General features: G+C 35.6%; 7 protein-coding genes and 2 pseudogenes across 9 annotated transcripts; 7 read left to right on the top strand and 2 right to left on the bottom strand.

Moving 5' to 3' along the window:
* LOC109833021 lies at nucleotides 13,576–16,470 on the top strand. The gene is made up of 2 exons (XM_020400549.1): nucleotides 13,576–13,763; nucleotides 16,028–16,470. The coding sequence occupies exons 1-2, from the start codon at nucleotides 13,635–13,637 to the stop codon at nucleotides 16,127–16,129; spliced, it is 231 nt and encodes a 76-aa protein (XP_020256138.1). The 5' UTR covers nucleotides 13,576–13,634; the 3' UTR covers nucleotides 16,130–16,470.
* LOC109833020 (alkane hydroxylase MAH1-like) lies at nucleotides 35,643–37,663 on the top strand. The gene has a single exon (XM_020400547.1). The coding sequence runs from the start codon at nucleotides 35,743–35,745 to the stop codon at nucleotides 37,291–37,293; it is 1,551 nt and encodes a 516-aa protein (XP_020256136.1). The 5' UTR covers nucleotides 35,643–35,742; the 3' UTR covers nucleotides 37,294–37,663.
* On the top strand, nucleotides 38,064–39,211 carry LOC109832086 (chitinase 2-like). The gene has a single exon (XM_020399530.1). It carries the CDS (start codon nucleotides 38,173–38,175, stop codon nucleotides 39,076–39,078), a length of 906 nt encoding a protein of 301 aa, XP_020255119.1. The 5' UTR covers nucleotides 38,064–38,172; the 3' UTR covers nucleotides 39,079–39,211.
* Nucleotides 40,220–41,232, top strand: LOC109832085 (chitinase 2-like). The gene has a single exon (XM_020399529.1). The coding sequence runs from the start codon at nucleotides 40,234–40,236 to the stop codon at nucleotides 41,128–41,130; it is 897 nt and encodes a 298-aa protein (XP_020255118.1). The 5' UTR covers nucleotides 40,220–40,233; the 3' UTR covers nucleotides 41,131–41,232.
* LOC109834630 lies at nucleotides 42,276–43,179 on the top strand (annotated as a pseudogene).
* Nucleotides 43,964–45,103, top strand: LOC109834629 (annotated as a pseudogene).
* LOC109833017 (guanylate-binding protein 4) lies at nucleotides 46,393–56,818 on the bottom strand. Of its 3 annotated transcripts, none has more exons than XM_020400544.1 (17): nucleotides 56,476–56,818; nucleotides 55,473–55,575; nucleotides 53,262–53,331; nucleotides 53,145–53,183; nucleotides 52,934–53,051; nucleotides 50,834–50,891; nucleotides 50,632–50,696; nucleotides 50,526–50,532; nucleotides 50,379–50,439; nucleotides 50,132–50,191; nucleotides 49,953–49,972; nucleotides 49,811–49,876; nucleotides 49,119–49,286; nucleotides 48,709–48,966; nucleotides 48,139–48,351; nucleotides 46,916–47,187; nucleotides 46,393–46,829 (listed from the first exon to the last, which is right to left on the bottom strand). In XM_020400544.1, the coding sequence occupies exons 1-17, from the start codon at nucleotides 56,565–56,567 to the stop codon at nucleotides 46,685–46,687; spliced, it is 1,815 nt and encodes a 604-aa protein (XP_020256133.1). In that variant the 5' UTR covers nucleotides 56,568–56,818; the 3' UTR covers nucleotides 46,393–46,684. The 3 variants fall into 3 exon arrangements, with proteins under 3 accessions (XP_020256133.1, XP_020256132.1, XP_020256134.1); XM_020400543.1 differs by lacking the exon at nucleotides 49,953–49,972 and adding an exon at nucleotides 50,022–50,041 and having other exon boundaries at nucleotides 56,476–56,817; XM_020400545.1 differs by lacking the exons at nucleotides 49,953–49,972; nucleotides 55,473–55,575; nucleotides 56,476–56,818 and adding an exon at nucleotides 50,022–50,041 and having other exon boundaries at nucleotides 53,137–53,183; nucleotides 53,262–53,337.
* Nucleotides 58,214–60,064, bottom strand: LOC109833019 (pentatricopeptide repeat-containing protein At2g42920, chloroplastic-like). The gene has a single exon (XM_020400546.1). The coding sequence runs from the start codon at nucleotides 60,022–60,024 to the stop codon at nucleotides 58,399–58,401; it is 1,626 nt and encodes a 541-aa protein (XP_020256135.1). The 5' UTR covers nucleotides 60,025–60,064; the 3' UTR covers nucleotides 58,214–58,398.
* On the top strand, nucleotides 62,170–68,774 carry LOC109833016 (GDP-mannose 3,5-epimerase 1-like). The gene is made up of 7 exons (XM_020400542.1): nucleotides 62,170–62,394; nucleotides 64,507–64,911; nucleotides 66,992–67,085; nucleotides 67,187–67,316; nucleotides 67,466–67,598; nucleotides 67,698–67,905; nucleotides 68,302–68,774. The coding sequence occupies exons 2-7, from the start codon at nucleotides 64,508–64,510 to the stop codon at nucleotides 68,455–68,457; spliced, it is 1,125 nt and encodes a 374-aa protein (XP_020256131.1). The 5' UTR covers nucleotides 62,170–62,394; nucleotide 64,507; the 3' UTR covers nucleotides 68,458–68,774.

Here is a 72,089-nt window from a genome sequence, read left to right as displayed (position 1 = left end):
CACTCTCATTCTCTTATCCTCATCTAAAGAGATCCATAAGAGAGAAACCCTAAGGTTAGAAGATCATCAAAACCCTAATCAAGTTTTCTTCAATGGATTCAGGTATATGCTTCCACACCTTTTGATTCTTGTTAATCTCTTTGAATTAAATCATGGCTTTATGGTTTAGATCTCAAGTTTTTTTTAGATCTAACAAGTGGTATCAGAGCCACCATTGATTTGTTCTAAGAGATTAAGATTAAAATTAGGGTTCTTTGATCTTAATTTGTGTTTGATTCGGATCCGTTTTTGGATGAACAGTAACCGTTTTATTTTCGGTGAACAGTAATTTTTTACTTTTTGGATGAACAGTAAATATTTTTATTTTTGGATGAGTAGTAAAATTCTCATGTTGTTTGGTTTTTCTTTCGATTTTTGGATCTGTAGCATTTATGAACTCTAAAGTTCATTTCTTTTGTGTTTGATTCAATTTTTGAGGTTTGGATCTAAGTGATTTGTCATCAATCTTCAAAACTCCTCGTCGGAGTTGATTCAGCGGCGGCGGTTTCAGATTAAGCCCTCAAGGGGTTCGTGCACGTGAAAATGTGCTAAAATTAAGGAGGTGGTTACCTTAATTTTTGGCGAGAAAACTTGCTAAAATTAAGGAGGTGGTTACCTTAATTTTTGGCGAGAAAACTTGCTAAAATTAAGGAGGTGGTTACCTCAATTTTTAGCGAGAAAACGTGCTAAAATTAAGGAGGTGGTTACCTCAATTTTTGGCGAGACTTGAAAGCTTCAAACGAACCTTGCGTTCGTTCTCAAACGAACCCACGTTCGTTCTCTAATGAAACATGCGTTCGTCAAACGCTGCGTTCGTTGACGCTGCGTTCGTTCTCAAACGAACATTGCGTTCATTCGTTCATTGCGTTCAAACGAACATTGCGTTCGTTCGTTCATTGCGTTCATTCATTCACAATGAGTATATTGTAGAACTCGTTAAAGTTAGAGCACAGACCAAATAATCTGGGCTTTATTAAGTTATGGGCCCTAATTAAGCTGTGAGACCCCAATTAAGTTTTTGGAAATTCAGTTGATTTAAATTTTTTAATTTAAATCTAATTTGGTTTTTTAATCAATTATTTAATTCAAATATTATGACACTAAGGTATTAAGGTTGTCTCTCACTCCAATTGATTAATTGAAACAAGAAGTTGCCAAAGTAACCTCTCTTGTGTAGATTGTTCATGAGGAATGTGAGATGTTTGTGTGTATGCTTTCGTGTAAATATTTAATCGGCCCAAAGGAAGGTTAATATTTATTTAGACTGTATACACATCTGCGATGATAAGCGTGTGACAATTATAAGGTTTACATGTGAATAATGAATCGATCCAAAGATAGTTTCATTATTTGACATGAGTTATTGTCAATGTTTGATCATTGCAACAAGGTATCACTTACAAGTTAATATTACTGTCCAAAGACTTGATATTAATGTTGTGCCGGTATCTTGGATGGGGATTGTCATTATTTGAATTTTATTGATTATGGTTATTGATGTGAGCATTTTTGTTTTATTTCAGCTAATGCATCTGCTGCAATAATTTCTGCTAACATCAACTCAATTCCCATGCTCAATGGGACTAATTTTAAGGTTTGGAAAAAGAACATTTTAATTGTTCTTGGCTGCATGGATTTAGACTTTGCATTAAGAACTGAACAACCCCAACCGCTCAATGCGGATAGCACTCCTGATGCAAAGAAGGAGTATGAGAAATGGGAGCGTTCAAATCGCATGAGTCTAATGATCATTAAGCGCGGCATTCCGGAAGCCTTCAGGGGCATAGAATCTGAAGGGATTACTAAGGCTAAAGATTTTCTTGCCTAAATTAAGAAACGTTTTGCGAAAAACGATAAGGTAGAAACACGCACACTTTTAGCTCGCTTGATTTTAATGAAGTATAAGGGCAAAGGAAATATCAGGGAGCACATTATGGAAATGTCTCATATTGCTTCAAAGCTTAAGGTACTTAAACTCGATCTTTGTGATGAGTTATTGGTACATCTGGTTTTGTTGTCTCTTCCTGCACAATTCAATCAGTTTAAGGTCAGTTATAACTGTCAAAAGGAGAAATGGACTCTAAATGAGCTCATTTCATACTGTGTGCAAGAAGAAGACAGGTTGAAGCAAGATAAGACAGAAAGTGCTCATTTGGCCTATGCCTCTAAGGATAAGGGCAAGAAAAGGAAGAATGATAAGGAAGCTGCTAAGGGTCCAGTTGAGAAGAAACAACATAAGGATAATCAGGGTTGTTTCTTCTGTAAGAAGCCTGGACATGTAAAGAAGGACTGTACAAAATATCACGCCTGGCGTGATAATAAGGGTACGTTCCTTGCTTTGGTCTGTTCTGAGGTTAATTTAGCTTCAGTACCTAGAAACACTTGGTGGTTAGACTCTGGTGCTACTACTCACATAAGTGTTTCTATGCAGGGTTGCCTGAGCTACCGAAAGCCAAGTGATGTTGAAAGACACATCTTTGTGGGCGACGGACAATCGGTAGATGTGGAAGCAATTGGGCACTTTAGGTTGTTGTTAGGAACTGGTTATTATTTGGATTTAAAAGATACTTTTGTAGTACCGTCTTTTAGACGGAATTTGGTTTCTGTTTCTGTATTGGACAAATCAGGTTATTCTTGTTCATTTGGAAACAGTCAATTCAGTTTATCTTTTAATTCAAATGTTGTGGGAACCGGTTACTTGAGTATTTATGACAACCTATATTTGCTTGATACAATTGCTTCTTACAATGAATCCTTGCATGTGGAATCACGTGGTACTAAGCGTAAATTAAATAAGGAAAATTCGGCGACATTATGGCATAAGCGCTTAGGTCATATCTCAAAAGGTAGAGTTGAGCGTCTTGTGTCTGATGGCATTTTGGATTCCCTTGATTTTTCGGACTTCGACGTATGTGTTGAATGTATCAAGGGAAAACAGACCAAAGTGAAAAGATTAGGTGCCAACAGATCTTCGGATGTCTTAGAATTGATACATACGGATATTTGTGGGCCATTCCCTACGGAATCCTGGAATGGTCAACAATATTTTATATCATTCATAGACGATTACTCACGTTATGGGCACCTATATCTTATTCATGAAAAATCTGAGTCTCTGGACATGTTCAAAGCCTATAAAGCTGAAGTTGAGAATCAACTCAACAGAAGAATTAAAACCGTCAGATCTGATCGTGGTGGTGAGTACTACGGTAGATATGATGGTTCAGGTGAACAACGTCCAGGACCATTTGCTAGATACCTAGAGGAATGCGGTATCGTCCCACAGTACACTATGCCGGGTTCACCTAGCATGAATGGTGTAGCTGAAAGACGAAACATGACTCTTAAGGATATGGTAAGAAGTATGATTGCTCATTCTTCTTTACCAAAGTCTCTCTGGGAAGAAGCACTAAAGACAGCAGCTTACATTCTGAATAGAGTACCAAGTAAAGCAGTTGCTAAAACACCTTATGAGCTTTGGACTGGTCGAACACCCAGTTTAAAGCATTTACATATTTGGGGATGTCCAGTTGAGGCAAGGCCTTATAGGCCAAATGAAAAGAAATTGGACTCCAAAATAATTAGCAGCTACTTTATTGGGTATTCTGAACGCTCTAGGGGCTATAAGTTTTATGATCCCACACTAAGGAATATTTTTGAGACGATGTCCAGCTGAGGCAAGGCCTTATAGGCCAAATGAAAAGAAATTGGACTCCAAAACAGTTAGCAGCTACTTTATTGGATACTCTGAACGCTCTAGGGGCTTTAAGTTTTATGATCCCACTATAAGGAACATTTTTGAGACGGGAACAGCAACATTCTTTGAGGATGTTGAGTTTGGGGGGAGAAATAAGGTTAGAAACATTAGTTTTGAGGAGGAATTAGCTTCAGATCCAATCTATACAGTTACTTTTGACAATATTCAGGTTCCTATACCTGTTGTTGCTCAAGAAGTAAATCTAGAACCTCAAAATGATAATGTTGAACAACTCCCTGTTCCAGAAGAACAAACTCAACAACCTCAAGAACCAGTGCCATTAAGGAGATCCACGAGAGAAAGGAGAAATGCTATTCCGGATGATTATATTGTATTTCTCCAAGAACATGAGGAAAGTAGTGGAATGTTAGAAGATGATCCAATCAACTTCTCTCAGGCCATGAAAAGTTCTAACTCTCAACAGTGGATTGATGCCATGAATGAAGAGTATAAGTCTATGCAAGACAATAAGGTTTGGGAACTTGTCCCATTGCCAGAAGGTGCAAAACCAATTGGTTGTAAATGGATTTTTAAAACCAAGCGGGATGCAAATGGTAATGTGGAGAGGTATAAGGCACGTCTTGTGGCTAAAGGCTATACTCAAAAGGAAGGCATTGATTATACAGAGACTTTCTCTCCGGTTTCATCGAAAGACTCTTTCAGAATAATCATGGCACTTGTTGCTCATTATGATCTTGAGTTACATCAGATGGATGTTAAGACTGCATTTCTCAATGGAGACATTGATGAGATGATCTATATGGTGCAACCAGAAAACTTTGTGTCGGGAGACCCAAAGAATATGGTCTGCAAATTAAGGAAATCCATCTATGGACTCAAGCAAGCTCCTCGTCAATGGTATCATAAGTTTCAACAAATAGTTATCTCGTTCGGTTTTGAGATGAACATTGTTGATGACTGTGTATATCACAAGTTCAGTGGGAGTAAGTATATTTTTCTGGTTCTGTATGTCGATGACATCTTGCTTGCCACTAATGATATAGGCATGTTGCACGAAACCAAGAGATTTCTATCAAAGAATTTTGAGATGAAAGATCTTGGGGACGCCTCTTTTATATTAGGGATCCAGATACATCGAGATCGCTCTCGGGGTATTCTTGGATTATCACAAAAGAGCTATATCGATAAGGTACTTAAAAGGTTTGGCATGCAAGATTGCAGACCAGGTGACACCCCTGTTGCTAAAGGAGACAAGTTTAGTCTCAATCAGTGCCCTAAAGGTAACCTTGAAATTCAGGAAATGCAGAAGATTCCTTATGCTTCGGCTGTAGGAAGTCTAATGTATGCTCAGGTATGTACGCGTCCGGATATTGCGTACATTGTTGGGATGTTAGGCAGATACTTAAGCAACCCTGGTATGGATCATTGGATAGCAGTCAAAAGGGTTATGAGGTATCTTCAGAAAACAAAAGATTATATGCTCACATATAGAAAATCAGAACAGTTGGAGGTCATTGGGTATTCAGACTCTGATTTTGCTGGATGCCAAGATAGCAGAAAGTCTACATCAGACTACATTTATATGTTAGCAGGAGGAGCTATATCATGGAAAAGTATAAAACAGACACTCGTAGCTTCCTCCACTATGGCAGCAGAGTTTATAGCTTGCTATGAGGCATCAAATCATGGAATATGGTTGCGAAATTTTGTCACTGGACTGCGCATTTTGGAAAATATTGAAAGACCACTGAGGTTATTTTGTGACAATAAATCTACAGTTATGTATTCCAATAACAACAGGAGCTCAACTAAATCAGAACATATTGATATTAAGTTTCTGGTTGTAAAAGAAAGGGTACAGAGTGGACAGATATCTATAGAGCACATTGGGACAAACTCCATGATAGCAGATCCTCTTACTAAAGGATTGCCATCTAAGGTCTTTCATGAGCATACTACTCATATGGGTATGGTGTTATTCAAGGATATCCTGATTTAGTGGGAGTTTATAATTTTCTGGTGCTTTGTATTTGGTTGTATTGTCTGATCAGAATAAAGTATTCAGTTAAGACACTCTGTTACATTATGTTTGATTTTGACCTCACTAAAGGAGGACCAGTTGAAAATAGACATGTACTGATCACATTGCATGTAATTTTTATGCTGCACATCCATGATTGATCTATGTCGTTTGATTGTATTAGTATATGTGACCATTGATGGGTCGAGTCACGATAAATGTGACAAAGGCCGCTTTGATCCTATATTGATATAGTCAATGGACGAGATTGTTCGAAAATACATTTTTAATGATAGTAATTTTGAGCTCATAAGGTTATACACAATTTAAGGAATCATATGGTGCCCAAGTGGGAGATTGTTGGATTTAAATCTAATTAAATCTATTTGTGAGCACATATGATTAATCAATGTGTATTACTATCTTTAAGGATAACCCACTTAAAGTGATCAATCAATTTGGGTTAATAGGTATTTAAATATATCATGGGGTTATATGTACAGATACCATGTTGTAATTGTAATTTGATGAGGGGCCAAATTACAAATATACAACACCTATATATAAGGGGTTATGGTCCCTAATATAGGGTTAACCACTCTCATTCTCTTATCTCCATCTAAAAAGATCCATAAGAGAGAAACCCTAAGGTTAGAAGATCATCAAAACCCTAATCAAGTTTTCTTCAATGGATTCAGGTATATGCTTCCGCACCTTTTGATTCTTGTTAATCTCTTTGAATTAAATCATGGCTTTATGGTTTAGATCTCAAGTTTTTTTTAGATCTAACAGGATAAATCATTTAGTTACCAATTCAAAGAAGATAGGATAATTAGAATAGATTAGGATAATAATATAATATTTAAAAAAGTTTAAGGGTAATATTGATAATGAAATCTTTTTAAGAAGTCAGCTCAATAAACCACATCACTAATGTAAAGTTTTCACTAACTAAATAGCAAACTGGCACATTTTTACAGAATGCGCCATTATAAATATATATATAGTCAAATAAAAAAACCTAGACATTTGACTTGTGAACTGTGAAGCAGAGTTTATAATGCTTCCAACAGTAGCATGAATACTTTATTTGAAAAATAACGTCGAGCAAATCGTTCGATATGCCTTTAATATATGTAAGCTCTTGCTGGATGCACCCTCTTTTTTTGGTCAAGACCAAAGGTACAGATCTTGTCCTTATTGATCTAGGTCCATTCTCCACCAAGCTAGACTTTTTTTAAGAGTAGTGTTAGGGGCACACCATTAAACCACACTATCAACCACACCCCTCTCTATCTATAGTGTCTTTATGATTTTTTTAGTAAAACATGTGGGGCCCAACAAACACTATAGATAGAGAGGGGTGTGGTTGATAGTGTGCCAACAAACACTATAGATAGAGAGGGGTGTGGTTGATAGTGTGGTTTAAGGGTGTGTCTCTAGTGTTTCTTTTTTTTAATATGGCTCTAGCCTTCACCAAAGGCCACCTGTAACGAATTAAGGGGAATTATTAGCTTTATTTTTAGACTTATATATAGTTATTGTTGTGCGTGGCGGAAGTCAAAACTAAATCGATGTGCTTCGAGGAACCAAAACAAACGCCAAGATAAAGGCCAACCAATCAAAATAACAACACAAAATACAAACAACCAATTTTAACGTGGTTCGGCAAATTGCCAACGTCCACGGGGCAAGAAGGGGATGTGGTTTTTACTAATAGAGAAGAAGAGTACAAACTGAGATTACAAATCACTCAAGAGAAGAAGAGTACAAACTGAGATTACAAATCACTCAAACCAACCAACTAATCTCACCAACAAATCTCTAATTCTCTCCTACAAATCACTCAAACCAACCAACTAATCTCACCAACAAATCTCTAATTCTCTCCAAACAAAACCATAACTAATAGCTCAAAAAATACCTCTTTTCTGTGCTCCAAATATCCCTACAACAAGCCTACCAAACCCTCAAAATCGTGTTCCTATTTATATCAAAACAGAAACCCAAACAGAACAGAAAAACCCAAACTGGGCCTGACCCGACTCGGGGTCGACCACCGAACCCATCGCGGTCGACCGCGAAAAACGACAGAACCCAAAATAATCCTATAGGGTCTTGCGGTCGACTGCGGTCGACCGTCGCGCTAGTCGACGCGGTCGACCGCGAAAAGTCCAGAGACTTTTCCCTGTTTCGTGCATGTTTGTGGTCGACCGTCGCGTCACTCGCGGCCGACCGTTAGGCATCCAAAACCTGTTCTTCGTCTTTTCCTACGGTCTTTGTCGCTGTGTTCACCATTTCTACAATTATAACTAAATAACTTATGTTTTTTACAAAAGCGTCCAAGAAATATAATAACAGCTGTTTTGGCATAACTATGTAAAGAAATATAATAATAACAGCTGTTTTGGCATAACTATGTAAAATAAAATATTGAACTATGTATATAGAAGAGTGATAAGTGATAACTTATGTTTTGCGTGTAGATTAAAGGTTGCTACACAAAAATAATTTAACGTTCCGAAAAATTGGAGATGGAAGGAAAATATCTAACAACCAAATTATTCCTAGTTTTTATCTCAACCAGACAAAGGAGATATGGTCCCTGACTACAAGTTTTTTTATTAAAAAATAACTTATAATAAATTAACGCGACATCAAAAAGATCTTAATATCTTATGTCACTAACTTCTTACATGTTTGTCTTTTAGAAGCTCATTAATTCCATTTAAGTTTTCTCACTTTTAACAATAGAGATAACTGATGATTTAACCCAGTATTAATTGATCTTGAAGTTGGATTGAACTAAGAAAATTCTTAATATTAAGAATTATAAGATCAAACAACTGGAAAAAATTTTCTATCATAGTAGTAGAGATAACTTCTAATAGCTATAGAAAATTTAAATATTAAGGCCACTTGATTTCCTACGACAATTAACCGGTATATATTCTTACCTCTTTCTAATTATGCGTTTCACTTCGCTTACTTCCTGTTCATTTATATTTATAATAGGTTTTATACGCGTGCAATGCACATGGTTAAATATTATGAATAAATATTTTTAATTTATTTCTTTACTAAAATTTATTTCTCTGTTTTCACTTTGATTGTTTTGCTCACTTATGTTTTTAAACTTTAGTATTGTGATTATTATTTTTTAATGTTTGTTTGAATGAGCTACACCAAGTTTAAAATTTTTATGTTAATAATTGAATTGACAAGGAATATAAATGTAATCTAAAGATAATTTAAATTTTCACGTTATTTGGATTGACATGAAACCAAGCTTGATTTGAGAAGGTATAATATTGTAAAAGTGAAAAACACTTGAAAAAGTAGCGTTATAAAAGAAGGATGAATAATTAAAGCCAATAAGCCAAGATGATTAAATAAAAGTGGGCTAGAATGAAACTAAAGAGAATATAAATTTTGTTATTAATCATTGATAGACTTCAAAAAATATCATAAAATAAAGATTAATGCTAACTCTAGTACACTTTTATGTAATAAAAGCATCCACATAACCATATAGAAATATTAAAAGTGTTCATGAAAACCCCTTCTAAAAGTTTCTGATTTTACTCAAAAAATTAAGCTATTATATAAAATATTTAATAATTTAAATTTGTGTTGTATTTATAAAGAGCTTTAATGAAGATGATTTTGTTTTAGTAGCTTGTTCTGAATGAGCCCTGCATATTAGCTTTAAAGTGTAATATTTTTTTTTATCGTGTTATATGGATGTTTGCTTGGTTTACTTATCATTCTCTTATTTCTTCAATAACTTGTATCTTTGGATTGATATATATTATTAACACAATTTACGATGATATGCATATCTTTCCTACAAGTTTGAGACACATATAAGGTAAATTTTATGTTTAGTGACCTTTAATAAAAATTTTAGTTGTAAAATATGTAACATTCATATTTAAAGATCTTGAAATCGGATAGTACTATTACATGCTTATTTTTTATCATGTTCTTAAAAAGTAATCATTCATTGGTAGTCATATCCCCAAATATGGTTACATACAGAGTCGTGCCACTATATAGAAAAAATAAAAATGTCAATTTTAATTTTTTTTACTTACGCTATGGTAACTAAGTATCACGCCCATACTTTTTGTTCATTATAGTGATTTTTCTTATCTTATCTAGCTTATTATATCTCTAATGTAGTTTATCAACGGATTCACTTTAGTTTCTAATGCAAGATTATTTATATGTAATTTTATATTAAGTTTATGATTCTTTTAGTATTTTAAGAATAAAGTACGAAAATTTATAAGTGCTTACTAATTTTTTTTGTATCTTTCATGAAGAATACTTTTTTAATTAGGACAAAATTATTCAATATGTTCTTCAAGGGTAACTCGGACAGTGCTTTTTTGCTAGATATACTTTTTATCAATGTCAATTCAGGTGATTCATGAATGTTTTTGAATTTTGAGTTTATTTTCTTCACTTCTCCATTTGAAATGAAAACAACTTAGTTCTTTTAAAGGATATCTCTGAACTTTCTGATAGTTTCTCCATACATAACTCCTTGTATTTTTTTATTTTATAAATATTATCAACATTAGAGATAAATGTTTATACATTATAATCAATTAATGCTAACCTATTATATCTTAATGTAATAATATCAAATATTTCCTGTTTTCTTTGCCAAATTTCAGCCTTATTTGTGATTTTGAACTTTTGAGTGTATATTTTGTAATTTTTAAACTTTAATAGCATTTTATGAAAATTTTAAATTTTAATTTGGATGCTTATAATTTTCATGTTTCATATGTTGGTGGTAAGTTTTTAAATGTTAGAATGTTTCTTGTAACTCTGAAATTTTGAAGGTATTTTTACAATTACTAAAAATTTGGGTTATTTTTTAAAAAATTTAAAATTATAGTGATATGCTGTTAATTTCTAAATTTAATATGTACCGATTATAAGTTTTGAAATTTCAAGATTTTTTATAATTTTTTACTTTTGAGGTAGATTTTATAATTTTTGTAACTTTAAGGTTATTTTTTACAAATTTTAAAATTTGAAGTGCCTAATGGTAATCCCTAGAATCCATCTATGTTGTTTCTAAGTTTTAAAATCTCTGGATTTTAGGTGCTTTTTTGTAATTTATTCAATAATTTAAAAAATGTTGAGGGTGTTAATTATAAATTTTAAAATTTTAGATTTCATGTTTATTTTTAAGTTTAAAAAAGTCAAGGTGTTTTGTGTAATTTTAAACTTTTAAGGCTATTATATGTAATTTTTAAAACTTTTGGGTTTTTTTAACACTTCATGTATTATAATATGTTATCTACATATAATTTCTTAATCTTATTTTTTCTAAATTGTTAAACTTTAGATAGTTCATATAGAGTTAATATAGTATATAATTAGTATTTAGATAAATTATAATTTAAATAAAAGATTTAAAATAATTTTTTTAAATTATTGAGCTATAGACAGTTCACGTGGAAAGATAAGATATGATTAAAATTAGAATAGATTAAGATTCAAATGAAATATTTAAAATAGTGAAGGATAATATTGACCATGAAAAGCTTTTACTGAACTCGTGCTTTTTAAAAGGAGTATGATACAATATGATTATGTATTAATTTTTCCTTAATAAATTTCTCGGAATTCTTGTACCGATTGTTAAAAAAGCAAGTTTACTTCAATTAAAATTCTAAAAAATAAACAAATAACTTTTAATCCAGGGAATAAACAATTAATACTTGAATTAAAGGAATCCCAGCATTATTTTAACAGATCACCCCACCCAAACAAATTTTCTAATATAGGAAGGACAAAAGTAGGCCTCAGCTTCATCTGGATTGTCTCTTTCCTGCGGTGTGCAGCACGCATGCAGAGAGAAATGGCCCTTCTTCAATTCTTCGCCCCCATTTTATTTAAATTTGGAAGATGTTTTTTTTAATAGTAGAGACAAGAAGAAGATACCCCCACCAACTCGCGTCTGCGTTCTTTTGTAGTTTAGTGTCTCTGAACGGTTGTTAATTTTTTGGCTTAGTTTGGGTCCAACACAACTGTAATGATAATCTTAATTATAGTGTTCTAGTAGCTATAGGAACAAGTGTTTATTGTACTTTTAACGGTTAATATGCATCCTCATTAAATTTAAATTATTATTTTTTTCATTTGGTAGTCAGGCATCTTCAATATAAATGTGCACTAGCAATGGACCACATGGAGAAAAGCTCAATCTGCTCAAATCCATAAAAGAAAATGTAGGCTCGGTTACCATTTGGGGATAAAACAATGAAAATACTCGTACACTTGGTTGACTAATGGAAATTCTCACTGTTATGGAGTTCTCATTCCTCAAAGTGCAACTTATTGCTCAGCAACGGACGTGTGTACTTATGCATGCAATGCCCCAATCAAGTTGGCGGCTAGAGACCAACGAGGATTCTGACCTAGCCGACTCGTTGAGTTGACATTCCTCAATGTCGACTCGAAAGGCGGTACTAGTCGACCCTTTTGTCAAAGACGACTCACCACAAGCCCACTCGACAAGATATTGGACGCATTACGATGACGACTTGAAAGGCGTTATTTCTCAGTGAAGTTAAATGACAAATTCTGCCTCGAGCCTTTCCCGCAGGCGACGTTTCAACATCTCATTTAATGCGTGACAGGCGCATCATGCCTCTGGCCCCGACAGCCTTCATGACTCATCAGACCACGTGGGCACCGTCATGCCGCCAATCACTTCTTATTTAATGCTGAAGTGATCATTCCCCTACTCGTCAGTCGACACCTGTAAAGTTGATGTTGACTCAGCTGCCAGCCCACACTTCGCCACCGCCATCTTGTGCTCGGTTGAAGTGATCAATCTATCATTATACCCTCGGTATAACTACAGGTACTATTCGAACATAACAAAGGCTGAAATCTTGGATCTTTGGATCTTTTTTCTGATCTAATCTTTAAGCAGAGACACTGTACACCCATAAGAACTCTCATAATTCTTCATTTTTCTCCATTTAAGTTCATTAGCTAACTTGACCGTTGGATGAACCATTGGGGATCTTAGCCCCGTCCTCTCACGAATTCATACATGTGCAGACTTTTCAGCAACCCAACTCAAGAACATGACATAAAGTCGAGGAAGAAAGCGACCCCTCATCAATTCTGAACAACCCCATCCAACAACGGATACAATTGACCGTGTGATCACTTAACATTAACATTCACACTTAGAAAAATCAACTGATATATTCTCAAAGTTATAAAAAAATCCAATAAAATTCTAACACATCACCTTTTTCTATTGGTGCCATGCACGCATTATGTGTGTATAGAAATACTATCTTTTAAATGAAAAGTTAGATTTTACTCAAATCTTAAGTAATAAAGAGAAAAAATTACTGAAATTTGGTCTAAGGAAAACTGGTTGGTGTTTTCATAAAAATAATTATAGGATTTACTCGATAAATTTATCTTAATTGCTTTGTCAATATCTTAGATCTAGATCATAGGATTTACTGATTCCACTGTGATTACTAATTACTAATAGAATAATTTTTTCCATAGCCCTGTGGAGAATTATAGAATTTCCATGATTTTTGTAGTGGTATAAGTTGACAGTTTTGTATGCACATTTTTCCAACAAAGTTCAAGATTGTCTCATTAGCAAATCGGCAGCCCAAGAGGTGGTCAACACAACCCAGCCTAATTTTATCCCAGATAGGGCCCTTGTGTTCGGCCCTTGTGTCCGGCCCAGTTGAGAGTTTCCTTGGATGGATAAGAACCAAATGATCTTCGTACTAAACACCATTAAGCAACCGCCTCTCTCTCGCTCGGGGGAGGAAGAAATTAGCAGTGAAAATGTCATCTTTGGGAACATCGAAAGGGATGCTCGAGATCGCCAAGTTCGCGGTGTACGTTAGCGTCCCGATCGCCCTAACCTACGCCGTCGCCACCGAGTCCAAAACCCTACAGAAGCTTATGGGACTCGTAAGCCCCTCTCTCTCGCTCAGCCCGATGCTAATTTTGTTAAATTTCGCAAGTTGAACTTTGTTTCAGTCTAAGCTGTAAACAATTTATCAAATTTCGTCCAATTAAAACCATTTTAACCTAATTTTGTTTGGGGGACATTTGAAATTGGTACTGAAACGTAGTTGTTTATCTACATCTAGTATACATCCTGAAGAGCTATAGCTTTGTTCTATTTAGAATTTTTAGAATCTGAATCCATCTAGATTAGATTAGGTTAGCTGTGATTAATAATTTGAAGGATCTGGATTTAGTTAAGATTCTAACTAGGGTTGCCAAAATGAGTGTCGATTAGTAAGCTACCTATAAGTAGAACTCCAAGGTCTCAGGTTCCACTTTTTTGGGAGCATTTTTTCAGGACTTTAATTTTCTAGAATACCCACGGCCGTGTGTTGGTGGTACCTCTTAGTCACACCCGGGAAATGGAGTAGAAGAAGAGATGTAGGAGGAAGAGATGGTGCAAGGAGAGAACGAAGAAGATAATGGAGGGTGTAGAAGATGGAATGCTTCTTTGTAGCTTACTAGTTCCTATTCATTCTCTAGGTAGAATCAAGTAGAGGCTCATATTCGACTGATCAGTTACTAAAAGTTTAATTGCACTCTTAAAGCTGTCAATGATAAATAAAAATAGTGTAGTTCCTTATAAACACGGACATTTTTTTTTGTAGTTAAGTCCAAGGAGCATTTATTTGTTAGTGTGCTTCCTTATGTATACTTAGGTTCCTCTTCCATTGGTAATTAGGTGATGGTCATATATGCAGGTTGTTGTATGATCTATTTTGATCTAGGGGATGCTTAGGAAACACTTAGGTTGCTTTCTCTAATGATAGGTTAACTTTTGTTCCTCTTCCAAGATTTTGACTTTGTTCTTCCCTTGCCAAATATCCCTTTATCATCTTATGTGTTGCTGTGTTGATTGCCTCCAAATCTAGTCAGTGGTTGGGAAGTTTTGGATTAAAAGATAAATTATTCACCACTATGGTTACTGGCTCAAACTTATTATTTTATTGGACAATGCTATTTGGAGATGTATTATGATGTTAAACCTTACAAAAGAATCTGACTTGGGAACTTTCTCATGAAAGTTTGGATGCATTTTTAATAATTAGCTATTGTTATTTGCTTCTTACTAGTTACTTCAGCTTTCATGTTTTGTGAAATTATTGATGCGATGCTAGGCTTGACACGAGGGTGTCATTCTAGGTACCGTCATCGTAGTATGTCTCTGGTGGATAATAATGACAAGTATGGTACTAAATGGAGATCTCATATCTCGCTCACTGGATATGAAGCTAGACTCATATGGGGTTATGTTCACGTAGTTCTAGGCTTCTAGCTAAATGATTCCTTTTCTTTGTGACAATAATTTGCAGAAGAGTATGTGGTCATATGCTTAGACATGATAATGTTGAATAGGTACACATGTATAAATGAAAATCTTGTTACCTGATACCTACTGAAATTTTCCACAATGTGCTAAATATTTGGGTATTCCAATAATCGAATCAATTTTGTTTCCCATGTGCTGCCAAGTTTTTTAGTGGGGTTTGAATCTTGAAGTAGAGCTTGTATGGTTGTCAGTTGTCATTCATATTGCTGGATAAATAGCTCCTTACATCATGACTCGGTCTTGTCTTATATAATCATGATATGAGGTTCTTATGTTAAGCTTCAGAATTCACTCATCCTACAGAAGTGATATCAGATTGTTTTATATTGATCCAATTAAATGAGACTTGGTTTCACATGACATCATATATCTGTGATCTTTTGGATTATATGTGCTGCATTTTACTGCATGTTCTGACACAGTTATTTTTAATGCAAATGCCTTTTAATTTGTGTCGGATGGAAGTGGCTGTTTTTAAGTAGAAGACAAATTGAAGTGTTACTAGAAAGTTGTCTACACCAGAGTTAGATGATTTAAGTTCGAGACTAATATTGATATGGCTATCCACATTTGTTGAAATTTTGATCATTCCTAGTGAGTTTTTCGTATGTTTATCTCCATTTCTAAAGCTACTCCTTTAAGAGCAGATCTTATATTTCAATATACGAGGTACAATGCTTCAATCGTCAAATTTCAGTGTAAAAAAGATAGATCAGGTATTTATACAATTACTTAGAACATCATTCAAGCGCACGAAGCTTGTAACTTTGGAATAGAATAGCTACATTTTTTTTCTCTGCTCTCGGAGCACTTATTATTTCCCCCCCTTCTGCAGCGGCCTTATGTAGTGTATCCTCCTGAGGGTCCTAAACCCCCATCGCCAGAGGAACTCCGGGAAATGGCCAGAGAGTTGGCTCGCAAGAACAATGCTCGTTGATCCGATTATGTCGCTATTATGTGGTAACATGCAACTCCTTGTGCTGCGAGGCTTGAAAATGATACCAGTATCCTATGCCTTCCGAGAAATGGCTTCTGCTGCTTATATTTAATATAAATACTTAAGCTCCGTCACTTTTTTTCCTTGCGTTGTTGTTTGTATGGGAGATCGTATCTTCCTGTGGGAACATCTACTTCCAAAATAAGTTGCACCTTAATGCAAAGGGCAAGGGGCAAAAATCTTTGAAGCCTTGTGTGTGAGTACAGCTGAAGCTCATTGAGATTGTAATAGGAGATGTTTTGTGTACAATAATGACTATTTAATAGAGGGCTTATTTGATATCTTGTTTTGAACTTGTTAAACTCGAGATTAAACCGTAAGCAGAACCAGTGTCGTAATAGAGGGCGAAGCGCATTATGCATATAATCCACAAGGTCGACCGTGTCAAAAATCCGAGGCAGAACGAGATGAAATTTAAGAATTTATCTAACTTCCTATATAAGAAATATCTATAATAATAAAAATTCATGTTTTCGCCTCACGGAGAGCTATTTGCGTTTGAATCCTAGCTTTTGCTCCTGCCAGTCCTGGGCAATGAACTATAGACACGGTTATGGAGCACAAATGCAAGGGAGGCGCTACAATCATACCCCAACCACACTCCTTTCTCGTTACAGTGCACTGGGGCCTATATGAGAATTTTTTTAAAATTCTCATGTGGGTCCCAGAGTACTGCAGCGAGAGAGGAGTATGGTTGGAGGTGTGCCTCAGCACTTTCCCAAATGCAAATAGAGGACATCGTATCTTGTCACAGGTACAATATGTTCGGTTTACAGCCCAAAAGACTCATCTTTGGACTACAGCCGTCAGTCAACATGGGCTTCTCACTTGTTTTGGATTACAGCCGTCAGTCATGTGGGCGTCTCACTTCTTTCTAACGGGCTGGATCTGATGGTTTGACCTTACCATTGTGATCATGGAGCGCGCGTTCGATTTCGCTTCATTAACACTAAGGCCTCCTTTAGCCCGCTTGATTGGAATCATGTAAAAATAGAATGAATATAGGAATGAAATTGTTGTAAATATAAATACAATGAATGTGGACATTACTAGAAGAAGTCTCTTCATCTACTTGTGACTTTTAGTATTTTCTTCCACATCTATATAATGTAATCCATGGAAGATAAAATGTATTGAGGAGAAATGAAGATGAATAAAATGAGATGATCACTTTCTCCCTATCTCTTTTCTTGTTTATTTACTTTTATATTTCATGTTCGATTCTTACTTTTGATATGTGATGTATGTAGATACAACAACGAGATTACAACACGTTATCAGCACGAAAGCTCTAGCTAGTCGGTTCGTAATCGTCCGTTGGTGGTAAGAAATATTTCGGTGTACATCTCTTACGAGGTAACAATTTCCACACTTACATTTCGTTTTTAAAGTAAAAGCACACGTACAGAATGTGAAAACAAAACTGTCCTTATTGCCCAAGAGCTTTGATGATTTTTTTATTTTCACTTCTTTCTCATCACTAGCACTGAAATTGGCATATTCTAGTGAAATATAGCAATACATGGAGTTTGTAAAGTTTCTCAAAAGAATAGTTTATTAAAAACAGAAGCCAGTTCTATTTGGCACGCTAATTAATGAAGCACCTAATTTGCATGATTAAGCTAAAATATTTATGGTTGGACTTAGACCCATGTTATTGCTGGTATAGGTGGCCGCCACTCAAGGATGCTTGGCACTACCTTCATCACACGGGAAGGAGGTCTAAAGGCTATTATTGGATGCAAGAATTTAGCCCTAAGATTAGTACTACCCTACAATATTAATCATTTTTGTGTGTGACAATAAATTTTGGTAGTAATTTTCAAAAGGACAAATTTTCAAAACCAACCTATTTACAAATTTAATCACAGAAAACAACCCACTTCAGATTTAATTGCAAAAACCGACCTGGTTTCAGCCTTGGCGCTGAAACCAGGTCGGTTTTTGAAAATTTTTATCCGAAACTTCACGGGAGTTGAACTCCCGTGAAGTTTCGTAGTTCAAATTTTTTTTTTTTGTACTGGGAAACTTCACGGGAGTTCAACTCCCGTGAAGTTTCGAAAGTTTTTTCACAAAAACCGACCTGGTTTCAGCGCCAAGGCTGAAACCAGGTCGGTTTTTGCAATTAAATCTGAAGTGGGTTGTTTTCTGTGATTAAATTTGTAAATAGGTTGGTTTTGAAAATTTGTCCTTTTCAAAATGGTATTAAAAGATTTGTGTACCTACACCGCTTAAAGTACAATTCTTGTCTCTACTGGACATCCAACAAATTTAATGCCTTCAGAGAGGAAATTCAGTTTATATGAATATAAAAACCCAAACCAATTTTTGCAATTCTCTCTCAGTGTATTCTTAATTGGATAATTGTTTTAATCAATAAAAACTGAGTAGTTTATTCTACTATCTATTATCTGATCTTTAGTTGGCTTTGTTAGAGCTTTTTCTAATGTATTATCTCATCTAATAAACAAAAGTTCATGTAAATTAATTTTGTAATGCAATTTGCTCATACATACGAACACCTGGTTGGAACTTTATTTCTGTTAATGGATGAACCTCTGTCAAAACTAATATTTAGAGCCCATGTCCTTTTAGGATTTGTCAAAACTAATATTTAGAGCCCATGTCCTTTTAGTTATTCATCTCATTTTATTTTAGATGGACATTGAAATTGTAATATACACGTTATCATATTCTCGTAGAATTGTACTCTGATTTGTCGTATACCCGACAGTCATTCTTAATGACATTTTTCTTATTAAAATGTGAATGGATTATAACATTCAAAGATTAGTTGTCAAGCAGTAGATCAGAAGTCAGAACATTTTGGTTGTGGAAACAAATATGTTTGACCTAAAATTAAGTTTCAATGGCAATCCCTTTATTATAAATCTAAAAGAGATAATTGTATTAATTTTTTATTATGTACTGTCATTGTTTACTTATTTCAAGAGAAGAGGAACCAGCTTTTCAAAAGAAAAGACGTAATGTGTGTGGAAGTTTGTAGAGAAAATAAAAATAAAAATAATGGTTTTCTGTATGCTGTGCTGTTTACCTTTTAAGGTGTAGATATACCCATATAGCAGACATATGCATTGGAAAAATCAAGAAGTTTTACATAAATTTGGTAAATTTGAATTTTTATTCTTGCATTTTTTGCTTCTACTTGATGCTAAACATAAACACTTTAAATTTTCTAAAAACGTGAAAAATTAAATTCTTCAGTGAAAAAGTATTCATTTTTCTAGGCAATCCCTGAAGGATCGCTTTGATCTCTGGAAGCCAATAATTTGATCAAAAAGTTCTTTTCCCCATTCCACGCAAATAATATTGTACTCCAGCAGCAGTACATGACCAAGAATTGCACTGAGCATTCTGAATTGATTAGTAGTCGCAGATAAGCACAATCAATTGATGATTAGAAATCACAATGTCAAACTAGTTGGCTTACGAGTTGTGTTTGTAGCACATGCTACAATTCAGAAAATTACTTATACGCGTGGACAAGAGGGAGGCTATGAACATAGTAGGAGATCTTATCTTGTAGCCATTTTTGGATTTTAAACCCTCGACTGAATACAATTCAACAAGTAACCTTGTACTCTTACAATAGTACAACTAAAAGCATTATGAACTAATCCTTACATTAGTAGTTGTTAAAAACACAACCAGCTGTTGTGAGAAACCATAATGCAAGTTTAATTGGTTCAGTCGTAGTGCCTGAAGCACATGTCATAATTCAAATTAATATTCATAAGCTCGGACGAGGGGGAGGTAGTAGATCTTATTGAGGTGGTCAAGGTAAACTATTTGGTTTTTTCTATATTTGGATTATATGCATTTGTCAGACAATTTTAATTTATCTCGATTTTGCTTTAAACTCTTGTGAACCTATATATGTGGTTTTTATTCATATGTGTATATTTTAGAATTTGTTTGACCTAAAATACAACATGTTGTGATGAGTTTGAGATTTAGGGACCCAAATTCTTTTAAATTCTGGCATGAGCGATTGGGTCATCTTGGGCAAAATATGATTTGTCGGATTTCCTTAAATTAAATGGGGCATTCAAACCAAATCCGACCAACTGCATATCACAATTTCCCCCCTTTATCTAATACGTGGTAAAGAAGCAAAACATTTCCCATCTGCGTATTATTTATTTGTAGTCCATGTTTCTATATCACCACCATAACGTACCTCTATGGGACCTCGGTGAAGGTACATACATTATTTATAAAACTCCGTCAATAATTTAGTACCTATGGCCCATGTTAGGGGATCAATTTACAATTTAGTACGCTGACTGCATTTTTATTGAAGATCAATTCTCGACATTAGGGGGAGATTAATGCCCAAAATATAAAATAATGTCAAGAAATTCCATTGGTGAAAAAGATCTTCAATATTTATATCCACGTACTAGTCAAACTGAACCAGAAGTTCACATGATAATCTGCCAAGAAAAGAGTGACTAAGCCCCATATTCATGTTGAGTATATCATTGATGATTTGTCATATTCATGTTGAGTATATCATTGATGATTTGGTATGCCAGAAGCATACTGTGCTAGAAGCATATAAAACATGTTAGTGTAAAAGATAAAAGTCCGCGGCAAACTAAATTATATATAGAAAGACAGTCACTCCCATAACCTCCAGAAGAGGTTCATCCTGAAGATGGAGTCTCCAGTAAAGTTGCACGTGCACTTGATAATCATAATATTGGAGATGTGGAACGGCCAAATCCAATTGTTAAGGGAAATGACAAGGATTTGGTTAACATAAAATAAGAATTAAAGTGGCCACGAATTTGTGAAAAAGGAGAAATATATAATATAAATATAAAAGTTGTCGACAACATAGTTGCCTCTATAGTTGCTCTTACTATCTCTGTAAATAATCTGGATCCAGAACCTAAGTCAGTAATAGAGTGCTTGAAGCATTCGGACTAGGTGAGATGGAAAGTGGCAATTGAGGCTGAGCTGAACTCGCTAAAGTATTTTGAACCTGTAGTTCATATATCCCTGTAGGATATATATATGGGTCTTCGTAAGAAAAATAAATGAGAATTGTAAGGTGGTGAGATATAAAGCGAGATTCATAGCTAAATGGGTTCACGCAGAGACCCGACATCGATTTAGATGTAAAATATTCTCCTATTAGTGATTATATTACATTCCGCAAGTTAATATGACAGAAACTATGAATTTATATATGCAGTATATGTACGTCATGACCATATTTTTATATGAGTCTTTTATATGAAAGTCCCTGATGGACTTAAAATTCCTGAATTAAGAGAAAACAAGAATCGCAACATGTATAGCATTAAATTATAAAGGTCGTTATACGACTTGAAACAGTCAAGTAGAATGTGGTATAACCGACTGAGCGAGTTCCTTCTGAAGAGGAGATATGCAAATAATGATGTCTGCCCTTTGTGTGTTTATAAATGGCTTTTGTATTATATCAGTCTATATTGATGATATAAATGTTATTAGAATGTACAAGGAGCTTATAGAAGCTAGCTCATGCCTAAAGACGGAGTTTAAAATGAAAGACTTGGGAAAAACCAAGTTTTGTCTCGGCCTGCAGATCGAGTATTTTCCTAGAAGGAATTTTTCTACACCAGTCAACCTACGTGAAAAAGGTTTTGGAAAGATTTTATATGGATAAATCTTATCTACTTAGCACACCAATGGTCATCCGATCCCTCGAAGTGGATAAAGACCCATTTAAACCCAAAGAAGATAATGAAGAAATGTTAGGGCCAGAAGTTTCCTATCTGAGCACCATTGGAGCACTTCTTTATTTTGTAAATTGCACTGCTAGCAAAGTATAGTGCTTATCCTATAAGGAGGCATTGAAATGGCGTTAAACATTTCCTTCGCTATCTTCAAGGTACAAAAGATCTTGGACTATTCTATAAAAGAAACCAAGATATGACATTGGTGGGCTATTAGAACGCTGGCTATATATATGATCCCCATAACGCCAGATCCCAGACTGGTTATGTTTTTTCTCTGTAGTGGTACTGTCGTTTCTTAGAGGTCTGTTAAACAGACTATGGTGACTACTTCTTATAACCACTCAGAGATTATCGCTTTATATGAGGCCTCACGAGAATGTGTATGATTAAGATCGTTGATACGATATGTTTTGGCTCGTGTGGTCTAGCGAAAGATGATATTCCCCCCAATGTCCTTTATGAGGACAATGCAGCTTGTGTTGCACAAATGAGCAGTGGATATGTAAATGGAACCATGACAAAACATATTGCGTCAAAATTCTTTTATCCACATGAGCTCCAAAAGAATGGCGAAATCACCATCGAAAAAGTTCGTTCAAGTGACAATCTTGCAGATTTGTTCACTAAATCTCTGCCTACATCATTTTATGAGAAATATGTTCACACTATGCATAGACTTGAAAGACTATCTTCTTCAGGGGGAGCAAATTCTTAAAGAACAATCCTGAAGATTGGGCCCTGAAGGTCTATTATCATAATTTGCCCCTTTTGCTAAGTTTTGTCCCACTGGGTTTTTTAGCATAGACTCAGAAGATTGTCATCATCAGGGGGAGCGAATTTTCAACGTAATCCCGAAGATTATGCCTTGAAGGACTATAGTTGTACTCTTTTTTTCTTTTGCTAAGTTTTTTCCCATAGGATTTTCTTAGCTAAAGGTTTTTAATGAGGCAACTAATGCAACACAAGTTTTGGATCCCGAAGATCTATAGTTGTACTCTTTTTCCCTTCGCTAAGTTTTGTCCCACAGGGTTTTCTTAGTTAAAGGTTTTTAATGAGACAACTAATGCAACAAGGATCTACTAATGTCGTGTACTCTTTTCCTCGACTAGTTTTTATCCCACTGGGTTTTTCTAGCGAGGTTTATAACGAGGCATTGACATCAGGTAGTAATGTCCAAGGGGGAGTGTTGTAAATATAAATACAATGAATGTGGACATTACTAGAAGAAGTCTCTTCACCTACTTGTGACTTTTAGTATTCTCTTCCACATCTATATAATGTAATTCATGGAAGATAAAATGTATTGAGGAGAAATGAAGATGAATAAAATGAGATGATCACTTTCTCCCTATCTCTTTTCTTGTTTATTTACTTTTATATTTCATGTTCGATTCTTACTTTTGATATGTGATGTATGTAGATACAACAACGAGATTACAACAGAAATAAAGTTGATATGGGAATTAAATGTTCATTTTTATTTTCATGTTTGAATACAATTAGAGAATTAAGTGTAGAATGTTTTTAAGAAAGGTATGTACAAAATTTATTTTATTATTTTTATTCGCACTTAAGTGAAAATATCAATTCATTAATAACTCATTGGGAATAGAAATTCCCACATTAAGTAAAAATTGATGAGAAGTGAGAATGACATAGAAAATAAAATTGTATTGTATTCTCATTTATTTCCGCGTACCATACGGGACGTAATAAACAAGGAGAAACACTAAAACATTTAGGACAGTATTATCATTACTGTTGTTGTTGGGCATTGCCGAAGCCAAACTCACTTTGAATTTTCTTTCCGACTTCAATTATAATTGATTGTGGCGTTAGTTGAAAGATCTCATACTAGCTTCCAATCATTTCACATGCAACTTTTTTGGTAATATTCTTTATCCAGTCTAAATGCTGTGTCTCTGTTCCTACCCGTTGAATCACAAACTCATGCATGAACCTCAACACACTATAAATACAAGCTCGTACACCCGTTGAATGCATCGGCAAACTAATCACGACCCTAAAGAAGAATGGCGTTATATCCTTCGCTTCGATAGCGCCATACAACGACGATCATGATCAGACCCATTTCCTGGAACTGTGGAGGAGATATCGACATGTTATTGACTATGTTAACTATCGGTTCTATTCGTTTAGTAGCAGAACACCCGTGACTGAGTTTATGGGACAATTTGATAGTTTGAGCTCAAAGTATGGAGGTAAGCTTTTGGTGAGTTTTGCGACTGATGATAGTGGAGGATTGAAGCCTAAAAATGGGTTTTTTAGAGCTTGTAATAAGCTGAAATCAGAGGGGAAACTTCATGGGATTGCTGTTTGGTCTGCGGATACTTCCAAGAAAATAGGGTTCAAATATGAGAAGCAAGCGCAGGCTCTGTTGGCGTAATTAAATTAGTTTGGGGTTTTAGTTTTGCATTAGCTAAGTGTTGAATAAGTGGGGATAAGCCACATATGTCACAGTGATGGTGTTTTTCAGCCTTCCTAGTCTATATCTTGTTTCATTATTATCTTTTTAATGAAGTTACCTAGGGTTTAGGCCTATTTCTTTTATTTTTTTGCCCCTTTCTTCCTCTTTCTTTTTTAAAGGGAAAAATACAGGGCACCTCGCCCTGCTCATATCATTAAAATAAAATATTGGTATAAACAGTCAAACTAGTGGTAGTACGTAAACATCAAACGCTTCGTATTTAAAACTAGGGAGTGGACCTCGTCGTTACCTGTTAGTCAAATCATATAAAGCCTATACTAATCATAAGCTGCCTAGTTGAACATAACAAAGTATGGAGCTGAACACCCAACGCATACGAAAGTTTAACAACCATCACAAAGTTTTTGTCGATGGTATTTTTCTGAAATATGAATTATTTATAGTTCAGAAATCTATATCCGTTGCTAGGTTGTTTGGGTCATGGAACTCTAATCGCGGTTTTATTTTGAATCACAATCATTAGCTAATAAAACATTTGATATTTTCTTCACTATTTTTTGACAAAAAGAATCCAAATCCATATATTTTTCCATAAACACCTGCAAAAGCATTTCTTAAAGAATAGGAAAATGACCTCTTCCAAAATAAGCTGTCTTTGTTTGGGCCCAGTTCGTACTTCATGTGTGCGGGCTCTATCATTTGGAGAGCGAATCTGAGAGCAGTAAACAAATTAATGGCCTCAAACGTTTTCCGACAGAAATTGTACTCCCGCTCTCGGATATATAACACCAAATCCGCGTGCAAGTTGGACCAGAATATTTTTGCCTCCAGATGGAGTTCACGTTCTACACTACTCATCGCTGCTTTTGTTGAAGTCATTCTCCCTCTTAATTAACTGTTTCTGATCTTAGCTTATAATCACAGTGTAATGTATGGAGGCGCATTCTAGATCGCCACTTTTTTCCTAGTTCTTTCTGTTATGACATTTTTCATTTTTGTCTTGACTGGCAGCTTTAGACTTTAGTAATTTAACTCCATACACGAACTTTTTTTTTTTCATTTAAATTAGATCTTAGTCACTCTTCCCCTAATTTAAGAGTTAGCCAGACTTACATCGTTCTGTCCGAGAGTTAGATATTGTGCTTTAGATAGAACTGAGAACCAAACAGTTTAAAGGATTTCACTGTTAGTCTCTCATCTATGTGCGTAAATTTCAGTTCTATTCTCTATTTGGGTTAAGGCATTTTAATTCTTGTTTCTCGAAAACTCCCTAAATTTTATTAAAGAGAATTCAAAACATCAACCTGCAAGACAAGAGTTCAAGCGTGAATTGAGAACTACGTTGTGAGCACTAATATTAGCATAGAACAGAGGGAAACGGCGTCCATATACAGGGCCCATCATGAAACATGAGAACGCTACTCATAAGGGACACTAACTGTTCTCTCGCCTCGCATCAGGCATGAACATTTTCAAACCCATAGTTGTTAATTCCCTGCACGCATTTTGGTCACGGGAAGAAAATGAAGGAGCAAAACAAGGAAACAATAAACTAGCTACCTACGTATTTGAAATCACGCTAGTTCGAAGGACAGAGAGGCCACATCCTTAATTGTAACCATTTCATATTATATTTGACGGGTATGATTCATTTATGGGGGTGGTTGTTTTGTATCCCAAAATTTATGGATATGGATTTTACCATAGAATTTAAAATCCATAAAAAATTTTACATGTTTTGGGATCTCTAAAATTTTGTTTGTTTCATCAATATTTTGGAATTTGGAATACCAAAATTTGTAATATTTTGTTTGTTTCATCAATATTTTGGGATTTAGAATACTATAAATTATATATTATAATATTATATAATATTTTAATAACATATATTATTATAATATTATATAATATTTTGGGATTTGGAATACTACAGCATGAACAGTGATTATTGGGTCCTCCTATATATATTATATATTATATATATAATATTATATATACATATATTATATATTATAGATATAATTTATATAATATATAAAATATACATATATATTAAAATTTTTTTTTTTTTTTTTTTTTTTTTTAAATAATTAGATTAATATTATAAATAATTTAATATATTATATATAATATATAAATTATATATATATATATATAATATTAAAATAAATATATATACACAGATACATCATGCATGAAAATGATATTGGTCCTATATATAATAATATAATAATAATATATATATAATATTATATAAATAAAAATCTAACATCAATTTACATCATGAAGCATAACAAGATTATGTCCTAGTATATATATCATATATATGTTATATATAATAAATAATAAATTATATAATATATAATATAGATTATTATATATAATATAATAATATTATATAAAAATAATATATGTAATAATAATATGTATATAACACAGTAATACTGCAGCATTTACTACAGGCATAACAGTGAAATAAATAATAAATATAAATATATAATATAATATATATATATATATTATAATATAATAATATATAATATAATATAATATATATATATAAATAATATAATTATATATAAATATATATATATAATATATTACTATATCTATAAAATTATATATATTATATAATATAATATATGTTATAATAGTCATATATTTATATAATTGATTTATATATATATATAATAAATAATATATTAATATTTAAAAATATAATATAAATTACTAAATTATAATAATATATATAATATAATAATAATAATATATATCATATATATATATAAAATATTAAATATTTATATATAAAATATATAAAATAATATAAAATTAATATATAGCTAAATAAATTATATAAGTATATAATATATTAATATATTAGATATAACATAATAATGATTATATAATATATAATAAATATAATATATAATATATATATTATATATAATATATAAAATATATATAAAATATATATATATATATAGATATTATATATAAAATAATATATATTATAATATATTAATTGTTAGTATATATCATATTTATATATTAACAAAATTATTAATAATATATATATAATATTATATATATAATATTAAATAAATTATTATATATATTATAGTATAATATTATTTAATTATATAATATATAAATAGTAATATAATATAATAATAAAATAATACATTAATGGCTACATGTAAATTACTGCAACCATTTACATAAAGGCATGTAACGGATTCTTGGGTCCTCCTATAATTATAGAGGAATAGATGTATTATATTAAATATTATATTATTATAATATTATATTTAATATATTAATCTTATATTAATCTTATATTATAAGCATTAATACATCAATATCCAACCTACATCCTCTCTCAATTGTAGGATTTCACAAATTCTAAAATATAATAGTTTTTTATTATTTGGGGATTCAATATCCCAAAATTGGTTTTGAAACAAACATGGTTTATGGAATTCTAAAACCCAAAAAACTTGTAATCCACCTTATATTCCAAAAAGAAGTTGAAACAAAAGAGATGATTTCACAAATCCTAAAAATATATTATTTTTTTATAATTTAGGGATTCAATATCCCAAAAAAAAAGTGAAACAAACAAAGTTTAAGGAATACCAAAACTCAAAAAAAAGTACTTTTTACATCCCAAAACTTGAAATCCACCCTATATCCCAAAAAAAAATTGAAACAAACACCCCCTAATAATATATGATAGAACAGAGGAAGGAATGCTGTCAAATACAACTTCGAGAATGGTAAGAGTACTTGTAACTTATTTAATAATCGAATAATAAAAGACAGTTATGGTTCATGATTAGGGGGTGTTTGTTTCAAATCCTATAATTTTAGGATATGGATTTCATCATGGAATTTGAAATCCATAAGTAATTTATTATGGGTTGGGATTCCTAAAACTTTGTTTGTTTCAACAATATTTTGGGATTTTGAATACTATAATTTGTAATATTTTTGTTTGTTTCAAGTTTTTTGGAATTTGAAATCCTTAATTTGTCTAATACTTTTGAAATTCACCCCACATCCCACCCAAAAAAGAGGATTTCACAAAACCTTAAATATAATATTTTTTATTATTTAAAGATTTGATATTCTAAAATTTGTTTTGAAACAAATAAGTTTTATGGAATTCTAAAACCCAAAAAAACCCACTTTTTGATCCTAGAATTTGAAATCCCATCCAAATGCCAAAAATTTTTTGAAACAAACACCCCCTTAATATAACTAAAATTACATTTCATGTATTCTGTTTATTTTCACTTTTTATTTTTTTTATAGGAAAAAGGGGTCTCATTTCATTTATTTTAATTATCAAGAAGGTGAACTACAAAGCGAGAAGATGAAGACTACAACAGTACGCGACTCACATGACGGATGATATCAAACTATTAGAAGTTACGCATATCTTGGTTGGTCTTAATGTGAGAGTGCCAGCCATTTTACACACACACAAAGACACATATATATGATAAAATAAAATTGTGAGCTTATATTCTTATCGTGAGCTAGCCCAATAAGCTACCCGAAACAATGATTGGCATTGCCATGTTGAAAAAATTATATTGTTTAAAAATTTGTAACCATTGCTTTAGATATGTGTAGAAGGGACGTCTATTAAGCTGCTTGAAAAATCAACATATCAATAGTTTGATAAATAATCTAGAAGATTTTAAGTTATGTGAAAATTTTACCATATACATTTGAGGATGTGTTGAACAAGATGTATGGTACCGATCATAAATTTGATGACTCGGTTAGTCTAGCTCACGATAAGATTTGTGCTCACCATCTCACAATATCATCTACTCTCTCTCTCACTATATTATAGATATACTATTATATTATATATATATATATATATATATATATATATATATTATATATATATATATATATTATATATGAGAATATTGGAGAACCTTGGTACTAAGTTGCTTAAGTAACTTGGTAGTGATGTGGCCTAATCTTGCCCCTACATCACACCTCGAGATAGAGCCTCAACCACCCTTCAACCAACTCTAATGTAGTAGGGACAAGATTAGGCCACATCCTACAAGTTGTTTGGAGCAACTTGGTCCAAGTTTCTCCATTTTTCTCATATGTCTCTCTCTCTCTCTCTCTCTCTCTCTCTTCTCTCTCTCTCTTTATATATATATATATTATATATATATATATATATATATATATATATATATATATATATATATATATATTATATATATTATATATATACATATATATATATAAGGTGCCAGCAACATTTTTTATTCTGTTAGGGATTTTATGGAGATTAATCTGCAGAATTAAATACTAAATGAATAACGGCATCAATGAAAATACCGCAAGCAAGCAAACACCAAGATTTATGTGGTTCGGCAAATCGTGCCTACATCCACGGGGCAATCAAGAAAGAAATATTTCACTATGAATCAAGAGTATAATCCCTCCAAGTTATACCTGAACTTAAGGATTAAATCACAAGAAAAATACAGTGTTACCTTTAAGGCATCAAAGCCCTAAAATCCGTCTCATCAAAAATCTCCAACACCCGCAGAGAAACCAACATCATACCCTCGACGGCGTCATCGTTCTGAAGATAACGGCTTTTGAATCACTGCAATTGGACAATCGAGCTATCCGAAATCTGGATTTTTCTCTCTCGGATTACTGCACCATGTATTGTTCACAGTACTGTAACCAACACTGTAGTACCAAAAAATACAGGTTTCTCATATATAGAATTCTCTAAACCTATTTCTATTTTAAATAGATCGTTCAAATCCATTTCTAGATAGAGTTTTAATTTATGTGGACCTCATGTGGACCTTATCTTGGGCTGGACCGACAACAATCTCCCCCTCCTGCCCAACGAGGGGTATGCAAATCTGTAACTCCTCAACGGGAGTTTATACCGGCCAATCGCTGACACAACTCGGTCTTTTCTCTGAAAACGGTCTTCGTTAAAAAATCTGCTGGATTTTTAACTGTGTGAATCTTCTGTAGCTTCAGCTCCTCTTTCTCAATAGCTTTTCTAAGCCAATGATATCTCACATCAATGTGTTTCGTCCTGGAGTGGAATGTAGAATTCTTGCTCAAATCAAGAGCACTTTGACTATCAATGAATATTTGATAATTGTCCTGCTACAAGCCTAACTCCTGCAGAAATCTTCTCAACCAAATCATCTCCTTATCGGCTTCTGCAGCTGCAATATATTTCGTATCTGTTGTAAATAGAGCAGCACACTTCTGCAACCTGGACTACCAAGATACTGCTCCCCCTGTAAAAGTGAACAACCAACCTGAGGTAGACTTCCTGTGCTCGAGATCATCTGCCATATCCGCATCTGCAAAACCATATAATACTACCTTCGAACCTCCAAAACTCAAACACAATCTGAAACTACCTTTCAAATATTTTAAGATCCACTTTACACCTTCCCAATAAACTTTCCCTGGATAAAAAAGAAATCTGCTCACAACGCTAATTGCATGAGCTATATTTGGCCGAGTGCAAACCATGGCATACATCAAACTCCCTACAGCTAAAGAGTAAGGAATATTCTCCATCTTACTCTTTTTCCTCATCTGTAGTCGGGAAAAACTTTTTGCTAAGCTTCAAATGACCTGCAAGAGGAGTACTGACTGACTTAACATCTTTTATGTTGAATCTTTTAAGTAACCGTTCAACATATTTCTTCTGTGATAACCACAACTTCTTGGCTTTCCTGTCACAAGCAATATCCATATCAAGAATTCGTTATGCCAAGCCCAAATCCTTCATGTTAAAAAATTTAAATAACTCATTCTTCAGCCCACCGATTATCTGACTATCCTGACCAATAATCAACATATCGTCCACATAAAACAAAAGGATAATGAAGATAGAATTTAAAATTCTCCTAAAATATACACACAAATCTGCAATTGTTTTCTGGTAGCCATGACTCAACATGAAAGAATCAAATTTCTTGTACCACTGTATGAGAGCCTGCTTCAAACTATAGAGGCTCTTCTTCAATTTGCAAACTATGTGTTCTTTTCCCTTCACGTCAAAACCCTCCGGCTGCTCCATGTAGATCTCCTTCTCCAAATCACCATGAAGGAATGTAATCTTCACATCAAGCTGCTCATCTCGAGGTCTAAACTAGCTGACCCCAAGATAACTCTAATAGACGCCATCTTCACAATCGGTGAAAAAATCTCATCAAAATCAATGTCTTTTTTCTGACCAAAGCCTTTCACCACTTGTTCTTCAAAACTTTTTTGTCCTTTGGTAAATCCACCAACTCATAAGTATCGTTCTTTTCAAGAGATTTTATCTCTTCCTTCATAGCCTGGAACCATCTATCATTGTATTTATGAGTATGTGCCTCCTGAAAGCTTTCCGGCTCCCCCTCTTTTGTCAACAAAGAATACTCTGAAAGAGGATATCTCATGAATGGTCGATATTCTCTAGCTGATCTCCAAAGTTGTGGCTCTGCAAACTCTTGCTGCTGGTGATGCTCCCCCTGCTGAGGAGCCTCCTGCTCGTGGTCCTGATTATCGTCTCCCTGCTCTTTTATCTATCTGTCATCATCAACATCATCATTATGCTCCTGCTCTATATTTGTAGGATGCAACTGTATTGAAGATGAAAGATGTGTCATATTTAGAATCCCACTAGCAACACTCTGTGACTGCTCTGCTCTCCTAAAATCTACAGTAGTCTGATTTTCCTGAAAAATCATATATGCTCGTCTAATAATTCATCTCTTTTCTGGATCTCATAGTTTGTAGTCGAACTCATCTTTTTCATAACCAACATCAAGCTTCTGTCTCTTCTCCTTTGGAATGTATGCAAATGCCTTCAACCAAACACCTTTAGATGAGAATAGGAAATATCTTTTCCAGACCAAACTCTCTCTGAAATATCAAAATCCAAAGGAACTGAAAAAGATCTGTTGATTATGTAACATGCAGTGCGAACAGCTTCAGCCCAGAAGCTCTTACGTAACTTTGTCATTTTCAACATGCACCTGACTTTCTCCACAATGGTCATGTTGTACCTCTCTATAACTCTATTATGTTGCGGTGTGTTGGGCTTTGTCCTCTGATACCGAATATCATGCTTGAAGTAATAATCTCTAAACTCAATGGAAGTATACTCTCCTCCATTATCGATGCACAAATACTTCAACTTCTTTCCTGTCTACCTCTCCACCATGGCATGAAACTGCTGGAAGACTGAAAACACATGGTGCTTTGTCCTCAATAAGAAGACCCACATCTTTCGCGCTGCATCATAAATGTGACAAAATACTTCTTGCCACCCAAGAACTCCACATCAATAGGACCACAAACATCAGAACAGATCAAATCTAGGATATTATCTTTTATTTTAGAATGCTTACTAAAAGAAACTCTACGTTGTTTTCCAAACAAACAATAATCACAAGAGGCGAGTGACGAACCTTTGACAAAGGGAATGAGAGACTTATTTGCCAATATCTGCAACCCCTTCTCGCTCATGTGCTCGAGCCTCCTATGTCACAAACTGAGAGAGTCACTATCTTGAGCCACGCTCAAAGAATCATATGAAGCCTTTGCTTCAGTCCTATATAAATTGCAATATATGCTTCCTCTAGCCACCACAAGAGAGCCTTTGGTAATTTTACATTTTCCTCCACCAAATTGAATTTCATATCCCATTCGGTCCAAAGTAAGACCCAAAATCAAGTTGAGCCGCAAATTAAGAACATGTCGCACATTCTTGAAGATCAATGTGCATCCGATATCTGTCTGCAAGTGTATATCATCAAGTCCCACAATCTTCGAATAGCTGGTATTGCCCATCTTTACATTACCAAAGTCACCTGTTTTATACGACGTGAAAAGGTCTCGATTAGAAGTAGCATGACATGAAGCTCATGTATCCACTATCCACTCTGAATTCTAACTTGTAACATGCATATAGTCTTCTTCCCTGCAAATAAGAATAAAATCGGTATCAAACAAAGTAGTTGTAGTGCTATTGTCAACTTTCTTCTTCTCATCTTTCTTTTCATCTTTGTTCCCAGCTTGCTCTTTCTTCAATGCCTAACAATTATTCTTAATATGACCTGGCTTCCCATAATAAAAACAACATCTCCTTTTAGACTGATCTGCCTTTGGATGTGCCACGACCTCTGGACTAGTCCATGTACCTGTTCCTATCCCTGTTCTCCGTGATAAGTGTCTGTGAGTTATCTGTGTTGGTAGACTTCCTCCGAGTCTTCTTATTGAATAAACTACTAGTAATCATACTCATCGATAACACACAATCTGGAGTTGCGTTGTTGACTGTCACAACTAGTGTCTCCCAACTGTCTGGCAAAGAACCTAATAGCAATAAAGTCTGTACCTCATCATCAATAGTCATCTTCATGGTAGCTAACCAATTAATCAAACTCTTGAACTCATTCAAATTGCGTGCTATGTTGCTTCCTTCTTTGAATTCCAAGTTCACCAAACGCCTCATAATAAACGCATTGTTTCCTGCGGTCTTTTGCTCGTAGAAATCCTCAAGCTTTTTCCAAAGAGACTTCACATTAGTCTCACCCGATACATGATGAAACACACTAACGTCGATCCACATCCGAATATAACCGATTGTTTTCCTATGTTGTTTCTCTAATTCTTTATCAGTCATCTTTTCTGGCTTGGCATTATCTCCCTCAATAGGGTTATGTAAATCTTTACAATACAGAATATCTTCCATCTTGAACTTCCAAACTTGCCAATTAGAACCATCCAATTTCATCATTGTGCCAAAACTCTCCATATTTTCCATCCCAAAGCACACCTCGGACTAGGGCTCTGATACCATTTGTTAGGGATTTTATGGAGATTAATCTGCGAAATTAAACACTAAACGAATAACGACACCAATAAAAATACCACAAGCAAGCAAACACCAAGATTTAACGTGGTTCGATAAATCGTGCTTATGTCCACGGGGAAATCCAGATAGAAATATTTTACTATGAATCAAGAGTACAATTCCTCCAAGTTACACCTGAACTTGAGGAATAAATTACAAGAAAAAAATACAGTGTTACCTTTAGGGCACCAAAACCCTAAAACTCGTCTCACCAAAAATTTCTAACACCCGTGGAGAAACCAGCACCGTACCCTCGACGGTGTTGTTGTTATGAAGACAACGGCTTTTGAATCACTGCAATCGGACAACTGAGCTATCCGGAATCTGAATTTTTCTGTCTCTCGAATATTGTAGCATGTTACTGTTCACGATAGTTTCTTATATATAGAATTCTCCAAACCTATTCCTATTTCAAATAGATCATCCAAATCCACTTCTAGATAGAGTTTTAATTCATGTGAACCTCACGTGGGCCTTATCTTAGACTGGACCCACAACATATTCATGTTTCCATATCAACTATATGTTGTGTTCGGCGGCCAAATTGTTTTGCTTCGAGGAACCAAACCAAACGTCGAGATAGAAGGCTAAACAATTCAAGATAATGACAAAAACACAAACAAACAAATTTTACATGGTTCGGCAAGTTGCCTACGTCCACGGGGCAAGAAGGGGATGGGGTTTTCACTAATAGAGAAGAAAAGTACAAACTGAGATTACAAATCACTCAAAACAATCAACTAATCTTACCAACAAATCTCTAATTCTCTCATAAATAAAACTCTAACCAATAGCTCAAAAAATACCTATTTTCTGTGCTCCAAATATCCCCCAATCAATGTTTAATCAAAGCTCAATCAAAGCCAAAGAAACCCTAAAAATGTGTCTCTATTTATAACAAACACAATCCCAAACAGATTGGGATTCTAAAAAAAGAGTCTGTCACACTCGGGGGTGGCAGACACCACGCCCCTGAAAACAGGGCAGATTCTGTCACACCTGAGTGTGGCAGACACCACACACATGTCAACAGGGACAGATTCTGCCACCAGGATTTGGTGGAGCATGTCTTGCTTATTTTTCACGTTTTCCTCAAATTCCTTCGCCGTTTTCACACTATAGAGTTGCAATGGTCGTACGGATCCAATCAGTTTGTAGACAGTTTTCGTGTAAAATAACACCCAGTAGCTCCACAGGTCCAGGGTAGGAGTCGATGAGACGGTGAGGAGTTAGGTCAATATATAGACATGATAGGACTCCACGCTCCCCTGGCAAATAGAGCATTAATTCCACTACAAGAGTAAAAGTATCATCTGAATCTTTCCATTTTCCCGCCATCGAGCATGCATGGTCTGTGATTAGTCCTATAAACTGGACAGGTCTCCCACAATCTCTCTCAATCCAAAAACAAACCATGAAGCCAAGTCTTCCTACAATCCTTCAACAAGCTTACCTCTTCTTTCGAAGTCACCCCATAATCCTCTCAATACTCATCACCCTCTCCCTCCTCTTACTCTACTCCACAACTCGCAGGGGCGGCAAGGTAGTCATAAACTGGCCAATCTTTGGCATGTTTCCGTCCCTTATCACCAACAACCATCGCCTCCTCGATTTCTCTGCTGATCTCCTCAGAGAATCCGACTACACCTTCTCGTTCAAAGGCCCGTGGCTCTTAGGCATGGACTTCATCCTCACTTGCGATCCAAACAACGCCAATCACATGTTCAACCTTCACTTCTCCAATTACCCCAAAGGCCAAGAATTCTCAGAAATCTTCGATATTCTTGGAAATGGAATCTTCAATGTCAATGGAGATTCTTGGACCGACCAACGAAAGATGGCCCACGCTTTTATGAGTACTAGAAGGTTTCGGTCGCATGTAGGAGAGAGTACTAAAGTTAAGGTGACGAGAGTCGTGCTTCCTCTTTTGAATCATATCGCGGAGATTGACAAGGTTGTCGATCTGAGCGATGTGTTTATGAGATTCACATTCGATACGACTTGTGCTTTGGTTCTTGGTGTTGATCCTGGTTGTCTTTCTTTCGAGTTTCCAAGCATTCCGTTTGCAAAGGCTTTGGAGCACATCGAGGAGGTTTTGCTCTATCGACACACTGTGCCTATGGCTTGGTGGAAGCTTCTACGGCGACTGAATCTGGGGGAAGAGAAGAAGATGGCGGAGGCAATCATGGTGGTGGACGAATTCATTGGTCAATGTATTCGAGAGAGAAGAGAGAGTGCTCAAAAGATCGATAACGAAGAAGAATTCACTGATTTGTTGGCATCTTACATAGGTCATTCAGACGACAAGTTCCTTCGCGACACGCTTCTCACATTCCTCGGAGCAGGAAAGGACACCACAGGAGCGGCGCTTGTCTGGCTGTTCTGGCTAGTCGCCAACAGCCCAGACGTAGAAAGAAAGATCTTGGAAGAACTTGTTAGCCTTCGCCCACGCGACACAAGCATGAACGGAGATATGACCGTGTTTGATGCTGAGGAGACGGATACATTGGTCTACCTCCACGCCGTCTTGTGCGAAACCCTAAGGCTTTATCCCTCGGTCCCTTTTAATCATAAAGAAGCTTTGGATTCCGATCTTTTACCTTGCGGACATAAAGTTCGCCCAAGGACGAAGATTATTTTCCATATGTATGCGATGGGAAGGATGAAGGGAATTTGGGGGAAGGATTGCTTGGAGTTCAGGCCGGAGAGATGGATAACAGAGAAGGGGACACTGAAGCATGAGCCATCGTATAAGTTCATCGCATTTCATTCAGGACCGAGGTCTTGTTTGGGGAAGAGCACGGCGTTTACTCAGATAAAATCGATGGTGGCTGCGATCATGTACAACTTCAGAGTGCAGGTGGTTGACGGTCATGTTGTTGAGCCTAAGATTTCTATCGTGATTCAAGCGAAGAATGGGTTGATGGTTAAGTTGAAGAAGAGAGAGGTTAAGGAGCGCTACTGATAAGCGTCGTCGCGTTCTAAGGGTAAATTAAGTTGATACTTAAGTTAGTGGCTACTGGCTAGGGATAATGTTGTTCTTTGGATTGAGAAATAATCTGGCTTACCTGTTCAAGGCTATTATGCTTGCTTGCAGTGTACTAACAACTTTAATCGTTCAAGGAGCTTGATCAGATGGTGGTCTATATGGGGTTTATGACTTTTATTTAGGGTGCTAGACCATATTCATATCCGAGGAAATATTTGTAACTGTATCCATTACGATATGGATATGTTAACTCAAATATATAACCGATAGAATATGATTACAGATATGTTTTTGTAGTGAGATATCTGGATCCATATCCGAAATATTCGAATACATATTGGTCACACTGCTACAATAGTTTTAATTTGTAGATGAATGGATTTGAGGCTAATTTTGATGATCAAGATATCTAATCTTAGCTTTTCAAATATAACGAACATATTGCCGAACTCTTTTGCATCACATGAACTATATACTTTCTAATATTATCTAGTTTTCTCATATTCGTTTTATATCCTCATGCATATCCACTTATATATCAAGAATTGTACCCATTATTTATTTGAATTAGTCAATTAAGAACTGCACAAAAGGAAAAAAAAATTGCCGTCATGGAAGAAGACACTGATGAATTATGCCAGCAGTGCCGGTAAATTTCATCCATAAATCCCCATCGAAAAGCAAGAAACCAACTAAAATTTCACTATCAATCCCTTAACCACCGGAAAATTAACCAAAGCCCACACGCTCACTACTTCCTTTGTCCCATCTATTGCCATCAACAAACCAATACCCCTATATATACACTCAAAATCCCTACTTATTTCTTCACCAAAACACACTTTCAATCATCAAATGGCTTCAAAAATCCTCTTCTCCTTCTTGCTTGTCCAGTTACTATCCTCACCATCATTTTCAGCTCCTACAACATCCACCCTCTTCCGAGAATACATCGGCGCAGAATTCAACGGCGTCAAATTCTCCAACGTCCCCATAAACCCTCACATTGACGTCCACTTCATTCTCTCCTTTGCCATTGACTACACAATCTCTGATCCCTCTCCAACCAACGGTGACTTCAATATTTTTTGGGACACAGACAATCTTACCCCCTCCAGTGTTTCCACCATCAAAAGTACGCACAACAATGTCAAGGTTGCACTTAGCCTTGGCGGTGATAGCGTTGGCAATGGCTATGCATACTTCAATCCTTCCTCTGTTGATTCTTGGGTCAATAATGCAGTATCATCGCTAACAAAGATCATCAAACAGTACAATTTGGATGGTATTGACATCGACTATGAACATTTCAAAACTGATCCAGAGACATTTGCAGAGTGTATTGGTCAGTTATTGACTACTTTAAAGAATAATGGTGTTATCTCATTTGCCTCAATAGCTCCATTTGATGATGATCAAGTGCAGAGCCATTACTTAGCGTTGTGGAGGAAATATGCGCATGTCATCGACTATGTCAACTTTCAGTTCTATGCCTATGATTCAGGGACGACGGTTTCTCAGTTTTTGAGCTATTTTGAGACGCAAAGCACTAATTATAAAGGGGGTAAGGTTTTGGCGAGCTTTGCTACTGACAATACCAGTGGTGGATTGAGACCAGAAGGGGGATTTTTCAGTGCCTGCAATAGCTTGAAGAGGCAAGGAAAGCTTCATGGTATATTCATTTGGTCTGCTGATGACTCGATGAACAATGGGTTTCGCTATGAGAAGCGATCTCAGACGATGCTTGCAAGTTCTCATTGAGCTAAAGTTAAGACACTAGCATATATTGGTGTAAGATATGCATCTAATGTCATCTCATGTGTGCTCTTAAGTTCAGAAGTTGTGTGTGTGTGTGTGTGTATTTGCTGCTGTTCAATCTATGAATCATATTCATATGCAGGTTTGAATTTTGATATCTCCCATCAAGAAAACTCTCAAATATTCCTTCTAGAAATCCTAATGTTGACCAGCCCAAAAAGTGTAGAGTTTCTATGAGGATGAAGGAACATACCATATAATATGAAGTCAAGAAAAAGAAAACAGGAAACAGTTGAAATGCAACAACATACCCAAAATATTAGAGAGTCAAAAGGATAATAGTCATAGAAGGAGTGCTAATAGAGGAGACCAGGATTCAGATCCTAGAAGAGTCCACAGGCAATTAGTTATTGAAAAGTCAAGAGATACATGAAGATGACTTGTATCCCATAGTTGATGGTTCACAACATCTCACAGGTAGATTTCTAACTAAGAAAAAAGGTGTAAGAAGTTGAAAATCATTTTCCTAATGGTTCATATGAATGAGCTCCTTCGGGGAATTTTCAACGTTCAATCATAGCTCTATGTAACTATTCATAGAAGTCGATAATAAAATTACAAAACTGCTATTGTTTAGTCAATCAAATTGTATTGTAATGTACTTTAGTACTCTTTAATAGTATCACTATTTCATACGATAGATGGATCAATAAAATAAAATTTTAGGATTACTAAATAACGAGTAGATTCTGAACTAATATGTAAAACACTACATAAAAACAAAAAAAAGGCAAACTTAACACTTTGATATGTTTATAATATCAATATTAGAAAATAGATAATAGATAGAGAGACAGAAAATTTTGTCTAATATCACGGTGGTGGACACATTTTCACTTGTTTAGCCCAAAAACTCGGGGTTCGGCTATGAACATTTATTGAAGATGGTTGAAAAGAACAGCAGTACCTCCTCAAATAATCCACGCATCCTTATCATTTGAATATTCTCATAAAAAAAGTAGACACTAGACAAATCAACTTCCTATTCTTCACCAACCAATCATAGACTAAGTCCAGTTTTCTTGCAAATTTAACTATATAATACCCAGGCCCAGGATTCATTCATCACAAACACAAGCCCAAATCTCTCTATCTCCAATGTCTTCACAAGCTCTCCTCTTACAAACTCTCCTCATCTTCCTCACACTCTCATACTCATCTCAAGCCTCCAGCCTCTTCACAGAATACATAGGCGCAGAGTTCAAGGGTGTCAAGTTCTCCGATGTCCCCATAAATCCTAACGTAGATTTTCACTTCATCCTCTCCTTTGCCATAGATTATACTACAACACCAAATCCAACTCCCACCAATGGAGACTTTAACGTATTTTGGGACTCTACTAACCTCACTCCTTCCAGTGTTATTGCCATTAAACAGAACTATAGCAATGTAAAGGTAGCACTAAGTCTCGGTGGTAATAGTGTTCGTGACAGTGATGCCTACTTTAATGCTTCCTCCATTGATTCTTGGGTTAGCAACGCAGTCTCTTCACTAACAAAAATCATCGAGGAATACAATCTGGATGGAATTGATATCGACTATGAACATTTCAGTGGTGACTCTGACACTTTCGCAGAGTGTATAGGTCAGTTGCTGACAACGCTGAAGAAAAATAGTGTGATATCATTTGCTTCTATAGCTCCTTTTGCTAGTGACGAAGTCCAGAACCACTATTTAGCTTTATGGAAAAACTATGCAGATGTTATAGATTATGTGAACTTCCAATTCTACGCCTATGATTCGAGCACGACTGTCTCTCAGTTTCTGGGCTATTATGAGACCCAAAGTGCAAATTACAAAGGTGGAAAGGTTTTGGTGAGTTTTGCCACTGATGACTCTAGCGGAGGACTGAGACCGAGTGGTGGCTTCTTTAATGCCAGTGAGACCCTCAAGATGCAAGGAAAGCTTCATGGTATCTTTATTTGGTCGGCAGATGACTCCTTGAGCAATGGCTTTCCCTATGAGAAGCAGTCACAATCCCTATTGGCAAGTTAATAGATCTGACCATGATTATCAATGTTTCCTCGTAAAGTACATTTGAATCCAATGTATCACACGTTAAAATTTGACTATGTTAAAAGATATTAAGCTTCTCTATATTTGAAGTTTTGCATCATTAGGAGTTATAACCTTTCCTATTTTCTTCAGTTGTTCTTCAGACCTTACCCATTTGAATTCAGGAAGATTTCAAGCTTCACAAAATAACTCAATTCTGTCCAGGTTTGAGTTCAACCAACTAGCTAGCACCTCTTTCAGTTTCTTCAGATAAAAAATTATCCAAACATGTCGTCAGAGATGGTTGTTCTGTTGCCCTTCCCGTCAAAATCATGTGCTTTGTTTAACACACCAACTTTGTCTTTTCTTCTTTATCTTCAAATTTAGCCAAACCTTGCAATAGTATCATTATTAGAATTGGGAAAGAAAAGCCCCCTTCCATAATTAATTCTACTTAGTTATGGTTTGATGTGGCCGTCAACAACTAAGTGGACCTTGGACATTGTATATGATAACATCTATCATGCCAGTTGGGGACCAAACGACGGATTCGGATCCTCTCCACTATCTAAAAGGCAGTGGAGGAACCACTACATAATCACAACCATTGATTATCTAGTTGGTGGTTGTGATTTTTTCTTTGAGTGCAAATTAGGAATAAGGGATATGGTGAGTGTTAGATTTAGATTGTATCATAACCGTCTAATAAGTAATTAACGATTGAGATTAAAAGTAGTGGTCTTTCCACTACTTTTTTGTAGTGGAGAGGATCCAAATCCCCAAACGACCACCATAGGTATAACTTATAAGCAACTTAAAATAAACTATTCCACCTAAGGACAGAGATTCTTGACATATAAACCTCAGAACTCTTATTATCATTTTTTTCTCCAAAAAAAAACTCTACTTTATCTTCAAATAAGCCAGCGGCGCCGGTAAAATTCATCAATAAATCCATATCAGAAAGCAAGAAACCAATCAACATTTCACATCAATCCCTTAACCTCCGCAAGAACCGCAAGAATTAACCAAGGTCACACGCTCCCAAAATCCTCTGTCTCGTCTATTGCCCTCAACAAATCAATAGCCTTATAAATTCACTCAAAACCCCCTCCCATTTCCTCACCAAAACAATCAATCATCAAATGGCTTCAACAAACCTCATCCTCTTGTCCCTCTTCCTTCATTTATTACCCTCACCATTATCTTCATCTCCATCAACCTCCACCCTTTTCAGAGAATACATCGGTGCAGAATTCAACGGTGTCAAATTCTCCGACGTCCCCATAAACCCCAATGTCGACGTCCACTTCATCCTCTCCTTCGTCATCGACTACACGACCTCTGACCCATCTCCAACCAACGATGACTTCAACATTTTTTAGGACACCGACAATCTCACCCCTACAGTGTCACCACCATCAAAGATACCCATAAAAATGTCAAGGTTGCACTTAGCCTCGGCGGTGGCAGTGTTGGCAATGGCTACTCCTACTTTAATCCTTTGTCAATGCTTGGGTCAATAATGCAGTTTCTTGATTAACAAAGATCATCAAGCAGTATACTTTGGATGGTATTGATATTGACTATGAACACTTTAAGACTGATCCAGAGACATTCGCTGAATGTATCGGTCAGTTGGTAATGACTCTAAAGAATAATGGTGTCATATCATTTGCTTTGACAGCTCCATATGATGATGATCAAGTTTAGGCTCATTACTTACGGTTGTGGTGGAAATATGGGCACGTTATCAATTACGTTAACTTTCAATTCTATGCATATGATTCAAGCACGACGGTGTCTCAGTTTCTGAACTATTTTGAACAACAGAGTGCTAATTATAAAGGGGTAAGGTTTTGGCAAGCTTTGCTACTGATAAGACTAGTGGAGAACTAATACCAGAAGGGAGATTTTTTTAGTGCCTGCAATTGCTTGAAGATGCAAGGAAAGCTTCATGGTATATTCATCTGGTCTGCTGATGACTCGATGAACAATGGGTTTCGCTATGAGAAGATATCCCAAACTACGCTTGCAAGTGATCATTGAGAGGTAAAAGTCAGATAATAGATATTGGTGTAAGAGATGCAAATTATGTCATCTTATGTATGCTTAAGTTCAAAATTGTGTAGATGTACACTTCAGTTCACTAAATATGAATCATATTGATATGTGGGTTTGAATTTGCAACTCTCATGTGAACTAAACTCTTCAAGTTTCCTCCAATCTTCTAGAAATATTAACACTGACCGAAAAGTGGAGAGCTTCTATGAATGAGATGTAGGAAAAGAATTGAATCAAACAGATATTGGTTGTACTATCACACCAAAAACTCGAAGGAACAATCATACACATTTAAGGAAAAAATTCTGAAACATTTGGAATATAATATGTCTACATTATTACAGATATTCAAAAGAATAGTAGTCATGAAAGGAGTGCTAAAAGAGGAGATGAGGATTCAAATTCAAGAAGATGCCATAGGCAATTATTTCCCGAGAAGTAAAGAGGCATATTAGAACGAAGTTGAAAATCATTTTCCTAAAGGTTCGTTTTCATGAGCTCCTTCACTGAACTTTCAATGTTCAATCATAGCTCTGTATAACTATTCCTAAGAAAGGGGAGTCTAATAGGCTCCAACCAAATTGTGAAGTACTTCAAAAGAGAGACCCTATTCAATACTGTTAATTCTAATCTATCTAGTAGTATGAGACAAGAAAAATAGACTGATCTATAAAATAAAACTTCAGGACTTTTTTTTTAATACAAGTAGATTCCAACCAACGTGTAAAGCATTATATAGAACAGAAAAGCAAACCTCAAACTCCAATATGTTCAATACCAGTATTAGACAAATAGGTAGGATAGATAGTTGAAAAGAACAGCAATACCTGCTTAACTAATCAACAAATCCTTCTTGTTTAAATTATTCTCATACAAGAAGCTAAGACTAGACAAATCAACTTCTTGTTCTTCACTAACCAATCAAAGACCAAGCCCTACATTTCCTTCTATAAATACCAACATTCAGGATTCATTCATCACCAAAACACAAGCGCAGATCTCTCTTACATCTCCAATGGCTTCACAAAGTTACCTCTCCCCAACTCTCCTAATCTTCCTCTCACTTTCATATTCATCTCAAGTCTCCAATCCCTTTACAGAGTACACTGGTGCAGAGTTCAAGGGTGTCAAGTTTTCTCATTACCCATAAACCCAAGCGTAGATTTTCACTTCATCCTCTCCATTGCCATAGATTATACCAGATCCAATCAACTCCCACGAACAGAGTTCAACATTTTTTGGGACTCTAGTAACCTCAACCCTTCCCGTGTGACAGCCATTAAACAGAACAATAGCGTAGCATTCAGTCTTGTTGGTAATAGGCAATGCCTACTTCAACCCTACCTCTTTTCATTCTTGGGTTAGCAACAGTCTCTTCACCAACAAAAATCATCGAGTAATACAATTTGGATGGAATTGATAATTTGATATCAATGATGAACACTGCAATCCTGACTCTTGACACTGTTGCAGAGTGTATGGGTCAGCTGCTGACAACAATGAAGAAAAATGGTGTGGTATCATTTGCTTCTATTGCTCCTTTTGCTGGTGAGTAGTGACCAAGTCCAGAGTCAGTATTTAGCTCTATGGAAGAATTATGCAGATATTATAGACTATCTAAATTTCCAATTCTATACATACGAGTCAAGTACGACTGTGTCACAGTTACTGAGCTACTATGAGAGCCACAGTCCTAATTATAATGGAGGAAAGGCGTTGGTGAGTTTGCCACTGATGACTCTAGTGGAGGACTGAGACCAGAAGGGGGCTTCTCTAATGCAAGTGAGACCCTCGAGATGCAAGGAAAGCTTATTGTTAGTTTATTTGGTCAGCTCATAACTAATTGAACAATGACTTCCGCTATAAGAAGCAATCACAATCCCTGTTAGTGAGAAAGTTGTTGTGCTAAGTTAGCTAACATTGTAAAGTGTACATTGAATCCAATGTATCACACGCTTAAATTTGATCATGTTTAAAGCCTTAAGCTTCTCTATGTTTGAAGTTTTGAATGAACAAGAATTATATTCTTATTTTCTTCAGTTTTCTTCAGACCCACCAATTTGAATTCATGAAGATTTCAAGCTTCACAAAACCCATATTCTCTCTCCAGGTTTGATTTGACCAGTTCATCAGCACCTCTACCCTCTTCTTCACCGCGAAAAATAATCCAAACATGCCGGCAGGGTTTGCTTGTTTTGACGCCTTTCCTATCAAAATCATGTGCCTTGTTTAACATCCCAACTTTGTCTTCTCTTTTTTATCTTCAAATTTAGCCTACCATGTGACAGAATTATATTAGGATGGGGAAAGAAAAGGTTTCTCCATCATCAATTCCACTCTGGCAATGGTTTAATGGGATGTCAACAATACTAAGTGGACCTATGGCAGTGTATATGATGTTAACATGTCTTATGCCAGGTGTGGACCAAGTCATCACCATAGGTATAGCCAACTTAAATAAATTGTTGAACCCAGGAATATATATTGTTGACATATAAATCCCGGGACTCTGATTCTCACTTTAATTCTTCTTAGTTGGGTGGCAACCTGTCATCCTTACCAAGGGTTGTCACCTTCATGCGAGTATCCCTAACTTCTCCTAGGTGATGCAGGTTGATTGATTATCCTTATGAAAAACCTCAATGAAGACTGCAAAGATCGGCTCAAAGCTCAAAACCCTGTTCGGACAGCTTAACCTACTAAAGGTTTGAGCTAAATCTTGGAACTCTTGGATATCAATGATACAACAGTAGTATTCACTCCTCATCTGATGGAAAAACAACCATAAGCATGGAAAGTAACATGGTATATGGGCATAAAAGATGGTGAAATGTCAGATAGAGGAAAGTGGGTAGTGGATTAAATACAAAAGTTGCAAAATAGACAATAGAAATTAAATTTAGAGGGCACTAGCAAGTAGAAACTAATTAGTTATTCTTTTCCAAATATTTTTTTGATACACATGGAGATCAAATTGTGAGGTAACTAATACAAATCAAATCAATGCAAGTTAGTGATCCAACATAATCACATTCCAAAGAAGATCAAAAGAATGATCATTTATATTCACTTGGAACATGCTAAAAAGGGTCGAGAATCAAAGCCTGAAAAACATGAGTAACAAAAAGACAGATCACTAAGATGAATATTACTCATGATGATGATGAGCTGGCATAATATAGTATGCATGTATAATAGTTTATCAGAAGAATATGCATTTAAATTTAAAGATTTAGTGGAAAGAACCAAAGGTACAAGGACGACTGTAACAAAGAATCTAGAAATAAATATGAACTGTTTGTAAAGCAGCATGTGCTTCCTTGATAATATAACAAATGCTTACAGTTGAATGCACAGTGCTCTCAGAGGCTTTCTATATCTCTGCCACCATAAATCAGTATGCAGGCAGAATCTTCAATTCATCGGCAGGGCACCATAAAAAGAAGGTGACCATCCAGGGTGGCAAAGCTTAAGACTAGATCTATTTTGTTCAATCAGATCTTGGACGAGTGGAGCCACTTTTGTGAGAGCTGTTGTACAGGGGCAATAGAGAGCGAGAACCGTGTTTCCTCCTCCCATAGCACCGCCAATATAGGAGCAAAATCAATATCAACACTCCAATAGGAATCGCCCATCTGTTACATAACAGGAATAAGAATGTTTTAAGCTTTATCATGCAAATCTTAATATAGAGAGAATGATATTCAGTAGAGAACAATACCTATCCAAATCAAGAATAGGGCTATAAACTATTGTTTCCCAAGAAGCCACAATGAAATGCCAACCCGGATTGTAATATAGTGATTCTGCTGACCAGAACATCCTTGTGTAAGTCTCCAGGAAGATGAACATCACCCATCCCCCAATCTCCACCAAAAAGAACTTGATGACAAATCGTCCAACCACTACCGTAGCGAGAGAGAAGGCCACCAGCCAGTTGAAAAGCCTGTGATTGTAATCTTTGATGAAAAGAGTCCGTGACTTTCCAAGCATCTGAGAATAAGAAGAATTCACATTCAGATACATTTTTTTTAACTATTTAAACATAACCAGTTTAAAGCTAACAAAGACGCTATTTTAATTTGAGTCGTGTAATATCTTATCAGGGTTTGTGTATAATTCTACTCTTTAGCTTTTTTTTCTTGGCATTTAGGATGAGAATCAAATCAAGCACCAAAATGATATTCGTTACTGTGATGAAATTAACCACCAAGATTGAAGACAAAAAAGCAACATGCAGATCAGCTTTAAATAAAAATAGCAAATAATGAGAAACAAAAAGACCCCCTACCAAAAGTGCCAAGCAGTTAACACGCCATATAAAGTGGTTTTATTACAATTTAGCAATGCGAATGACATGAATAAATTGGGTGTGCATAACCCATATATAAAGGTCTCAAGTTATTTCCCCTCTATGGTTGTAGTTTACATTTAAGCTCATTCTAGAAAAGACAGTATCTTGCAAGGTTGTGAGTCATTTTTCACTTTGGAAAGACACATTCAGAATCTAGTTCAGGATACTACTTCCAGCAACCATAGAATGGCGGAGCGAGCTCAAAAAGGCAAATAAATATTGCAAGAACCAAGGTTATATAGCTTAGACATCGTAAAGGTTATTTGATGCAATCTATAATTCACACCTACTAGCACCTCAAAAGTATCTTCATACAAAATCTGTATAACTATATACTACCAATATACATTCCCTTGTGTAAATTATCTCTTGAAATTCTCAGGCAGCGAAAACAAATATTGCATGATTGTATATGGTGAAAACTTACCAAACATGATATGGATTGAATCATATCCCTAAACTAAGATATTTCAAATATAATTAAGTAAAAGCATGTCAATTGTAAATGCTAAATGGATTTCCAAAAATATGTACAAGAAATGACAAAGACATGATTTAAATACAAGCATCTGTGTCAGGGTAATACTGACCTTTGACATTCTCTGTTCGTAATTTTTTTTGGAAGGCCCGACACACTCTTCTTCAAAACTTCGGTTACATTGAAGAAAACCAGCATTGAACTTTGCCATTGAAGGAAGTCTCAAGACTTGCAGCTGGTCCATTGTATCCTCACACTGTGTGTATAACGCCTCACACAGTTTTGATGATTGATATTCATTTGCCAGAAGGAAATTTCTATAAACCTGCAGAGGAAACCATAATGTTTTTACACAACAACATGATATGTCAAAGATAATGTATAACTAGACACAATCATGAAACCTTGCAATCTGCACTTTGTGAACGTTAAAAGATTTAGTCTCAAACATGAAACATGACATTTGTATATAATCTAAATTCAGTAATGAATTATGTACTACAATGATCTCTTCTAAAGTTATGTGATTCTTCCCATTATGATTTTGCAGGGAGATTGATGATCTGTCAAACTCATATGAAAGTTTTTGAACATGTGTAAAATATAAAAGATTGAATCAATCATTCTTTTTATCAAAATGAAGCTTCTTAATCAATGTTTGACCCGGAATCTACAAGCATACCTTCTGTATTTCCTCATAAAGTCTGATGATAGACTGTTTAGCATGATGGCGACCAAAATGTTGTTGATCGAATAGTTTTCTTGCTTCAATTTTCGCTTCATCATGAGCCTGCTCCAATTTGCTCTCTGGTACTGGTAAATGCAGCTTATCCATTCTTTGATTGTACAACTTCATGCACCGTTCCAGAATTACCTTATTGAAGACCTCGACAAGAGAACCTGTAGATGGAATTTCCCCTTTGTTCAAGGCTTCAAGAATCTGAAACACCAATTAGGGAGTACAATTCAATATAACCACAATATGCCAGCTATTGTGCTCATGATCATGCTGCATGAAAGCGAAAGATGATACTACAGGAAATAAATTATACAGCTTAAAAAAGAAAAATGGCAATGCAATTAAAGAAACACCTGCTCCAGCAAGGAAGCAAACTCCTTCCCGCTAAGAGTTTTTCCCTGCACAATCTTTGGACGTATAACAGTAGCAACAAGTTCTTTCAATTGCTCCCTTCTTTCAACATATTTCGGTTCAAGCTCACTATCATTCATATCACAAAGTTTTGTTCTTTGAAGATGAGGCTGCCAAACAATCCCACCACTATTAATGAGCATTGAAAAGCACATAATCATGAAATATCCACGTGTGTGCATAGAGGGAATGAGTGATTAGGATCTAAAATTTGGATTTAAGCTTAGATCCTATCAATTAAAAAAGTATATATTTTGCAACAAAATAGATGAACTAGATCCAAATCATACAAAATGCCTGTGACAAATATTTTTGTGATATCTTTCAAATGAGATCAAAATCCACAGTTTCCAACATCAAGTTGCTTTGTTTACAGCTTAAAATATTTTAAATGTAACAAATTCGGTAGAAAAGATTGTTCACAATTTAGATCAAGATCAGTAGTTTAGTGTGATAATAATGAACCTCCGTTTAATAGTTTTGTTCAACATGCTATTCTACTTCGAGTTTGTACGTTGTTCGTATACAGGCAAACATCCTCAAATCACATGATTTTTTTTACTTTCAAAACCTGATGATTTCGTAAGACCTGAACTTGAAAGAGGACAAACATAGATTAGCAAAAACAGCATACCTGTGGTAAGCTAAAGGCTGTACTATTATCACCCATAATTGCAAGGGATTCCCTAATCTGGTTTACCTAACAAAACAGAAAATAGAGACACATATAAGAATCACATGCAGTCCAATCAACATAAAATTTGATGCCGAAGTACCTGATCAATGTTTTTGTCACCTGTAGTAACAAATAAATATGATTTATTAAATGCATTTCAGAAAAGTACCTGATCAATGTTTTTGTCACCTGTAGTAACAAATAAATATGATTTATTAAATGCATTTCAGAAAACTTTTGTTAAAATCACATCAATTATGAAATCTAACTAAAACTAACCATCAAAATTGGGGACCCGTTTGAGAGCTTCATTCACCATTTCTTGAACGGATTTCCCTTCTGTAAGAAGGCATCAAATCATACTTTGAGCAAACATGGAACACCAACTATCCATATAGTGAAATTGGAAAAAAGTGAAAACAAGACTAAACATCTAAAAGCTGCATGATGAAGAGAGTACCATCTGTTTTTAATAATTTGATATGGAAGTACTTGACAAGAAAAATAGAAAAGCTTCTGAACTTACGTAGGAAATCCCGTTGGATAAGCCACACAAGCTTAGCAGGCTGAAATGCAATATCCTGCCCCTGTAGAGAGCACCAGAATATCAGCTATTAAAACATCCATGAAATAAATATAAATTTCAACTCATTATACTAAGACAGTGGATTACCTTCACTCTGTTTACCATGCAACATCAAGATAACATTCAAACTGTTATTAGCTGAGAATAACAAATTAAGAACACAAATGACAAAGTATTAAGCAATGCAACAAACCTGCCGTAGAATTCTTCCGCAATTTCAACAGCGAATGACAAACGAGATATGTCAGCCTCACGAATCTACAACCAACATAAAAAATGTAGTCACAGATGGGATGAAAAGGAATATTTCTGGTTCGGTATATATAGAACCTTCAAAGAAGTTAATATGTGCCCATTAAAGGCCAACGAAGTTTGCTGCCAGATAGAGAACGAACCGTCTCAGGTAGATTATATATGAGCGCAGAACTCATGATCGTCGCCAGAGCAAAAATCCTGTGCAAATAAGGGGAACAGAATAAATGTAGGCATTTGAACAAAATAGACCTAATCTTTACTTGAGCAATACTAAGTTGTGGCTAGTTGCCGTTAACATTGCAGTCAGAGTAAAAATCCTCCAGCATGTAAGCAAAGAATGTAAGCTTCTTAAATAAGTCCTCCAAAAAAGGGGTAAATTTCACAAACCATCTGAACTTTGGGGTAATTTACACAAATGCCCTCTAAACTTTAAAATTAGAGAAGACTACACAAACTTGTCTCACTTTGCTGCCATGACTAACACCATGATCAAAACTCGACTTTAAAAACCCAAATGAGAGAAGCAGAAAAGTTCTTTTTGGAACTAAATCCCTCTCAAAAATTAAGTTTCAACCGCTTCTACGTCGCTATGTCGTCAGGATTTGGGGTAAATTTCATTCTAGGGTTGTAGGAGAAGAGGTGGGAAATGGGAAATTTTAATTTTTTTCACAGGGGGAGGGGGTAAGTTTTTATGGTTTTAATTAGAAAGGGGGTTATTTTTAAAAATGATATTTTAGTCATTAACCATGATCCTTTAAGTCCTTTTGTGGAATTTTTTAAAAGTTCAGGGGAGGGGCACTTTGTGATATTCCCCAAAGTTTAGGGATGCTATCTCTAATTTTCAAAGTTCAGAGTGCTTTGTGCAAGTAAACCCAAAATTCAAGAAGGTTTTGTGAAATTTACTCTCCAAAAAATAATAGATCACATTTGCACCACTGACTTGTACAGAAACTGAATTTTTTTTCCTTTTTCTTTTTTTTTCTTTTTTCTTTTTGAGGAAGAATTGTTCATATTGACCCTTGATTATTCAACTTCAGGACTCATATAAGTTTTAACACATCCTAATAAAACAGAAAAATGTCAATTACTCTGCTCTGTTTATAATGGTTTCTAACAAAGCTAGTAACATGCATTCTATTAAATACCACCTTTGAAATGTTTTCCAACAAATTAGTACTTGTCATTCCTATCATCCTATGTAAAAAAAAGTTTTACATCTGACCCTTAATGAGTATTAAAATTATAACCCTCACCACAACTTTGGAGTCCTCAATCCTCACCATAACTTTGGAGTTTTTGATACAAGGGAAGGGACCTTTAGCATGATATCAGAGCAATGTTCAAAACTTCAAATCTTATTGGCCACGAATTTAAAACAATTTTAGAAAATGATATTGTTGTATGAGTCCAGGTTTCACCCCATAGGAAAAGGGTGCTCAACCTACTAAGCACACTAGAATATAAATTTTTAACCCTCAATCCTCAGCACAATTTCGGAGTTTTGGTATAGTACAAGGACCATCGTTGCACGATTCCCTAGACACCCCCTCGAACCGTCGTACGGTTCCTGTGAACCGATTCCATGTACATTTGCGAACCGATTCCCTCCGATACACAAACCGGTTCCCCAAAATTGGCGTACCACATACAAGTATGCTAGATGCAAAGTCTCTTTTAGTGCACGTGCGCAAGACGCAATGCAATGTGTGCAATTAAGTGAAGTGAGACACACAATAGAGTATATGAGCTGATGACTGCAACTAAACATGTATGTTAATTAAATTTAAAACGAAGCCATGATCCTAAAACGAGCTCTATATAAAAAACAGAACTAAGAAACAAATTCCATCAAAAAGAAGTATTTAAATATTTTGTATGAAAAAATATTAAAATTCATAATTAGCTTCTAGTTTTCTACTATATACTCTGAAAAACTTTAATTACACTAGGAAAAAATTTACAATGTGCCACTAACCGAACTTGCATATCGAAGCAAGCTACCCCCTAACGAATCTAAATTTTCTAAGTGGCAAATTGTGTATCCGAATTCATACTTTGACCCGCTATGTGTTGCGTACTGTGTAACTATGGCAGGGACCTTTGACAATATAAGCGTTTTCACTACATGCCCAAAGTTAAAATTATGAGAATGTTTTTTTTTTACTTTTTGGTGACTATGCTGAAGAAATTTTACAAGACGCTTGCCAAAAGTCTAGTTATGCATGAAAGTAAGACCAAACCTGTCATCATAGACATTTGACTTTCCAACACTTTCAAATCCTTCGGTATCAATGTATAGGACAGAGACTTTTTGTCCATCAATAGTCATTTCAACTGGTGTACCCCAAACCCATATTCCTGCATAACACAAAGTGTTGTCAGTGATATACTGATATCAAGCTTGTGACAAAGAAAAAACAGAGATCAATGGAGCTTCTTTTACTTATTAACCTTTCGTCTTCGTATCACGCATATGTCCAACTCCAAAACCTGCAAATGGATATCCCTTTATTAGTTCAGATATTACTAGTTTAATTCAAGGAAGTAAAAATAAGCAAAAGAATGCACCTTTATCACATGGAAGGGAGAGAAGTTGATTAAGAAGAAACGATTTTCCTGAGCGGTATGGACCAATAACCTGAGATCACAATCGCTGTAAGGAAGACTTGGCAAACCATTTATATGAAGGAAAAAAATATATAATTGAAGCTGGACGTCTAAACGTCCTATATCGTAAGTAGTGGTTCATCCGTTCATGCTTCAAGAATTATGTATGGAAAAACAGCAAATTCACCACAAGATAGATAAGATCCCACTCACAAATGAATATCTTTCAGACAAATATGACAACAAATTGAGACAGAGCAAACTCAAAGGGAAACCAAAGAGTATACAACTGCCTGCAATAGCAGACCACATGGCATAAGCAAGACATTGAGGAAAGTTTTTCACCTTACCAAGAAGGTAAGCCACATATCTACAAAAATACAAAGCAGTTACTGCCCAAAACCAAAGCCAAGTGGCCATATCCAAATTTGACTCTGACTTTCTAAAATGTTCTTTAAAAAATGTCTAGACAGAAGCCATGTCTTCTTTTTAAGTAGCTTAGGAAGTTTCCAGGAACTACAGCTGTTGTTTCTTTTCTGAAACAACGTGGAGTACTTTTCATATATGCATGAAAATTGAAGCAAAGTAAACTGAGACAAGAAACAGCAAACTTCTATAGTCTAGGTATAGGGATAGATATGTGTGTGCATATGCATATATGAAAATTGAAGCAAAGTAAACTGAGACAAGAAACAACACGCTTCTATAGTCTAGGGTATATGGATAGATATGTGTGTGTTGTTTCTTAGCCAAGTGGCCATACGTTTCGATAATATTATTGAAAGTATTCTTCCAATATGTGGAAGTTATTCAAAGTTAATAACTAATTTCTAGATCATTATTTTTTTAACTGATGTTACTAAGAAGATTTTGTCTCGGCCTATTAGTAGCTCTTTAGCTGAGAGAATTTGGAGTACTTATTTATTCCTACATTTATAGTGTGAAAAGGAATGGATTGAACAGTGGAAGGGCGTATAAGTTAGTATTCATCCATTTAAACATTCGCCTGTTGTCACGATTTTGTGATAATTACAAAGTCGATCCATATAAAGGATGGGATATGAATCGCAGTAATGATAACTTGGAGGACTCTTCAAGTAAGTTGGAGGAGTTTAGATAGAATTATTTGAACTCGGAATTAACATAAGATGCACTTGATGTTAAGGGGGAACAAGTTGCAAAATAGAAAAAATTTATAAAGAGGTTGTCCAATATTTAATATTTTAATTTTATGTATTCATAAATTATAAAAATGAAGTATTAAAATATTGTGTATGCAAAAAATATTGAAATGCATAATTAGTTTTCTAGTTTCTGATTTCCTACTATACGCTTTGAAAAATGATAAGCGTACCTAGAAAAAATTACATTGTATCCTATATCGAACTTGCGTATCAAAGCAAGCTACCCCTGTCGAATCCAAAATTTCAAAGTCTCGAAATGTGTACCCGAATTCGTACGACGACCGGCTACGTACAGCGCACCATGTAACTATGACATAAACATGGCCAATGGTCTCTAACAATATAATTTTGATTGAACAAATCAACTAATTAAGTAGACCAATTCAATTCACAACTAATTTAATTCCTTACAGTCATTAGAACTTTTATTAGAGTGGCTGCATTCAACATGATTCAGACACTGGTATTGGAGCCATAAAGAAATCAACGTGCGTTGTACAGTGCACCAAAGATGGGGGGAGAAATCAAGTTACATATTAGACAAGAAACAAACAATAAAATTCTCCCACATTAGGTACCACAATGAACAAGAATGCTACCAAGGTCAATCATGATTAACTTAATGACCAGTTTACTTCTCCTATTAATATGAAAAATTTTGTCAACAAATTTACTTCAACTATGACATCGACCAACAAGTCTTATCACATTACTTAGGAAACAGGATTTATATTATGGAACCTTCTTAGTACATGGCTGTCATGGTTGATATCCTGTATGTAGTTAGCTACAACTTTGTTTTCTACACGACAAATAAAGATTAAAAACTGCTAAGTAAAAGTTTAGCGACAAAAAGTAGTGTTTTTCATTTCCTTTGTTCTCTTTACTTCTAGGGAATGAAGTCTACCATATGTTGTAACAATTGAGTGCTCAGCTTCATGCTCTTATTACTGGATATCGTATAAAGACCAAGGAAAAACCAACTTACGCCAACTACTGCTATAGGAGTTGTAATTCTTTCAATAACACGCAGGCCTTCTCTTGAAAGACGAAGTTTGGTATGACCAGAATCTGGCTCCACAATTGGAAACCTGTGGATGTGATAATCAGTAAGTACAAAGAAATATGCAGAGATCTTTGGACACAGTTCAAAGGAAAATATGGAGCAATTTAACACTGATGTTTGCAGATGAATGATGTGTCAGCATCGCTAAACTACGAGAACGGTTAGATCTTTAGATAACAAAATGGTATATTTTAAAAATAAGAACACAGCCTTTCGATAATAGTGAGTAGGGAAGATGCAACATTCTACCATAAGCAACCAAGTCAGTAGAAAAGGGCAGTTAGGAAAGTAAGAAACATGGATATTTAGGCCTCTAAGTTGTTCAATATCTATCCTAATTAAATAAAAATTCTGTGAGTGAAACTATTCTATTAAGGACCTTTAATTCGACTACAATATTTGTTTAATGCATTATGTTTTAAGTCTTTTCTCATCAGTGGCTTGCTGCAAAAGTCCTCCAACTCCACCCAAATATCCACAAAAGAAAAAAGGTGGGGACTTGATTTTCTCTTTTCAATGTTATGCTTCGTAGATGCATGTGAAAAGTGGTATAACCTAGTTTTAGCAACTCACTGAAGTTTTTCTAAACCTTTACCAATAATATTATGCTTGGATTGGGTTTAGCGGAAATTCTAATTAGATCATCTCTATCTTGTACTTTTTGTATCCGCTAAGTCACTGCTTCATACTAATAAATCCATTATTTGAGACAATTTACAATTATTTAATCTGTTTATAAACACATGCATGATAAAAGATTTAAAGAAGCCAACTGCAATCATATACACTGATGGGGAAAATTAAACCTACCCTCGTGAATTTAATTCACAATGCAACAAGAAAAAACAATTTTTTTTCAGTAAGTATCTTTCATTGGACTCATTAACAAACCGAAAAACAAAAATCTTGAGGAAATTCAACTTACGCTCGATGGAACTCCTCATCATCACAAAACCCAGATGCGAGCAACCATCCAAATATCACCCAGATCACGAAACCTCTCCGAAATAGCGCCATTGTTGTCCTTTTTTGAGATCACAGCGCGAATTTTGAGGGGAGAAGATCGAGAGTAAACGCAAAGGTGCCTCTTTTATGCAGAGGCATATAGAGCGAGGAGTGAGGAGATCTCCCAGTTGAGGAGATGTACTCCGGTGCAAGCTAGGGTTATCGTGATCCCAAAGAAATTGGAGAAGAGAGATTGAGAGGGGAAGGGATCTCTGAATTATGAGACTGTCTGCGTTTTTGGGGAGATTGAGAAGGAGAACAGAATTTTAGTCGGTGACTATTTGTAACTGTTATTAAAGAGAAGGGTTTTTTTGCAAATTTACTTCTATGAGAATTGAGAAGCCATTGGCTTCGGGCTTAGACTTGGTTTCGGTTCTTTCGGAATTTTATTTATGTTATTTTATTAGATTTTTAATATTAGTTCCCACACCGTTTATATATTGACTTAATCCCTTAAATCTTCATATTTTTAATTAGTCCCCCAAATCTAAATGTTTTCAAATTCCGCCAAATCTGAGTGTTTAGTCCCTCAAATCTTCATGATTTGAAATTAGTCCCTCAAATCTTTTGACTGTTTTTGAAATTAGTCATCTAGTTAGCTCCAGTTTGAAAGATGGAAGGACTAATTTGAAAACACTTAATAGATTGCAGAGGCTAATTTCAAAATGTTTAAAGATTTCGGGGACTAGTTCAAACTATAGAAAGTTGGAGGACTACATTGAAAATATGAAATCTGTGTCTGACTCAGATCGAAAATATCCAATTTTATTTTGGACGCCTTCTTTGTTCTCTTATGTTTTTATTTTCTTTTCGAAAAATATCTTGATTTTATCATAATAATGAAGCATGCCATAGCCCATTTTCAATCTTTTTATCGCTGTATATACAGGAGCTAGCTACTATTTTTTGTAGGAAATGAAATTTAAAAGACAAATGAGTTGTTTCTGTATGCTTTAAAAATCTTACGAGATAGTTTGAATATACGATGAAGGATTGAGTTTGACACTTGTTTAGGGATTCTTTCATAATTGTCGATATATAATGGTATTCTGAAATTTAGTACATTAGTGATCAAAGCACTTTTAATGGTGATTAAATTTCTATGGGCTCGCCTGCGATTAAAAATTACTTGTAAAGACGGAATCCATGTTGTCTTTCCAAACGAATGGGTTGTCAAAGAATTGCTCATTAACTACTGTTTTCCCATAACCAGGGTTTGATGCTTTGCATGACGTATCAAGATATTACTTGTTTTTTTATTTGCTGATAGTGTCGCTTGCTACATAGTTGCATAATGGCTGTTGTAAAATCCTCATGGTTTCACTTATTTATTTATTTATTTGAGATAAATAGTTGGAGTGTTAGGGCGCGTTTGGTTGCGTTAAAGAGGCGTTGAAACGGGCAGAAAGCCTGCCAAAACTAACAAAAGCTGTCAGTTTTGGCAGGCTTTCTTGCAAAAACGCCACTAAAACCCTTATACTAACTCTAACCATAAAATATAATTTTAAAATATTATATAGTTTTAATAATTATGTTAAAATTGAGTGAGTAAGACTAGAATAAACGTAAGTTGTAAAAAAGTTGGTAAAGAAAAGCTCCTACTGATAACTGAAATAAGAGGGAAACCAACTAGTCTCTTTTTAATCAAAAAATCAAACTATCTACAAATAAATTACGTTTTTTTTTACGACTCTTATTTTATTATAGGTCATTATTACAAGTGACCTCAAAATATCACGAATTAAAAAGAAAGTCCTTTTTTGCTCTGCAATGGGCTTGTGGCCCATGGATCTCCTAGGAAAATGTATTCCACCATACAAGGTGACGTGGCTATTGGGCTTCTCTATTTCCCGTCACCAAACAAATTGAAGGCCGATTTAATATTCAAACCTAGCCCATTCAACGCTTCAAAAATTTCTACCGCTTGAGTATGCAAAATTCCTCCCGCCACAAACTCACGAACACACCCATTCACCTCAATCATGCTACTCCCAGGCTCTTTCCTCACTCCCTTCCCTTTCATCGCCATTCTCATGCTCGCTGCATCGAAAAATTCCTCATTGTTTGCATATCCATTCGCTAGCATCACATATCCGCCGCTATCCCGAGGATCCGACTCGAAAATCCCCATCGCAGCCCGTGTAGCAATCTCAATATCTCTGATACTCCTAGATCCCGATAATAATGATCCCCACATTATCTTGTCAGCTTTCATCGGCATTGTAGATATTAGTTCTTCTGCTTCTTTTATTAGCCCTTTTCGGGCTAACACATCGACTAGACAACCATAATGCTCGACTCCAGGCTCAATGTTGTATATTTCGCTCATTAACGAGAAATAGTATCGTGCTTTGTCAACATATCCACAGTGGCTACAAGCAGTGAGAATACTGATAAAGCTTACACGATCTGGGCTTATCCCAGAAGATTCGAGCCTTGAGAACATTTGGATCGCATCTTTTCCATGTCCATGGATCGCTAGCCCCAAAATCACTGTGTTCCATGTAGATAAGGATTTTACCGATGCATTATCGAACACTTGTATAGCCTTAGCTAAATCGCCACACCTGCAGTACATATCGATAAGCGCTGTAATTACAATTGAATTGCACTCAAGTTTGTTCTTATCGATGTATTCATGAATCCAATTGCCTTGCTCTAAGGCTCCTAAGCTTGCACATGCGCCTAATAGACTAACCATTATGTGCACATTAGGCCCGACCTCTTCGCATTGCATTCGATGAAATAGATCCAATGCTTCGCTATCCTTCCCATTTCTCACGTAACCACTAATCATAGCACTCCAAGAAATCAAACTTTTTGAAGGCATTTCATCGAACAAGCATCTAGACTCATCAATCAATCCTTTCTTAGCCAATCCCATGATCATAGAATTGTACGGGACCAAATCAAACTCGTTACAATCATCAAACAACCGATAGGCCTCGGGTAAATAACCACACGTCGCATACATAGAAATCATAGAATTGAGCACATAACGGTCGGAATCAAGCCCGTGTTTGACGACAAGCCCATGGGCCTGAGCACCTTCGCGAGCCGAGCAAAGTTGCGCGTATGCGACGAAGAGAGAAGGGTAAGTGAGGCGTTGAGGTTGTGTAGGAGAGTGTAACATGTCAATGAAGAGAGAAATGGCTAAGTGTGGAGCTGAGCTCTTGGAGAGAGATCGGATGAGGGAATTCCACATGAATGGAGTTGGATTTTGAGTGTGAGAGAAGAGGAGGATTGCATAGTTGAGATTGCCAAAGGCGGAGTTTGTGCAAAAGTTGTGGAGCCGGCTGATGGCAAAAGGGTCTTTGGCTAGGCCAGTTTTGATGATTTGGGTGTGGATTTGGTGGAGGTCTCTCATGCTAGTGCATTTGCTTTCTAGGAGGGTTAAGGAAGGGTGAGAGGAGATGAACTTGGAAATGGAGGGAGAGGAGGAGAGTGAACAAGTGAGTGTCATGAACATTTCTTACTCTTGAGCAAGTGAGTGAGAACATCCCTCCCTCCCTCCCTCCCCCCCTCTTACTTAGGATGAGTGGATAAGGCTGTTTTACTTGAGGCCTAGAATTTTTAGGATTTGAATTTGGCACGCAAGATTGTGTAGCTAGGTAGATAGATAGGGGGGCCATTTTACAAGAGGCATGGTGATTAATTTTTCAATTTGAAGATGACCTATATATTTTAGTTCTAATAAATTGGTTTATAATTTTATCAGCTCTAAACACGTTTTAAGGCCTAAAATCGGCTTAAAAAGCCTCAATCCCAGCCCAGTTAGTTGTCAGACTAGCTAGGGTCAAGACTTAAAATGGTTTTTGTTCCACTAAACCAGTTTAAGCGGAGTTGCTAAATAGGCCCATAGGTGTTAAGCCATTTTATGCGTAATCCTAGCAAACCGCAAACACGAAAGGCATTAATTCGTCACTCACTCCACGGCAGCCCACCAGTCCGTGCAAAATCCTACATCGCGCACGACCTCGCCCCAATCCTTGCGTCGTGTTTGTTCGTCAAAGGAGCTTTCGATCGGGACTCGGCCCTAATTCCACTTGAAGTGTTTGTTCATGCTAGCTCGCAGCTCACGCAGCCATCAGACCTAAACAACCACAGAAACGTCATACTTTCAACAACCCCAAGCTATCGGGGGCACGTAATTAACAACCCTTTTTCGTCATGCCCAAACAAAGAGCAATAGTTGATGATTAAATAAATAGCATCTAGAAGTCCATACCTAATTAAATAGAATATATAGAAACATACATAATTAAGCGTTTTTCAATTTGTTCTTCTTCACAGCAAGAAGCAACATAATTTAATTCGATCTTGGCCTCTGGATGCCGATGGCGTCTCCGTAGAACGAGACGGAATCACACCGTATATACCAGCAAAATTTCGAGGACCACCAGCACCAGAGAGCCAACCACAAGCATAGAGTGTCTTCATCTCCCACGTACAAAACCAAAGCAAGGGCCCACAAAACAAGACCCTATGCTCTTGTTCTTTATAATTTCGTGAGCAATTAGATTATCATACTTGCACATATCCTCTAACCTTTTCCTCGATCCTTAGAGAATCCAAGAATATATACCTTCTAAAACCCGTCATCATTAATAAAAGGAAATTGATTATCATGTAACGTGAGCTGCTGATAGTAGATAGAGACTTTTGTGTATTTTCTCTTGCAAAAAACACCTCTTCCAATCTTCCCATATTATTATAGAATGTATGCACCAACCCAATTATTTATGAAGTATGATCAGATAACCCTTCATAACTTTCAAATGTCAGAAAGGCTCCCCTTAAGCATAGACAGAAAACCCTCAGTAAACTCTAAAATTTTATTAGAAAACCTATTTAACCTCGGATTTCATTAGAAAATCACCCTAAAGTGTCACTTTGTGAGGAGTTTTCTGATAAAACTTCAAAGTTAATAGGAGTTTTTCAATAAACCCTAAACTTAAAGGGGAGTTTTCTAGTCTTTTTAAAGTTATGTGGGCTTATCTGATAATTGTCCAAAGTTAAGGGTGTTTTCTAATTTTTAGCCAACATGATAATACATGTTGGACCATTTTTTTAAAAATAATACTTAACACTTTGTGAAAAACAAAGAACGCACGTTAAACTATCTCTTATCATTCGGAATCACATAATTTAAAAAAAAAAACGCATGTTAAACTATCTCTTATTATTCAGAATCACATAATTTCTTATCATTTAAAATATCCTTTTTTGAAGCTTATATAGCATTTGAACTAATGAATTATCTTTTAGCCATAGATCTTGAATCTAAAGAATTAACGAACTTTCATCTCGAAAAAGGAATAAAAAAAATTTGTAGATATGCTCAGGTGCCCATTCCTAAAATCAATGTTGTCATTTAATTGCATTAAATCCTCTTGCCCCTCTAGAAACAGGGGGAGGGGAACACACAAGCAAATGATTAACGCAATAACCAATTCTACGGGGTTTAATTTGCATAAAACCGCTTCACCCGGATTCGGGACCAAAAGCGCCGGCGCCCACGATGGATCACCATCCGGCCAAAGGGGTTGTAGGCATGCAATCTTCAAACTGGGACCCACAAAGAGCGGCCTTCGCCGCACCGCGACTCTCAATCCTGGCCGTTCGATCGGGAACCACCGTGACGTGTCACGTGCAGGTCCACCGGAAAAGGGCATGATACACGCCTTCACCAATTAAAATTAGGAGAAGGACATTATTTCAAAAAAAAAAAATCCTTTATATATAGGATTTCGTCGGCCTCTCGGTAACCTCAGGGCTCCTACCGATTCCTTCTTTTCGCTCTTAAGTTCGAATTCTCTCTTACGATTTCAATCTCAAGGTAAAGGGGGGTAGAAAGTTTCCATTGGCATTATTAGGTTGTTAAATTTTCTTATCATCGCTATTTTTATTTAAAATGGTCACGAGTGGTTTTCATAAGATTCTGATTTGCTATTTAGAGAATTTTTATCCGTCGGCATTATTAGTTTCGCCTAAAATGGGTAGATTTCTTCGTTTCCCTTGGATCTGCGTCAGTTTAGGGTTTGTCTTATTTGGATTGTGATGGTTGCGGAATGGCCCAAGAGGAAAAGATTGGATCTTGGTTCGGTAAGTAGTGAGACAGCAAGTTTGCAGTAGGAAAGTTAGGTTTTCTGCGGTTATCTGCTTTTGTTCCGTTTGTCTATTCAGTTATTGAGAGCACCTTGTGTTGTATGCTTCTTCATTATCTAATTTTTAATTATTGGTGCTTCTTTTTTTTCGAAATGACGACAGTTTGGGTTGGGGGAAGTTTAATATTAAGCCAAAGTTTGATGCAATTTAGATATACGGTTAGTATTGCAGCACATATCGTTTTGCGGGGTTCTGCTTTGGATCAGGCTTCAGTCTGTGAATTGAGGTCGGCACGTTGAACTGCCCCCCCGCCCCACCCCACCCCCCACCGAACACAAAAAGTTTTTTATATGGATCTAGACTTATCAAATTTGTATGCATTACCTCTCTCTTGCCCTGGAAGAATTAATTAGGGGATATTGTGAAAACCTTGTCATCCATGTATTTATATTATAATGCTTTGTATTGTCCTTAGCTTCGATGCTGCTTGAAGGGGTTTTATTTTTGTTTTTGTTTTAATAAATACTGCATGAATATTTTGAGTCTAAGGGCTTGTTTGGATGATAAGTATTGGAAGTAAGAAATAGAATAAAGAAGTAACTTCTAAAACTATGAAGTAAGAAGTAGCGGAAGTAATACTTTTTTTGTCTGTTTCACACATTTTCGGAAATAGTGGAAATAGTACTTCTTCTACTTCATTCACTTCTTTTATTTGGATAACATTTGAAATATTGTTAGGAAGTAACTAATACATAATATAAACCACAAGGAGATTATCTCCCTTTATTATATTTAACAAATATCATAGCACCCTAACAAATATTATAGCATTATAGATTTAATTATGACAACTTATAATACTTTTATGGAAAATTAACAACTTTCGCTTTAGAATAACTTAAGTGTATGTCTTTGGTGCATAAAGCATTTTAGAAGTGTATGTAGGTTAAAAAACAAAAACAAAACATTACAAAAAAAATTTAAACGAATGGGGTTAAAATTAAAAAACTCTTTATATTAATATGATTCTATGCATCTATAGTCTATTACATGTCACTAAAAATTAGAAGAAATAGCGCAATTTAAAATCAGAATAAACGAAACGGCCGGGTTATAATTTGAAAAAAAACCTTGATTTTAAAGGATTTATGTGCAAAACAAGTCTTAAGTAATTGGTAAAAAATCGAAAGAGATAGCGCCACTTGTGAAAGATCCCTGATTTCATGTCATCCACTCTTTATATGTGGACCCCACAGCTACTTTCAAGTACTTCTCAATCATTTCCGAGCTCTGATGGGCTGATAAATATTTTAGAAGTGAAGGTGATAGCTGGGTGCCACATCAGCAATTGAGGAAGCACTGGAAGTAATGTTTTCGATAAAACAAACATGATTTTTTGTTCAGAAGTAGCGAAAGTAGTCTTTACTTTCTTTACTTTAGCTACTTCATAGCTACTTCCGTGCAAACAAATGGGCCCTAAGTTGGAGATCATGCTAGTCTTTTTTTTTTAAGTTTAAGTTTGTTCTCTATATCTGTTTCAGAACTGTTACTAACCATTTCTTACTGCTGCCTAAGAGAAGATTGCCTTTGCTTTTCATCTTCTGCTTTTTCCTTGGCAAAGAAGTGCTAATTTGTCATAGGTTATATATCTTGGTTGTTTCCATGTATTTTTTTTATAGAAATCCATCCATCTAGTTAACTGGAATTTTTTGTTATGTGTAACTGGGAAGGAAACAGATAAAACCCATGTTTTTCTCACTTTAAAGATTACAAATACAGAAAAGACATAATATCATGACTAGTAGAGATAAACCCCTGTATCTGAAATTTATAAATTTTGCAGGATGGGCAGCACCACCAACTATGGGGAGTACACTTACGCGAACTTGGAGAGGGAGCCATACTGGCCTTCTGAGAAGCTTCGCATATCCATCACTGGAGCTGGAGGCTTCATTGCATCCCACATTGCAAGGCGTCTGAAGAGCGAGGGCCATTACATTATTGCTTCGGACTGGAAAAAGAACGAGCACATGCCTGAGGAGATGTTCTGCCATGAGTTCCACCTTGTTGATCTGAGGGTCATGGACAACTGCCTCAAGGTCACAAAGGGAGTGGACCATGTGTTCAATCTTGCTGCTGATATGGGAGGAATGGGTTTCATCCAGTCAAACCACTCTGTCATTATGTATAATAACACCATGATCAGTTTCAATATGCTCGAAGCTGCAAGAATTAATGGTGTTAAAAGGTTCGTGATATTCTGTTCTATCTGCACTTCACATTTCTAGATATCTCGTTAGGTTCATGGAGATGCTGTGCTTGTTTGATTCAGGCTGCAAACTTGTTTTTAATAGCAGATATGTTAAATGAGGTGATAGACATGTAACAATGCAGCATGCAAACGTACTTATTAATAGTTGTAAATGCGACAAAAATAAACACAAATGTAGAGTGTTAAAAAATTTCAAAACTTCTAAAAATCTGAAAGCTAGGCATATCACGTGTAATACATAACTTTCCCTTAAGCGTAATAAAGTATAAAACTATCATGAATTGTTTCTTTTCTACTCCTTAGTATTTAGCACAAAAATATTTATTCTCTATAATAGATGGAAACCAATTATAATGACTCTTTCATGACGAGGAATCCTTTTTGAACAATTTCTAACTCCTTTACTATACCTACTCAATATAGACTAGCAATTAGGTCTGACATCTAGAGTATGATAACACAGCTTCTCTCTTGATGGAAAGAGCAGCACGAACAATAAATGGCTCTTTAAACATACATTTTTCCATTTTACAGTCTGCGTTTGTGCTCTTTTTGGCATTTTTTCCTTCTAGCTAGTTTTCACAATTTTCTTAGCTATATGTGCATGATCCATTAAGTAGAAGAAATGGTCTTGTATGCTCACTAGGTAGGAGTAATGATAACTTTCAACGTATGTTGCGGTAAAGCGTAAAGAGGAAGTTTAAGAAATTGTGGCAAATACATATGTCTCATGAGGTGTAAATGCATGCACCTACTATCAAAAGTCAATCGGGCATGCATGCAACGGTAAATTTCGTGTTTGACAACTGTTTTGACAAACATTTATGTATAAGACAAATTGCAATTTTGTTAATGCGCCTGATTCTAAAGTAGTCACAAATGTAGAATAACCTTGTTAGCATTCTGCTCATCTATACCTAAGTCAAGCCTCAAGGCCATAATATAATCATTTTATACAACTGTTGTATAAGAAATACCTAACATGGAATAATTATTGGTTTAGAGTCTTTAGACTATTGAACTGTAAGCTTTTAGTTTTGTTCGATAAAGTGATGAATAAAATAGATATTAGGTAAAAGAATGAAATTTATACCTAGTGTTTTATGACTATTGAACCGTTAGCCTTTAATTTTTTTAGATAAAGTGATGAATAAAATAGGTATTAGATAAAAGAACGAAAATTATACCTAGTGTTTTATGCCTATTGAACTATAAGCCTTTAGTTTTTTTTTGGATAAAATGATGAATAAAATAGGTATTAGGTAAAAGAATGAAAATTATACCTAGTGTTTTATGACTACAGGTAAGAAATTAATCTTTCAACTCATTAAAAGTTGCTTTCTAATTGCACTCTTGATTTAGTCATTGTTTTATCTGACTTGTACTTTTGAACATTGTGATGATACAAAAAAACAACAAAAAAAATCATGATGGTCATATTTCATGCAATTAGCGTTTAATAATCATTTTCTTATTATATTGTGTTGTATTGTGATTTTTTACCCCGTGCGAGTGTATGTTAGAATATTGCTATATCATCACACTGGCTGCTAGACTTTTCACTTTTCTATATATAATATTCTTTTTCATCCAATATGATATCTTTATTTAATAAACATCAAACACTTATCGTTTTCTGGTGGCTGGTGAATAATCATTCTTCTCCGGTCACAAAATTGAAGCCCTCATTACTTTTCCGAACTGCTATTTAATAAAGTTTCTTTATATCTTTATTTTTTTTTAATCATTTATCGAGGTATAAATTTGTAGTGTTTATGTTAACATATGTAATGCCACTTCTTTCTATTTCTTTGAAGAAACAGGGTTTTCTCCACATTAGGGTAATCATATTCTGTAATTTATTTGACATATGTTGTTATTTTTTAATGTTTTTTATGGCATTTATCATTTTCCTATCCTAAAACTTTTATACAGCTCTTATGCTCTGCTTGCAAATTGGTGCAGATTATGATTTTCTTGATTTATTTACCCTTTTTTTAAATGTCTGCTTTTAGTGATGAAATATATAATTAATCTTAAAAATGTTGGCATGCAGGTTCTTCTATGCATCCAGTGCTTGTATCTACCCTGAATTCAAGCAGTTAGAAACTAATGTCAGCCTGAAGGAGGCTGATGCATGGCCTGCAGAGGTTTGTTGCTCGCCAGCAATTAAGAATTTTGGCGACTGTATATCTTAGCATACACTCATAGGCATGCCATATTACTTACTGCCTACTTCTTTCTCATGTAGCCTCAAGATGCTTATGGTCTTGAAAAACTTGCAACCGAAGAGCTCTGCAAGCATTACACAAAGGACTTTGGGATTGAGTGTAGAATTGGGCGGTTCCACAATATTTATGGCCCCTTTGGAACGTGGAAAGGTAATTTTTGCATTAAGATCGTGTCGGACGTGAAAAATGAAACTTCCCTGCTCTGTTATTTGCTATTTTGCCTCTAAAACTGATGTTCTGTACTTTAAGCGGGCCTACTTATTTTCATAATATCACATTAAGCTGAGTTTTTTTTCCAGGTGGAAGGGAGAAAGCCCCTGCAGCTTTCTGCAGAAAGGCTCTTACTTCTACTGACAAGTTTGAGATGTGGGGAGATGGACTCCAAACTCGTTCCTTCACTTTCATTGACGAATGTGTTGAAGGTGTCCTTAGGTATTGCCATCACTATGAGACATTCACTTAGACAAAGAAAGAAAAATAGAGCACCGTTTTCTGTACAAGGTAATAATTTCCATCTTGAATTCTTCGTAGGCTGACCAAGTCTGACTTCCGGGAGCCAGTGAACATTGGTAGTGATGAGATGGTAAGCATGAACGAGATGGCAGAAATAGTTCTGAGCTTTGAGGACAAGAAGCTTCCCATCCAGCACATTCCGGGTCCTGAGGGTGTTCGTGGCCGCAACTCTGACAATACTCTGATCAAGGAGAAACTTGGTTGGGCTCCAACAATGAGACTTAAGGTATCCCATTTTAGTCCAGGTTTCTGTACGTATACCCCCATTTGCAAAACTACCCCCACATCTCAGTACTTGCAAAATCACAACCCTATCAACTCTGGTAGGCTAATTTATGACCGCAATGTGAAAATATCAATCAAAATAGTCAAATTACCTCACTCACTGTACCCAACGATGTTGACTGATTTGTTTCTTTGGGGGATATTCTTGATGACTTGTGGGGTAAATTTGCAAATAATGATATTTGGAGGGTATTTCTGCAAATACACATGATTTAAAAAGGGTATATATACAAAGCACCCCTTAATCTAAACAATTGCAGCTTTCAGCATGTTGAATGGCTTTTCAAAATCTTTTAAGACTTGATGCATTATTTAATGGTTTCTTTAATCTCCACAGGATGGGCTGAGGTTCACATACTTCTGGATTAAGGATCAAATTGAGAAGGAAAAAACTCAGGGGATTGACCTTTCTGTTTACGGGTCATCCAAAGTGGTGGGAACTCAGGCACCAGTTCAGCTGGGTTCGCTCCGTGCTGCTGATGGAAAGGAATAAAGCTGAAGGAAATCGGTATGTCTCATGAATTTGGAAGGTGACATTTTGTTAATGGTATTTGGTAAAGAAGTCGGTGAATTTTGGCTGGTTTTAATCTGTAAACGAATTTAAGAAGTTATTTCTAGGGATGTTGTTCGCTATGCATTAGTTGTTCTGTCTCTATAAGAGTATGCATTAGTTGCCTCTAAGATATGGCTTTTGTTGTAGAATGATGTAGTAGTCTGAACATGAATGCAAATGTTTTATGCTTGTATTTTCTATGTATGCACACAAATAAAATTATCAATAAAGTATGTTTTGGCGATTCTTCTATTAAATTTTGACACTTTTCATGTTTGTTGCTGTCGGATGTGCACGAATTCATGGAATGTGACTTCTAACTATTTTTGTTCTTCCCGAAAGTTGCTTTGCTTTTGTGGTTGCTACTTGTTTAGATTTTAAGTTGATGACAAGGCGGTGGTTGGTGAGTGATGCATGCTAACTTGCTGTCCAAAAGTTTCTTAGCTAAATCAAGAAAATATAGAAAGAGATAATAGATGATGACATTTGCTAAGACATGGAAAGTTCTGTAATCTTGAACCTAGCACGTTCACATGGAAATTTAGTCATCTCGCCTCCTTGAACATATTACTACACTAGCACAATGTCCTTGAGAAAAACTGTTGATATGGAAACCCTTAGATTTTACATGGTTTCCTTATGTGAGTATACCATATTTTGCTTTTCCATTCATTTCTATTTTTACAACTCTGGAGTAACATAATAACCCCCTGGAGACCATAAGAACATCAACAAAACCTTTATTGGTGTGTTGTTCTGTGTCCATGCAAGTTCTATGAGAAGGACTTGACTCTCGCATTTTAGGCTTATCTATATCTTGTGGACAAAAGGATATCAACCGAGGAGTCAAGTTGGCACGCAGCTGCCTTGAGCTGCAACTTGCCTGTGGAGATATAAAGTATCTACCACTAGTTAACCGGACCACATCTTAAGACTCCTCGTCGGGGGGCATAAAGTGAAAGAAGAGGGAAGCAAGTTGTGATTGCTGATGAGAATGTGTAACCTCAAAAAGAAGATGAGATTGATGGGCGATTTCTATATTATGCTGAAGGCCACTTAAGTACCTTGATGTGCAATTGTAAGGCTTGAGAACTAACAACAAAGGTTATCAAAAGCATGAAGCTGGACCACTTTGTAGATGTATGGAAGTTCTTCAGTGAACTAGGGTTAGAGCAGTTGCATCAAGTTCACACTCTAAAGCCTTGACAGCTTGGATTTGTGAGTAAGGCATATACTTCTCACTCGCATACACCTGTTGGATACTTATTTTACGGAAAGATTTCAACCAAGAGTTTTGTTTTGCAATGGTGTAAATTCGAATTCTGAAAGGATGTTAATCATGTTATCAATCTTTATCAAGCTAACTGATTCAATAGCAATTTTTACAACTAAATTGGCTCTAGTCCCTACTTGCCTCCTAAACTATTAAATTTGTTCTTGCATATTCCTTGAACTATTTTTAGCCTCATATTACCCTCAGTCCCGATTTGCCCCCCTTAAACTATCAAATTTGTCTCTGCATACCTCTTAAACTACTTTCAGCCCCATCTTACCTCTGAGAACAATTAAATCCATCCATATTTCAATTGTTTTTAGCCCCACCTTACCCTGAACTATCATTTTCCTCTCGTAATCCATTTAACATACCCATAAAGTAATAAACAAAAAGTAGCAACTAGGTATTGAAACTGACAGTTCAAGGGTTAAGGTCAGGGGGTAAACATGAAAATAGTTGAGGGGCATAATGCGGGGACAAGTTTAATAGTTTACAAGGCAAGTAGGGTGTGAGCCAAATAAATTCTAACTGCTAATCTTCGATTGGAGAAAAAGTTCTATGTTTTATTCGTACAGGGAAAGCCCATAAAACGTTTCTGTAAAAAACCTAGATGACATTCGGAGAAGAAGAATGTGCTGGTCAAAAATTTTCAAGAATGAAGGGAATATGATTATATGAGCAAGATGAGTATTAGGAAAAACAAGTGAGGCGATCAGCATGCTAGAATTTTAGCATGTGGATTGCCTATCGTGGCGTAGAGCTGCAAAATGATGGATTAAGTACCACAAGAAGAGGCAAGAGCGTAACAGGAAAGACATGCATAGACTGGAACTTTTGCCTATTGAAGCATGGGAGAAAGCAAGGACGTTAGTGGTGACTAAATTCGAAGCCATTGTATTTTTTTTCTTGTTTGGATCCCTAAAATCATATCCAGTAGCTTAGAGGGTGGATGGATACATAGGCGTGTTATCTTTTTATTATTATTATTATTTTCTTTTGTGCGACATTGTATGTGGCTGGTTCTTTAGAAGGGATTTTTCCAATCCGTCACTGTAATAAGAGATACGTTGAGAACTGAAGAACAGAACATAACCTTTGTAGAATGATACTGAATTATACTACTTGTTTGAATTCTGAGAGATCAATAGAAAACTAAAAACATTAGATGTTTGGATTTTGAGAGATCAATTGAAAACTAAAAACATGAGATGTTCATTACCCCGGTATCAAAGTACTCTATCAAACATAATGTCATCCCATTTAGCGTCTCGCTAAGCCTTAGGCAATCTTTTGTCAACTAAATTGCAATCTTCCTACTTCAGTTGAGTATGCATGTAGGGTAGCTAATTGGTGATGTTTACCTGAAGCATATCAATGTTGAAGGTGCTGGTGACAGCAGATTTTCATAGAACAAATAGTTGTTGGAAGGAAACCATTCAATCATGTCCATAGTTCATTATAATTTTATTAATGTAAGCATATTAGCCTACTTGTTTAGAGTTGTTCACAAGAATACTACCAGACTTTGTCAATAACTTATGGTTGCTCATTGATGTTTGCCTGTGGTTGCATTATTTAGTCACAGTTACTGTTACAGGAAAGTGATGTATCCTCGACTCTATGTTTCTTATATGTGGATTGCATTACGATGAGTTACATGGGCCCGACTCCCAACAAAATAAAATTTGGAGCTCAGAAGTGATGTTTTGGGCCCAAAAAACTTATTGATATAAATTGTTGAAATTTTGGTTCCCTTAGGGCATACTAATTGTCTGATTGTTGAATTGTCTGATTAGTGAATTAGATCCGTGTGCACGTGCGTTGGTGGGGGTGGGGGGTACAACAGGGGAAACTTGGTTAGGGAACTCACGATCAGGAGGAGTCAACCCTTTCATGAAAACCCCTAGGAATTGGAGCTCACCTCATATCTATAGCTCAATTTCTGGAAAGTCGACAAGAGTATTCGAACCTAGGACCGTTGAGCATGAAACAAACACACCCGACCATCCTCACGGACCCCGGTGTGTTAAATAAATGTAGAATATAAAAAAGTAGATCTAATTCTCGGATCTTACACATGCAAAATGTCATGACATGACTTTAAATGATCTAAATCTGTGGCCTTGATTTTAAGGATTTCCTTATTTTATCTTAAATTTTTATCATTGAAGCAAGTTTAAATGGCAATATCCTTGGCGAGGTTGGCAACTTAGTGGATAAATTTATGGTCCAAACGCTAGTTTTTAGTTTGACAATTTTGAAATAGTCATTTTTAGTTCAAATTTTAGCATTTAAA

Source organism: Asparagus officinalis, chromosome 3, assembly GCF_001876935.1.
Source record: "Asparagus officinalis chromosome 3, Aspof.V1, whole genome shotgun sequence".
Taxonomy (NCBI): Eukaryota; Viridiplantae; Streptophyta; class Magnoliopsida; order Asparagales; family Asparagaceae; genus Asparagus; species Asparagus officinalis.
Note: the sequence above shows the minus strand (reverse complement) of the source record. Positions and strands in the feature narration are given on the sequence as shown.

What these genes read in the sequence shown, in the direction of transcription:
- LOC109833017 (XM_020400544.1), bottom strand. Translation starts at nt 56,567, where the DNA reads ATGGCGCTATTTCGGAGAGGTTTCGTGATCTGGGTGATATTTGGATGG. An exon ending in TATATAATCTACCTGAGACG is followed by an intron (nt 50,697 to 50,833) that starts GTTCGTTCTCTA and finishes TGTTGGTTGTAG; the next exon opens with ATTCGTGAGGCTGACATATC. An exon ending in ACGAACAGAGAATGTCAAAG is followed by an intron (nt 47,188 to 48,138) that starts GTCAGTATTACC and finishes TCTTATTCTCAG; the next exon opens with ATGCTTGGAAAGTCACGGAC.
- LOC109833020 (XM_020400547.1), top strand. Translation starts at nt 35,743, where the DNA reads ATGAAGCCAAGTCTTCCTACAATCCTTCAACAAGCTTACCTCTTCTTT.
- LOC109833019 (XM_020400546.1), bottom strand. Translation starts at nt 60,024, where the DNA reads ATGTTCATGACACTCACTTGTTCACTCTCCTCCTCTCCCTCCATTTCC.
- LOC109833016 (XM_020400542.1), top strand. Translation starts at nt 64,508, where the DNA reads ATGGGCAGCACCACCAACTATGGGGAGTACACTTACGCGAACTTGGAG. An exon ending in CTGATGCATGGCCTGCAGAG is followed by an intron (nt 67,086 to 67,186) that starts GTTTGTTGCTCG and finishes TTTCTCATGTAG; the next exon opens with CCTCAAGATGCTTATGGTCT. An exon ending in CTCCAACAATGAGACTTAAG is followed by an intron (nt 67,906 to 68,301) that starts GTATCCCATTTT and finishes TAATCTCCACAG; the next exon opens with GATGGGCTGAGGTTCACATA.
- LOC109832085 (XM_020399529.1), top strand. Translation starts at nt 40,234, where the DNA reads ATGTCTTCACAAGCTCTCCTCTTACAAACTCTCCTCATCTTCCTCACA.
- LOC109833021 (XM_020400549.1), top strand. Translation starts at nt 13,635, where the DNA reads ATGTCATCTTTGGGAACATCGAAAGGGATGCTCGAGATCGCCAAGTTC. An exon ending in TACAGAAGCTTATGGGACTC is followed by an intron (nt 13,764 to 16,027) that starts GTAAGCCCCTCT and finishes CCCCTTCTGCAG; the next exon opens with CGGCCTTATGTAGTGTATCC.
- LOC109832086 (XM_020399530.1), top strand. Translation starts at nt 38,173, where the DNA reads ATGGCTTCAAAAATCCTCTTCTCCTTCTTGCTTGTCCAGTTACTATCC.